The sequence below is a fragment of the Rhineura floridana genome, chromosome 11 (assembly GCF_030035675.1).
Source record: "Rhineura floridana isolate rRhiFlo1 chromosome 11, rRhiFlo1.hap2, whole genome shotgun sequence".
Classification (NCBI taxonomy): Eukaryota; Metazoa; Chordata; class Lepidosauria; order Squamata; family Rhineuridae; genus Rhineura; species Rhineura floridana.
In genome coordinates this window covers 11,829,565-11,896,701 of record NC_084490.1, presented here as the reverse complement: position 1 = coordinate 11,896,701, position 67,137 = coordinate 11,829,565, and the positions used below count along the sequence as shown (strand labels likewise).

The 67,137-nt window shown below is 43.3% G+C and overlaps 4 protein-coding genes across 4 annotated transcripts; all 4 read left to right on the top strand.

Moving 5' to 3' along the window:
- Positions 1-5,962: 5,962 nt before the first annotated feature.
- On the top strand, positions 5,963-10,238 carry LOC133366073 (olfactory receptor 4K3-like; the record flags this gene model as incomplete). Its single annotated transcript, XM_061588764.1, has 2 exons — positions 5,963-6,859; positions 10,218-10,238. Coding segments are annotated over exons 1-2 (918 nt in total), but the record flags the coding sequence as incomplete, so codon positions are not given.
- Positions 10,239-19,709: 9,471 nt separating this feature from the next.
- LOC133367364 (olfactory receptor 4K3-like) lies at positions 19,710-20,741 on the top strand. The gene has a single exon (XM_061591464.1). The coding sequence runs from the start codon at positions 19,710-19,712 to the stop codon at positions 20,739-20,741; it is 1,032 nt and encodes a 343-aa protein (XP_061447448.1).
- Positions 20,742-30,913: 10,172 nt separating this feature from the next.
- Positions 30,914-34,334, top strand: LOC133366183 (olfactory receptor 4K3-like; the record flags this gene model as incomplete). Its single annotated transcript, XM_061588987.1, has 2 exons — positions 30,914-31,830; positions 34,313-34,334. Coding segments are annotated over exons 1-2 (939 nt in total), but the record flags the coding sequence as incomplete, so codon positions are not given.
- A 21,856-nt stretch (positions 34,335-56,190) lies between these two features.
- LOC133367363 (olfactory receptor 4K3-like) lies at positions 56,191-59,810 on the top strand. The gene is made up of 2 exons (XM_061591463.1): positions 56,191-57,098; positions 59,714-59,810. Exons 1-2 carry the CDS (start codon positions 56,191-56,193, stop codon positions 59,808-59,810), a joined length of 1,005 nt encoding a protein of 334 aa, XP_061447447.1.
- The last annotated feature ends 7,327 nt before the right edge of the window (positions 59,811-67,137 follow it).

Genomic DNA, 67,137 nt, shown 5'->3' with positions numbered 1-67,137 from the left:
CTCCCCAGGTCTCTGGGTGAGTCACCTTAATCTCTGGACTCTTATCTTTCAATTAAAAGAAAAACTAAATTTCTAGGTGTTCAATCTTGTTCAAAAGATATAAACCACAATGTCACCCCCCCACCCGCAACTGCTTTTAGTACTGGCTTCTCTAATCCTTGCCATTTCAGGTTTTTAGCCAATGAGTGAAGTCAGGGTTGTGATTGACAAGATGTGTTTACCCCCAACCAATACCTAAAACACATTTCAAGTTGTGAGAACAGTTTCTTTTTCCTGCTTGTCTTACGTCAGGAATTCAGTAAGTATATAGCTTTCAGCAGCATAAAGAGTAATTTCTCTGTGCAGCATTGGGACTTGATTCTGAGTAAACCATGCATAGGATTGCACTACAACAGAAGCTCAAAGAATGATCTTGGTGGGCATACATAGTAAACAATTTTAGCTATAATTATAATAAAAGTGTATATGAAGGGTTTTTTATTTGCAAATAAGGGCATAATATACATTTTCTCTTTCAAAGAATTTTTGAACAGGTTTTTAAAAAATATACATGCTGCAATATTCTACTTCTCTAATTAAGGAGTCGAACAGGTTTACATTTTACTGGACTGCTGAAGAAGGCAGTTTGTCTTATTTATAACCTGTTTTGAAAACCTTCCCAATATGCAGCTTTTCTGGGAGTAAAGCTGCAATGCTAATTCCACATATCTGAGAGTTAACCCCTTTGAATTCAGTAGGATTTACTTCTGAGTACATATGGTTAGGATTGTGCTGAAAATCAATTGGACTTTTGAGTGAGCATAGAAAAGGATTATGTTGTAAATCTTTCTCTCCCCCTCCGATCGTTCTTTTTTTAAGCAGTTAGGCAGGGCTTACGTAGGTGTCACTACTTTTATTTGGCAGGAAACTAATACTTTAAAAAAAATATTCTGCAATGGCGAACTGGCTTTGACCATAAACTATTATATGGGATGTACGTATTTTTACATCTCCAGTGTGTGTGTATATAGAATATTTCCAACACCCTGTGAAGTAGGGTTGGAAACCAAGGCAGCTCACAACAAGAAATAAAGCCTTTAAAATCCAACAACCATAAAACAAGTATAAAACAGTTGCAAATATGGCATGATTCTGAATTTTGGATTGGGTGACTGAAATTCCTTAACACTGAATTGCAGTCCTATGCATGTTTCTTTGTCTGAGTAAGCCCATCCAATACATTGGGACGCTTCTGAGTAAATATACACAGGATAGCACTATAAATATCTTTACAAGCTGTGTAAATAACAAACATCTTTGATATTCATGCTTATATAAATCTTCATACTATGTCTTGCTATATATCTGATTTCACACTATGGTTGTAAATTATCTTTTCCTCTACATTTTAAGTGTGCCCTTCTTCCTTGGGGTGGCCATGGTCCCCCTCTTTTGTCTCACCCTAAGGGACAGTTTAGGCTGAGAAATGGTGCATAGCACATGGTCACCCAGTAAACTTTATAGCTTATTTTGAATTTAAAATTTAATTAAAATGATTTAAATTCAGGCAAAGTATATGAAGTAATGCAGATCCACATAATACATTTAAAGCATATCCAACTCACACTTACAGAGAATGACTTCCCCCAAAGAATCCTGGGAAGTGTAGTTTCCCTTTCACAGTTATAGTTCCCACCACCCTTCACAAACTACTGCTCATGATTCTGTGATGGGATTGATGTACCTCAAATGTATGTTGAATGTGCTTTAAATGCATGGTGTGGATCTGTTCTAGTATGCTGTGCATTCATTTGTGAATTGAAAAGAACAATTTTAAAAGATACTTTTTTAAACAGGGCTGTAGCTCAGTGGTAGGGCATTACCTTTGCATGCAAAAGTCCAAAATTCAATCTCTGGAAAAGACTAATGCCTGGAATCCTGGAGAATCAATGCTAGTTCATGTTATCAGTACTGGGCTAGATGGTATAAAATGTTCTGACTCAGTTTACGGCAGATTCCTTTATGCCTAAAAGTGGAAAGAGACCCAAAGGCCACAGTGACTCCGAAATTTATTTATGCATTTTATTTACAACATATTTATATCACTTTATTGTAAAAAACCTCAAAGTGGTTTATAGAAGGAATTAAAATAACAAAATTATTGGCAAAAGCAGTTAAAGACAGATATTTAAAAACATTCAAAATAATAAAACGAACAATGAGTTAAAAACAGATAAAAACATAATATCTTCTGCATGCCTGGGTGGGCTTTCCCAAGCAAAAATGTTTTTAGCAGGTGCCAAAAAGAGTACAATGAAGGCGCCTGCCGAATGGAAATAGGCAGGGAGTTCCAAACTGTAGGCGCTGCCACACTAAAGGATCAGTTTATCACAAGAGCAGAACAAGTACTATGTAGAACACCCAACATCTTGAACTTGGTCTTGTAGCAAATTGGCAACCAGAGCAGATTTCAGAGCCGAGGTATTATGTGCTGATAGGGTCTCACTCGTGTCAGTATTCATGCTGCAGCATTCTGCACTAATTGCAGCCCCCGGGTCAGGTTGTGCTGCATGGGTATTTCTATGACCTTGGCTGACTGACTGTCAGATTTTTTTTAGTTTTGGTTAGGAACCCTGTCTGGTTGTGGGCTGCTCAGTTTCCTGTCTTATTCATAGGAATCTTGTTGCGGTTGGTATGGTATTGCATTTAGGAAAGCATCACTCTCTTTTGTTTTTGTTTTTCTATTTGCATTTACCTCTGACCTTACTCCCTTACATCCATAGAAGCAACAACGGTGGTTCCATGTGGGAAGCTCAACCCCCATAAACCCACTGATGTTGCACCTTGTTATTTACATGATGGGGTTTTTTTGCCCAATGGTGGTAAAAGAGATTTCACATACTGGGAAGTGTGGCTTCTATTGCTGGTGTCCCCAGTCTACTACCTATGACCGTAGACCAAACCATTAATGTTTTCTCTCTGACAATTATTACTGGAATTGTGTTGGTTGTCAATATGAGTTTATAGAAGTCCACAAAGTAGGCAGGAAAGAGTAGAGAACCTTCTTAATCTTACTCAGTTCTCAAACCTCTCTGCAGTGAATGGTCAAGTCCGTAAAGATGATTGGAGTAGCCACATTAAAAGGCAAGCAGGGCATTTCAGGCAGGGGGTTGCCATCCCTGCTTTGATATGGATATCATTGCAGAGGATTCTTTGTTAAGCCTAATAATAACTTTGTTAAGCCTAATAACAGCACAGTCCTAATAATATCTACTCAAAAGTAAGTCCTGTTGAGTTCTATGGGGCTTAGGCCCTTTGTAAGTGTGTTTAGAATTGCAGCCTTCAGAGGCATCCATCTTTACTCCTGAATACTTCCATCTAACATCTCCACAACACTAGACTTTCTTCCTACAATGTACAGCAAAGGTGGATGGCATTTACTTCGCCCGAAAGGAAAAAGAGGGGGGGAAACCCCAAGATGCCAAAAAATATATAAAAATATTTGTTGTTTATTAAAATGAAATAAAACAAGCCCAACACGTTTCGGCCACCATAGATTTGGCCTTCATCAGGGGCTGAAAGTTAAAACACAGAAACATATATTCAGTAATTGGATCTTAATAGTTTTAGTCATGCAATTCAATATCGCATGGTATGGGAGAAACACAACAACCGTTAGACTCACATACTGGAGATAGGATGTAACTTTGAAATAATCTTGAGGCTAAGTGATTTCAAATAGTATATATGGAGATTCGTCATAAAAAGGAATTGTCCAAGAAGCATTTCTGACTGCAAGCATGGAATTAAATACATACATTCAGTTGCCTGCAGGGTCTAAGACAGGGAGATAGACTACAGCTGTGTCCAAGGGAACGTCTCTAAAGCATAAGGCTCATAAAAGGGGAAGAAACTCCAGCTCTCCATTCAACCCACTAGGGGCTAGCGTGTTGAGTTCTAGAATCCAAGACAGTTCCCTCCTCAGTAAAATCTGTGTGTCACGCACATTTACCTTTTCTAACACCCAAAAACTGAAATCTGTTAGAGAATGTCCACATTTAACGTAATGCTCAACCAGAAAAACTCCTGTTCTGCTGTTTTTGATGTAGCTCTGATCACGGCCAGAGTTCGATTCCAACGGAAGGAGGAAGTTGAATCTCCGGTAAAAGGGGTCGAGGTCCACTCAGACTTCCATCCATCCGTGGTCGGTAAAATGAGTACCCGGCATATGCTGGGGGGTAAAGAAAGGCTGGGGAAGGAACTGGCAATCCCACCCCATATATACGGTCTGCCTAGTAAACATCGCAAGACGTCACCCTAAGAGTCGGAAACGACTCGCACTATAAGTGTGGGGACACCTTTACCTTTACATGTTCACCAACTCATTTTTTAAGGACTCTGCTGGTCTGTCCTATGTACAATTTTGGACAGCTGCATTGAATAATGTATATGATGTTGGATGTATTGCATGTGGAAAAAAGTTTCAAGATTAATATCAATATTTTGAAAGGAAGTGTTGATAAATTGAAGGAAATATTGATAAATAGAAGGAAATATTGATAAAAATATTAATATCAATTTTTTAGACACAGGCTTCTTTTGAAATAATGTGTTTCCAAAAATAGCCATGGAAAATCACTACGTAAAAATCCAACCTTCAAGAGAATAAGTGAATTAATGGTAAATATGGTTCCAAATCCACATTGGGCAGAATCTAGCACACCCCTCCTCAGAGCGGACACCTTTGTCAGTCTCCATCCTTACTGAACAGCATCCACTTCCGTTCTGTTCTTTCAAGACTTTAGCTCAAAATTGTATACTCATCTGATTCGTTCCTTTTGCGTCCTCCCCTCTTTTCATCTTTCCCTTAAATCTAGTTCTTGTTCTTCTTTCCTTTTCCTTATTTTAATAATGTGTCCCCTTATTTCACCCCCTCCCACTTTTCTCTCCGGCAATGTGGGGCTGGTGGGCTGAGACCCCAGAGGCCGTTTTGGAGCCCTGGTCTCCTTCCTCCTCACCCATCCCATGATGGGACACCCTATTTCCCTGAAGAGAAACTGCGGTTGTCATAGTTAGCTATTTTGAGTGATGCTCAGATACATCTAGTCATTTCTGTAAACATGAACGGGATAGAAAAGAAAAGACCAAAATGTTGCCCCCTGTTTGGTGCTCCAGCCAGCCATGTCCTTTCCCTGGATACTCCATTCCATTTTCCCTAGATACTCCATTCCATTCTCCCTCTCCTAGTTTGCCACCCTGCTCCCACAAAAGATGCACTCAGTATCCTGTGACAACTGGGCATGTCCAGTCCTTATTGAGCTACTTTGGGGAAGATTGTTTGCTTTTTTTGGACCCTTAGGTTTTTCCTTTTTTCTTTTTTTACAGTATCCACAATATTTTTAGAGGAGATGGTAGGATGGGGAAGGGCCATGGCTCAGCACTCGAGCAGAGTGCTCCAGCCTCACTCCCCGAAACCCCCAGATAGTGTTCAGAATTTTCTCCTGTCAGTGCCAATCAGTGTAGACAATACTGAACTAAATGAACCAAAGGCTGTCTGAACAAATATAAGGCAGCTTTCCTATCTTCATAAAAGACAAAAGAAATATGTCTAAATAAAGGATAGGGATCTTGTGGCCCTCCAGATATTGTTGGATTTCAACTCCCATCATCCTTAGACCACTGGCCCTGTTGTTTGCAGCTGATAGAAGTTGGACTCCAAGAACATCTGGCGGACCACAGATTCCCCACCCCTGGTGTAGATGGTACTGTGTTAGAAGGAACAATCATCTGACTCAGTATAAGGCAGCTTTCTAAATTCCTGTGGGCAATGTGGATACCACTGGGACACAACAAGAACAATAATGTCAGCTGCCGCACAAATAAGCCCTTTGTTGACTTAATCTATGGTTATGAAGGAATGGAAGTATCTCACTGCTGTCTCCTTTCTCCCTTCCCAATTTTCTCAGTGATACGCAAAATGTGGATGGCGCGGGGTAACCAGACAATGGTGACTGAGTTTCTCCTGCTGGGTCTCTCTGAAACCTGGGAAGTTAAAGTCCTCTTATTTGTCTTCTTCCTACTCCTTTACACGGCTACTCTCTTCAGCAACATTCTCATCCTCTCGGCAATTATCAGTGATCACCACCTATCCGATTCCCCCATGTTCTTTCTCCTAGGTCACCTGGCTTTCCTGGATCTCTGCATGTCCTCCTTTGCCACCCCAAGGTATCTCTTTGATTTCCTTGCTCAACGCCAAGCCATTTCTTTCCAGGGCTGCATGGCCCAAATTTTCTTCCTCCACCTCTTTGGAGGTGGCGAGATGTTCTTGCTGATAGCTATGGCCTATGACCGGTGCGTGGCCATCTGCCATCCTCTCCGCTATGCCTCATTCATGAGCCGGCGCCATTGCATAGGGCTTGTGCTAGCTTCCTGGGCTGGTGGGCTCCTCCACACCAGTGTGCAACTGTGTTTCACAATCAGCGTGCCCTTCTGTGGGCCTAATCGGGTGGACAACTACTTCTGTGACATTCCCTTGGTCATCAAGTTGGGTTGTACTGACCTCTATCCCCTGGAGGTCATGATGGTGACCAACAGTGGCATTTTGTCACTGGTGTGTTTCATTGCCTTGCTTCTCTCCTACACACTTATTCTCTCCACAGTCCGCTCCCGGGGCCCCAAGGCTGCCTCCACATGTACCTCTCACCTCATTGTGGTCACCATCTACTTTGGGCCCTGTATGTTTATTTACCTGCGTCCAGACAGCAGGTTCATGATTGATAAAGTGCTATCTGTCTTCTACACCTCTGTCACCCCCTTTCTGAACCCTACTGTCTATGCTTTGAAGAACAAGGAGATGAAGGCCGCCATGGGAAGACTGTTGGTAAGAGGTTCTGGAAAGGTATCCGCTCATGGTCACCCCCATTAGGCAGAGAAAGGTGGCCACCTCAGGTAGTTGACTTGGGGCATCATGAAAGAGCATCAGATTGTTAGCTATTTAATTTACTGTTGCTTATATATAACTATCACAGAGCACATAGGGAGAGCTACCCATTGCTGGCAAACTCTGAACATCTTACTAGAGCCATCAGCAGGCCTTCTGTTATACCATTTCACCAACCTCCTAATTTGCGCAGACTGTTGGTGAGAGCTGTGCTTAAGCCACCTATCACCAATCCAGGGTCTCGTCACTCCAAATGCTGTATCACCTGTGTGTACCTCAGGGAAACAGCTACTTTTACAAGCACTAGGACAGGCAGGACTTATTACATCAAACAGAACATCACCTGCAGGTCCTGCAATATAATTTACATCATTGAATGCAAAAGACCAGGATGTCATATCCAATATGTAGGAAAAACCACAACTGACCTACGAACACGCTTCAGGAACCACAAGTCGGCAATCTTGACAAAAAAGGTGGAGCAACCAGTTGCAAAGCATTTTAACATTGAGGGTCACAGCCTGTTGGACTTTTCCATCACAGCGATAGAGATGCCAGCAGATCCAGCAGCATTGACTAAAAGGGAGAACTTTTGGATTTACTCTCTGGACACATTGGCACCACATGGCCTGAACCTGGAGGACAGTACAAGCATCGCTTAGATTCTGCAAATGAAGCCCCTCTGAGCATTCCATCCTCAAAGCTCTATAACTGCCACCTTGGTAACAGCATGTGTATGTTAGCAGCTGATGAAGGCGGAAGCTGAAACTTTTTGTTAATACAATAAAAACCTCTGTTTGGTTAATCACAATTACGTTCATATATATTTTTAGTTGATTAACGGAATCCTTATAGGGATCCAGAGCAAGCTTGAGTGAAGTTCTGTTTGTTGCTTTCAAAACAATATATAGCATAGTATTGATAATGTGGATAGAGAGAAGGTGTTTCCCGCCCCATTCTCTCCTAATTCTAGAACTTGAACTAATCTGATAAAGCTGAATGCTGCAAGATTCCAAAGGGGAAAAGGGAAGTCCTTCTTCCCACAGCAAAAGGTTAAATTGCCGCACTTGATGGCCACCAACTCAGATATTTTTAAAAATATTACACACAATCATGGAGGACAAGGCTATCAGTGCCTGCAGCTCATGACAGCTATGTTACCTTCAGTATCAGAGGCAGTGTGCCTCTCAAGACCAATTGCTGGGGAATAGGAGTGAGAGTGTGCTGTGGAGCCCATGTCCTGCTTGCAGATTCCCCAATGGCACTTGGTTGGCCACCATGAGAACAGGATGCTGGACTAGATGGACCAGCAGGGCTCTTCCTCTGTTTAAGAAGGCTTTATATTAAGCCTTCCTACATTAATCAGAGGGTTGGACTCGATGGTTGTACAGGCCCCTTCCAACTCTGCACTGTGTATTCTAGCCCCTAACTGTCTGAAGGGCCCGTTCACATCCCCTTTCCAGAATAGAGGTTGAACCCTCTGGAACAGGGTTTTTAATCTTTGATTAACCAGAGTTTGGAAAAACCTGCAAAGATTCCTGGGAAAACAGCCTCTCTGTGACGACTGAGTAGCTACATATCTTGAAAGCCTGAGGACACACACTTTCTGACTCCTATGAAGATTTGGGGAATGTCACCCAGTAAGAAGCAGACACTCCTTTCAAACAAATAAATAGTCTGCATAAAGTTTATGATAATCTAAAGCTTTAGGATGAGACAGGATAGCTCCTTTTAAATAAAGAATTTGTCGGCATAATGTTTATGATCATCTTAATCTTTAGGAGGAGTACGGTTGCACAACTTTTAAAGATACAAAAGACCTCTTAGAGGCTGGGCCTAGCAACCAAGAGGTCTTCTATATCTTTAAAAGTTGTGCAGGGAGGAGGGAGAATTCCACCTTGTGGTTTTTCTCATTACAGGGTTGCAAGAACACCTGCACTTGGCTGACTTTCTTTTCTCCTAAAGATACAGGATCAGTCTCAGGGATTGAATCTGGCAACCCTAAGGAGGAGACAAGATAGTGATTATCTGAAACATGGTGGGCCAGGCAACCAAGAGGTCTTCTGTATCTTTAAAAGTTGTCCAGGGGGAAGGGAGAATTCCACCTTGTGGTTTTTCCCATTACAGGGTTGCAAGAAAACCTGCACTTGGCTGAATTTTCTCTTCTCTTAAAGATACAGAATCATTCTCAGGCCCTGAGCCTGGCAACCCTACTAGGCTGAGAGTATTTTGCAAGAGGGATTCAAGGGCTTACCAGAAATTTAGATTTCCAATTGAAGAGGATTAAAGTGCTCTGTCACCCTGGCACAACAACTTTACTTCTTCTTTTTACAAGGACTTTTTCCCGCTAGGGAAGGATGGGGAAATGCCCTGAAAAAGTGTGAAATGGATGAATAATTAACAGGAAGTTGTATAAACAAGCAAATCACTGTAAGCAGATCAGGCTGAATGCTCATTATTGAATATCCTCCCTACAAAGAAATCAGAACAAATTCTTCATTAAAAAATGGAGTCTGTGCAAAGCAAAGAGTTTTGTTGCAAGCAAATCAGGAGGAATTCTCAAGAAGCAGGTTATCCAGAGAACACTCACCCTTCATTCAAATGCACTATCATCAGCTTCCTATGATTTCATTATCAGTGGATATCAGTAGGGTATCTAAGCATTGTATCTAATTAACTTTGATACTCAGGGTAGACCCACTGAAATGCACAGACCCAAGTTTGTCATGTTCATTAAAATGAATAGATCTAATCTGAGTATGCATAACATTGGATACTAGCCCACTCAGAGGGTCATGCAGAAAGGTCTTCACAATTTATTTATTTATTTATTTAATTTGTATCCCACCCTTCCTCCCAGCAGGAGCCCAGGGCAGCAAGCAAGGCACTAAAAACACTAAAAACAAGGAGCTCAGGAGGTGTTTCATGCTCTTTCCCATTGTGCCTTAAGCAAATACATGCAAATCAGGACACTTTATTCCATCATAGTAGCACCATCAGCCCAATTCCATTCACCATGTTATCCATCCCATTCTATGTTTTCTCCATCACAGACAGCCAAATCATGTCTACTCAGAAGTAAGTCCTATTGAATTCAGTGGGGTTTATTCCCAGGTAAATGGGATTAGGATTACAGCCTAAAACTCCAGTCCTGTGCACATTTACCTGGTTGTTAATCTCAGTGAAATCAATAGGATTTACTCCTGAGTAAACATGTATTTGACTTCACTGTAATACGGGTGTGAGGATCCTTTCGCCCCAGCAGGTGTCACCAAACTACAGTTGCCATCAACCCCAGCAAGCATGGCTGCTGGCCAGAGATGATGGGAGATGTAGTTCAGCACCAAATGGAGGGTCAAAGGTTCCCCACCCACACCACTTACTGTATAGGCTGTCTAGCTCTATTCCTCAGCACAATGCATCAGTGGTATTGAAGTTTGGTATGTACTGCAGTGGAGCAGAGAAATAAACAGGCTGGTAAGACTGCTGGTTGGAAGAGTAAAGAAAGTTAAGGCTCATCAATATTGAGAAATAAAACCATTCTGACTACACACATACATATGGTTATTATAGAGCCCTGTGGTTCACACTCACAGACACTATCTCTGATTGGCAAGAAAGAAAGAGGGAGGAAGGAGGCAAAGCCTGAGGGGAAAAAGTAAGTAGTTACTAAAGAAGAAATCAGCAAGGGAAGAATAAGTTGTACTTCTGCCTCTCATCCCCCACTGGTTCAAGTTACTTGTTACAAGCATTGGTGCTGGTTTTTTCCCAATAGTTGGTGCACATTGCCATCTAATGGGTGTGTGTGTGTGTGTGTGTGTGTGTGAGAGAGAGAGAGAGAGAGAGAGAGAGAGGAATGGAGGTGTAAAGATATTAAGTCCAGAGACTCAAATTACCTAACTATACCACAGCGAGTAATATCTCCATGCAGCATTTCTAGTGGCCTGGGTTTGTTGGTGTTTTTATGAATATTGCCCACTGCAGGGGTCACCAATATGGTGCTTGTGGGTGCACAAGAGTGCCCCTGAAGTCTTCCCCTGGCACTGACAAAGCCTCTCCGCTCACTGTCTCCTTGGCCATGGGGTGATGAGGGCGGCTGGCGTTTCCTTCCTTGAAAAGTTGGGAGAGTGATGCTCTTTCCCACTTCCTTTTTCAGCTCTGTGTGCTCTCAAGGTTCAGATTAATTCTTCTGGATTAATCTGATTAATTCTTCTGGACTTTTATCCACATCAAGATTAGAAACATGGACTGGAATTCATTAAGTCCACATTTTAATGCAAACCTGTGTAACCCGGAACCAAAAAACGAATTAAAACACACCTATCATTTGAAATTCACATTTCTCTGACTTTTGCAATGCAGTTCTCTAACCAAAAAGTATATACCAAAAAAATCATGTTAGGGGGAAAATGTTCAAAAAATGTGCATATTCATGAAAATAATGTACAAAAATGCATTCTGTAAGGTGAAGGTGTTTGTAAAAATGCATATGAATTTCCGTCTGAACATTTTTTATTTTTAAAAAAGTTAGTGAACTATGGAAATGGGACAAATTGGAAATTGGGAAAATGAGATCAACTGAAATTGAAGATTTGCTATCCCTAACAGAGCTAGAGATAAGGAATCTTACTGTTGCTATATACGAAGCAGGGAGGAATGGAAGGGATGTGATGGGTTCAAATGGAGACCTTTGACACAACGGGGAACACATGAATGCAAATTGCAGGAGTTTGGGTTACCCAAGGGCAAACAAGACAGCGAGATCAGGGAAATGGAGGAGATAAACTGGAAGGATAAGACACTGTATTAGAAGCCTGTTGAAAGTAGAGGAGAAGGACATGAACTAGGTTTCTTGAGAATCTCTCAGTGACCCGAGAGTTTAGGGTCACAACTGTTTATCACAGTTCTTGGAGCAGTTAAGCAAATCCACAATTCAGGATGTGCTCCATCCAGTCTTTGGCTGTGATGGGGAGGTTGCTGTGAAGCCCTGAACAAAGGGGCACTGAAGCACATTTCCTGAGTTCTTTAGAACCCTCCCAAAATGGAAAGTAGAAAAATGTCCTTAAAGGAAAACAAGCAGTTTCCTATACCATGAGGAGTCCCTGACTATCCTGAAGAAAAACAACAAACACAGAGAAAAAGAAAGGGTAAAGGAGGCATGAGGTAGATGAGACCATGGCAGAAGATACAATTAGCGGAACTAGCTGAGATTAGAGCAACCTGTCCTGAAGTGTCCCATGGAGCTACTGGGGCAAACTGAACAGACTAAGCCCTTTGTTCCTTTACAGATTAAGTACTTAAAAGACTTTGATTCCTGAGCAGAGGGGTTATTTAACAGAAAAGGAGAACTGGGTCAAGACCTTTGCTGGAGGAAGGATGAGTTGCCAGAAGAATAGGTGGGCATGCTCAACCACTAGAAACTGGATACTTGACATTTGCCACCAAAGAGTGGGGGCAGACTTAGGGAGGGAATGAGAGGGCCATGAACAAAACTAACCAGGAATCCGAAGTTCAGAGTGTGCTGTGTACTGTGCAGCCTTTGACAACTGGTTTCCCATGGCAGTTTTGGATTACAACTCCTATGTGTTGCCAACAGGCTGCAGAAGATGTCACCTCATACAGAACTGCAGGATGCAAAGAGAGTTTCATGTGCCCGATGACGATCCTAACACTTAAGAGATGCAAGCAATAATCATTTTACTTGGGATAGTGCTTGTGATGGGTGACATGTAGGTTCTCCATTATTACCTGGGCTAAGTGATGGACAATTAGAGGCACAGGGCCTTGTTGGCTTTCCACAGCCACCTATAGAGCAAAGCCAAAAGAGCCAAGGAGTTAAGGGGCATGTCCAGGGTGCCAGACCAACTAGGCACCGGGGTAATAATACAGCCACAAATCTTCTCGTTAATCTTGTTATCTACTTAGGGTGGCATTCAATACTAGTCCTACTCAGAGTAGACCCACTGAAGTTATAAACAGGTCTAACGAAGGTACATTAATTTCAGTGAGTCTACTTCAAGTAGGGCTACTGTTAAACACAACCCTAACTATCTTACACACTTTTCCTTTCTTCTTTCTTTCATCTTGCTTTCTTTTCAGATTGCGGCAGTGGGAGATGATTCCAGGTGGAGGAGGTGGCACCACACACTCCGGTGGAGGAAATCATACCCCTGTTCTTCCCCCACTCATTTCCCCTGCTGTCTACATAGGAAACCAAGCCAGAAGTCAGACCAACACACAGGGCACCCTTGAGGACAACTCTGTAACACCTGACTTAGTTACAAAGTTTCCCCCCCTCCCACTTACTCCCTAAGAGCAGATAAAGCACCAGGTAATGCAGTTCCTTTTGAAAAAGAATGAGCAATTCACACACCCACACACACACGCTCCATTCTCTCTTGATTTCCTGTTCATCCTGCCTTTTCAGCACATATATCATCTCCACAGATGTCTCTTCCATACACCACTCAAAGGCAGAAGATGGAACTGGACTGACCAGCCCTGTCCTGATGCTAAGTTCAACTTCAGGAGAAGTGGCTCGAGAAAACGACAAAAAATTCATTTTTGGATTTACAGGTGGGTGAGAAACCAGATGAGGGTGTATTATTTTTTTTCAACAGGCCTCTGAATACCAGTTGCTGGGAATTACAAGTGGGGGACAGGAGGACAAAAGAAATGCCCTGCTGGATCAGACCAATGGTCCATCTAGGCCAGCATCCTGTTGTCACAGTGGCCCATCAGATGCCCTTTATGAGAAGCCCTCAAGCAGGACCTGAGTGCCACAGCACTCTCCCCTCCTACAGGTTCCAGCTACTGATACTCAGAAACATCCTGCCTGTGGCCATGGAGGCAGAGCATAAGCATCATAGCTCTATTGTCTGCTTGCCTGTGAGGACAGAATGCTGGACCAGATGAGCCTTTGGATTGACCCAGCAGGGCTCCTTTTATGTGAATATGTTCCTAAGAAAAGGGTTGTACATAACTGTTTGGGGCACTTGAGAGCTGCAATAGAGGACTGAGGGGTTCACTCAGAGGAGGTTCTAAGGAGAAGGTACCATGCAGAGAAGGTTGTGGAGGAAGAAACAGAAGCCACCTTGTGTGGTCTCATATGGCAGATTTTATTTAGAAGGGGGCCCACCCCCAGAGTGTGTGACAGAGACGGCATCCCAGGACTGAGAGACTCTGATTAGGGATGGGATCTGTTCACTAGCACCAGTTTGAAAGCATTCCATAGACTTAACCCGCTGTTATCAATTTGAGTTCATTCTCTATCTTTGGAAATGGCAGGTATTGCCACCACTCACCATATGCTCAGAGGAATGTTACCAAATTCTTCCAAGGTACACAGGAAGTGGACTGTGAAAGACCAACCTAAATTGTGTTTGCATTTTGACAAATTTGTAGAGCAGTCCCATATCTCAGAGAGGAGTTCAGGTCTCCTCCTCACCTGGTGCATTCAGTATGACGAAAGGAAGTACTTCTTTACTCAGCGCATAGTTAAACTATGGAATTTGCTCCCACAAGATGCAGTAATGGCGGCTTGGACGGCTTTAAAAGAAGATTAGACAAATCCATGGAGGACAGGGCTATCAATGGCTACTAGCCATGATGGCTGTGCTCTGCCACCCTAGTCAGAGGCAGCATGCTTCTGAAAACCAGTTGCCGGAAGCCTCAGGAGGGGAGAGTGTTCTTGCACTCGGGTCCTGCTTGCGGGCTTCCCCCAGGCACCTGGTTGGCCACTGTGAGAACAGGATGCTGGACTAGATGGGCCACTGGCCTGATCCAGCAGGCTCTTCTTATGTTCTTATAGCTGCCCGATTTCCTTGCTTTTTAGAGTTTGATAGAAATATCTGTTGGCTATAGGTACATTGTTAAACCGCAAGGTTTTTTGCTTATTAGTGAATGCTTCATTCAATTTATTAGCACTGCCTTTTAAAATATCAATATTAATATTTTTCCCCAGGGGGAAAACAGTTTAGTAAAAGCAATGGCAAAGAATGAATTCAAATCGATAACAGTTTGTTAACTTAAGAGAATTCTTTGAAACTGGTGCTGGCCAACACATCCCATCCCTAATCAGAGTCTCCCAGTCCTGGGATGCCATCTCTGTTACACACCCTGCAGGGAACTGTAGGGCCAGAGGATCCCTGTCCTTTATTTAGACATATTTTTCTGTCTTTTATGAAGACAGGAAGCTGCCTTATATTGAGTCAGTCAGGCATTGGTCCATTTAGCTCAGTATTGTCTATACTGACTGGCAGTGGCTCTTCAGGATTTTTTGAAAGGAGACAATTCCCAACCCTACCTGGAGATTCCAGGGACTGAGCCTGAGGCCTTTTGCAGGCAAAGGAGAGGCTTGACTGCTGAGTTATGGCCCTTCCCAATCCTACCATCTCCTCTGAAAATACTGTGGATACCACAAAGAAGTGGGGGAACCGAAGGGCACAAAAAGCAAACAACCCCCCCCCAGTAGTTCCATAAGGACTGGACATGCCCAGTGGTCACAGAATACTGAGTGCATCTGTAGTGGGAGCAGGGTGGAAAATTAGGAGAGGGAGAATGGAATGGAGTATCCAGGAAAAGGACATGACTGGCTAGAGCCCTGAACAGGGGGCAACATTTTGGTCTTTTCTGTTTTATTCTATTCATGTTTAGAGAAATGACTAGATGTATCTGAGCATCACTCAAAATAGGTAACTATGACAACTCCACTTTCCCTTCAGGGAAATGTGGTTCAAACCATTGTGGGATGGGTGAGGAGGAAGGATAACAGGGCTCCAAAACAGCCTCTGGGGTCTCCAGCGCACCAGCCCCACAATGCCAGGGAGAAATGTGGGAAGGGGTGAAATAAGGAGACACAATATTAAGATGGGGAAAGGAAAGAAGAACAAGGATTTATTTAAGGGAGAGGTGAAAAGAGGGGAGGACACACAAGGAATGACTCCGATGCGTATACAATTTTAAGCTAAGGACTTGGAACAAACGTGGATGCTATGCAGTAATGGTGGAGACTGATAAAGGTATGTGTTCTGAGTAGGGGTATGCTAGAATTCTTCCAAATTTGGATTTGGAACCACGTCTTCCATTAATTCACTTGTTTGCTATCCTTGCAGATTGGATATTTATGTAGTGATTTTCCATGGCTATGTTTGGAAGCACATTTTTTTACAAAACCCCATGTCTAAAATGTTGGTATTAATATTTTTATCAATATTTCCTTTGATATATCAATATTTCCTTCCATTTATCATCACTTCCTTTCAGAATATCGATATGAAAATCATTTTCCCAATGGGGAAAAATCAGTTCAGTAAAAGCAATGGCAAAGAATTACATCTTTGTATGTTTGTTGGTGTTCTACTTTGTTCATTCCTGTGTTAATGTTGTTTCTACACAGAATCTAACCTAAAAAAAAATATTTCTCTCATTATTCATCCAAGAAACCTGTGTCAAATTTATTTTCATCAATTTCAAAGTCTTTTTATTGGTCAGTGTCATATGATGGTGAATTCTTTTGTGTTACAAATTATGTTCTATTTCTATTGTGGGCGCATTAACAGTTGAATCTAAAACTGCAGTTTGATGTAAAATCAGACCGATTACAATATGTTGCTACTTCAGGAATGACTCTGAAAATGGAAATGGACTGCCGTCAAGTTGGTCCCGCTTATGGTGACCCTATGAATAGGGTTTTCATGGTAAGTGGTATTCAGAGGGGGTTTACCATTGCCTCTCTCTGAGGCTAGTTCTCCCCAGCTGGCTAGGGCCTGCTCAGCTTGCCACAGCTGCACAAACCAGCCCCTTCCTTGTCCGCAACTGCCAGCTGGGGGGCAACTGGGCTCCTTGGGACTATGCAGCTTGCCCACAGCTACACAGGTGGCAGGACACATAACCGCTGAGCCACTCACTGTGGGGGTGATCATTAGCTGGCCCTTTACATTTATTTATTTATTTATTAAATTTATATACCGCCCGACTAGCAATAGCTCTCTGGGCGGTGAACATAAAACAACATAAAAATACAATAAATAACAAAACAATACTAAAATACAAGCAACAATCCAACACAGTAAACATTTTTAAAATTAAATCAGTATAACTTAAAATGCTTCAGAGAATAGGAAGGTTTTGACCTGGCGCCGGAAGGAGAGCAGAGTCGGCGCCAGGCGTACTTCCTCAGGGAGACTGTTCCATAGTTCGGGGGCCACCACTGAGAAGGCCCTAGATCTTGTCATCACCCTCCGGGCCTCCCTGTGAGTTGGAACCCGGAGGAGGGCCTTCGTAGCAGAACGTAGTGCACGGGCCGGTTCATATCGGAAGAGGCGTTCCGCAAGGTATCGTGGTCCCGCACCGTATAAGGCTTTATAGGTTAATACCAACACTTTGAATCTAGCCCGGAAACATATTGGCAACCAGTGCAAGCTGGCCAGAACAGGTGTTATATGCTCGGACCGCTTGGTCCTTGTCAGCAATCTGGCCGCCGCATTTTGCACTAGTTGTAGCTTCCGAACTGTCTTCAAAGGTAGCCCTACGTAAAGCGCATTACAGTAGTCCAAACGTGAGGTTACCAGAGCATGTACCACTGATGTAAGGTCCTCTTTACTCAAATAGGGACGTAGCTGGGCTACCAACCGAAGTTGGTAAAACGCATTCCTAACCACCGAGGCTACTTGAGCCTCAAGTGAGAGGGAAGAGTCTAAAAAGACTCCCAGACTACGAACCCGGTCCTTTAGGGGGAGTGTAACCCCGTCCAGGACAGGGTATATATCCACCATCTGATCAGAGAACCCGTCCACCAACAGCATCTCAGTCTTGTCTGGATTGAGCTTCAGTTTGTTAACTCTCATCCAGTCCATTGTCTAGGAGACACGAGCGGGGATTTGAACTCACAGACTCTGGAGATTGGGTGGGTGGGCACTGGGCAGAGGGAAAGCCCCTTTCCTTTCCAAAAGGAAAACACTGTGAACAGTGTCATTGCTTTTCAGCGTTTCCCTCACCTTTTTATTCTACAGCAGGCACATGTAGCCTCCCACCCAAATTTAAAACAAAGCTGTCCTTGGCCACATCCACACCAGACCTTTATTTCACTTTGGACAGTCATGGCTTCTCTCAAAGAATCCTGGGAAATGTAATTAGTGAAGGGTGCTGAGAGTTGCTAGGAGATGCCCTGTTCCCATCACAGAGCTTCAATCAGAGCAGATGACTGTTAAACCACTTTGGCCACTGGAGCTCTCTCTTGGAATAGGAGTCTTCTCTCAGCACCCTTCACAACCTACACTTCCCAGGATTCTCTGAGATGACTGTCCCACATGAAATCAAAGTCTGGTGTGGGTGTGGTCCCCTCATTAGCCAAGCCAATCAGCTTGGCTTTTAGAACACTGACGCTTGGTTCTTATTGAGCGTGCCCGACATTATCATTCAGTTCAACGCAAAATTTCTTAAATTAATTAAAACTCAGCCAGAATTTTTTTTTTAACTTTTAAACTGCAGAAGATGAAGGTCAGAGTATGGGGCAAGGTCAGTAACAAGATTACAGGTGCTCTGTGAACAGATTTTTAATGAATTTCAATTCAGAGAGAAAAAAGTCCAAGAGGGATCTGGTTTTTTTCTCTCTGTCTTTAGACTTTGAACTCTCTATTCTTTCTGACTGTTTTGTTTATCGCCATGAACACTGAGAGGGTTGTTAAGCAAGCATTTCTGAGTTCAGGAATATAGGTTTTGTTTTGAAATGAGCTTGTGGGAAGCATCAGGATGGCATGGGTTGGTAATATCAATTTAACATTGCGGAATGTGGAAAATCCACGCTGGCTAGTATACAGCCACTCTTGTGGCTGTTTAATTCATAAATTGAAAGAAATATTGATAATAATATTAATAGCAATATTTTAGACACAGGGTTTTGCAAAAAAAAAGTGTTTCCAAAAATAGACTTTATCTTAAAATTGTACACTCATCTGAGTCATTCCTTTTGAGTTCTCCCTTCTTTTCACCTCTCCCTTAAACAAATCCTTATTCGTGTTCTTTTTTCCTTTCCCCAATTTCAATAATGTGTCAACTTATTTCCCACCCTCCCACACTCGGTATTCTGTGACCACTGGGCATGTCCAGTCCTTACTGGGCTACTTTGGGGGGGCGGTTGCATTTTTGTGCCCTTAGGTTTTTCCCTATTTTTTTTTACGGTATCCACAATATTTTCAGAGGAGATGGTAGGATGGGGAAAGGACCATGGCTCAGCACTCAAGCTTCTCCTTTGCATGTAGAAGGCCCCAGGCTCAGTCCCCGAAATCTCCAGGTAGGGTTAGGAATTGTCTCCTGTCTGAAACCCTGACGAGCCACTGCCAGTCAGTGTACACAATACTGAGCTCAATGGAACAACGCCTGTCTGACTCAATATAAGGCAATTTCCTGTCTTCATAAAAGACAGAAAAAAATATGACTAAATAAAGGGCAGGGATCCTGTGGCCCTCCAGGTATTGTTGGACTCCAACACCCTTCATCCTTGGACCTTTGGCTATGCTGTTTCAGTCTGATGCAAGTCCAACAGGATCTGGAGGACCACAGATTCTCCACCCCTGGTGTAGATGGAATAATGGTCTGACTCAGTATAAGACAGGTTTCTATGTTCCAGTGGATAATGTAGGTCCACTGGGACACAACCAAGGCTAATAATGGCAGCTGATACACAGGTACGTCCTTTGGTGACTTAACTTAAGACTATGATGGAATGAAAGTATCTCACTGCCGTCTCCTTTCTCCCTCCCCAGTTTTCTCAGTGATACACAGTAAGTGGATGGCGAGGGGCAACCAGACAATGGTGACCGAGTTTGTCCTGCTGGGTCTTTCTGAAACCTGGGAAGTCAACGTCCTCTTATTTGTCTTCTTCTTCATCCTTTACACCGCTACTCTCTTCAGCAATATTCTCATCTTCTTAGCAATTACCAGCAATCACCACCTTTTTGATTCACCCATGTTCTTTCTGCTAGCTCATCTGGCTTTACTGGATCTGTGCTTGTCCTCTTTTGCCACCCCAAGGTATCTCTTTGATTTCCTTGCCCAACGCCAAGCCATCTCTTTCCAGGACTGCATGGCCCAAATCTTCTTCCTCCATGTCTTTGTAGGTGGCGAGATGTTCCTGCTGATAGCTATGGCCTATGATCGGTGTGTGGCCATCTGCCATCCTCTCCGCTATGCCTCACTCATGAGCCGACGCCATTGCATAGGGCTTGTTCTAGTCTCCTGGGCCGGTGGGCTCCTCCACGGCAGTGTGCAACTGTGTTTCACCATTAACGCACCCTTCTGTGGGCCCAATCGGGTGGACAACTACTTCTGTGACATTCCCTTGGTCATCAAGTTGGCTTGCATTGACACCGATTCCCTGGAGGTCATGATGGTGACCAACAGTGGCATTTTGTCACTGGTGTGTTTCCTTGCCATATTGTTCTCCTATGCACTCATTCTCTCCACAATCTGTTCCCGGGGTCCCTCTGAAGGCACCAGCAAGGCTGCCTCCACATGTACCTCTCACCTCATTGTGGTCACCATGTACTTTGGGCCCTGTTTGTTTATTTACCTGCGTCCAGACACCCGGTTCATGATTGATAAAATGCTTTCCGTCTTCTACATCTCTGTCACCCCCTTTCTGAACCCTACTGTCTACGCGTTGAAGAACAAGGAGATGAAGGCCACCATGAGAAGACTGTTGGTAAGACGTTCTGGACAGGTGTCCACTCATGGCCACCCTGCCATTAGGCAGAGTGAGGCAGCTACCTCAGTTAGTTGGCTTGGGGCATCAGGAAAGGGCACCACATTATTAGCTACTTAATCTACTGTTGCTTTTGTGTATATACACAGTGTGGAGAACGCGGATAGAGAGAAGGGGGTTGTTTTTCCCTTCACTCCTAATTCTAGAACCGGGACTAATCTGATGAATCTGAATGTTGCAAGATTCCAAAGGGGGAAAAGGAAGTCCTTCTTCCCATAGCCAAGGTTAAATTGCTGCGCTTCATGGCCACCAACTAAGATATTTTTAAAAGTATTACACAAAATCATGGAGCATAAGGCTATCAATGCCTGCGACTCATGATAGCTATGTTGCCTTCAGGATCAGAGATATTATTTCTCTTAATACCAGTTTCTGGGGAACAGGAGTGAGAGAGTGCTGTTGAGATCATGTCCTGCTTGCAGATTTCCCATAGACATCTGGTTGGCCACCGTGAGAACAGGAAGCCCAGCTACGTCCCTATCTGAGTAAGGAGGACCTCTCATCAGTGGTACATGCTATGGTAACCTCGCGTCTGGACTACTGCAATGCGCTTTACGTAGGGCTACCTTTGAAGACGATTCGGAAGCTACAGCTAGTGCAAAATGCGGCGGCCAGACTGCTAACAAGAACTAAGCGGTCTGAGCATATAACACCTGTGCTAGCCCGTTTGCACTGGTTTCCAATATGCTTCCAGGCCAGATTCAAAGTGTTGGTACTTACCTATAAAGCCTTATATGGCGCAGGACCACGATATCTGTCGGAACGCCTCTCCCGATATGAACCGGCCCGTACACTACGGTCTACTATGAAGGCCATCCTCCGGGTTCCGACTCATAGGGAAGCCCGGAGAGTGGTGACAAGATCTAGGGCCTTCTCAGTGGTGGCCCCCGAACTATGGAATGGTCTCTCCGAGGAGGTGCGCCTGGCGCCGACACTATCATCTTTTCGGCGCCAGGTTAAAACCTTTCTCTTCTCTGAGGCATTTTAATTCCTGTTAATTGTAAATTATTATATTTTGATTTTAGACTGTACAGTTTTGTGTACAGTTTTGTGTTATTTTTATTGTATTTTTAATGTTCACCGCCCAGAGAGCTGTTGCTAGTCGGGCGGTATATAAGCTTAATTAAATAAAAATAAATAAATAAATAAATAGATGGGCCAATGGCCTGAGCCAGCTGGGCTCTTCTTATGTTGAAGGAGGCATTATGTGAAGGCATTGAAGAGGCAGCTGTCCAGGCACCTGTCAGTATACTTTAACTTGGATTCCTGCATTTATCAGGGGGTTGAACCTGATGATATGATAGGACCCTTCCAACTCTACTATTCTATGGTTTTATGATTCTGTTATTAATCCATGCCCAGCATATCCTGTCTGAAATCCTGGAGAGCTGCTGCCAGTGAGTGCAGACAATATGAAACTCATTGGACCAATGGCCCAACTTGGCATAAGGTAACTTCCTGTGTTCCTATATCCAATTCCCCAGGCAATACAATTCCAGAAAAGAGCTTGAACCCTCTTGAACTGGGTGCTGTCAAGTCCGGTCTGGAAATAATTCTGTCCCAACCAGGATTTGAGCCTAGATTCCAAGGAGGTCAAAAACATTTATAATCCCTACTTCACACATGTGAATTACTGATCATGATATTTGGGCTGGGGGGGGAGGCATAAATCCATTAAGAGAATCATTGCTGTAACAGAACCAACATGGGCCTGGTTTGCCAGGAAAAACACCAAGAATCCCTCACCGACTCAAACCCATTTATCCCCCAATGACTTTCCTAGAGATTTCTGTCTCAGGCAACTATATAGCCTGCACTGCAACAAGTATTTTCCAAGATTTCCACTGCCAGTTGTCCGCATAGACCCCAACACTCCTCCAGGGGAATCCCTGTGAAGAGTCCTGACATAACTGCAGAGGGGAAGCCATTCAACCTTGCCGAGGGGGGTGACTCTTCAGCACTTTGGGTAGTAAACTTGGTTCTATAGGGCAGAAGGGAGCTCCTGATATCCAGTCTTAGGTAGAAAGGAGACATTCTTGGGTATTAATCTCTGCCAACATCTCATGGAAACCAAAATTCCTAAACCAGGAAAAAAATTATGCATAGGCTGGACTAGCCACACATGTAATTTGATTATGTACATTTGTTTTTAACACCTGTTGATTTTAACTATATTTTGATAATTTTATCATGTCTACTGTTTTTTTTTTAAGTTTAAGTGTTGGACTATGACCTGGGAGACCAGGGTTCAAATCTCTGCTCAGCCATGAATCTCACTGGGTGACTTTGAGCCAGACACTGCCTCTCAGCCTAACCTACCTCACAGGGCTGTTGTGAGGATTAAACAGAGAAGAGGGAGAAAAATGTATGCCACCTTGAGCTCCTTGGAGGAAAGGTGAAATATATATGCAATAATAAATAAAAATAAATTAAAGTCTGGTTTTATTGCTATTTTAGTGAATATTTTATAGCATTTTATATAAACCAAATCATTTTTGTTGAATAAGCAGTATACAAATCTTGCTAAGTAAATAAAATAAATAAATCCAAAATATGCTGCCTCTCTGAGTCCAAAACCTTCTTTTCTCTCTGCATTAATGACCAAAATATCAGATAAAAATAGGTATCCCAAGTTCAGACTGTGCTTGGCCTTGAGTACTGTGGAGTCTTCCATAACTGGTGCCCTCTGGTCGCTTTAGACTACAACTCCTATCTGCCCCTGCCAGGCTGGAGGGCGTCAGGTTGGAGAAATAATGACCTTATGCAGAACTGTAAGTTGCCAAGAGACTTTCATGTGCCCGATGAGGATCCCAACCCTTAAGAGATGCAAGCAATTATCATTTTACTTGGGATGGTGCTTGTGGGAGATATGTTGGTTCTCAGTTATCACCTGGGCAAACTGATGGCTAGATAGAGGCACAGGGCCTTGTTGGCTTTCCATAGCCATCAGTGGACCAAAGCCAAAAGAGCCAAGGAGTTAAGGGGCATGTTCAGGGTGCAAGACCAGCCAGGCACCTGGATAATTGTATAGCCACAAATCTTCCCTTTAATCTTGTTATTCATTTATTCAGTACTAGTCCTACTCAGAGTAAGCCCACTGAAATTAACAGATATGTCCAACTTAGTTTTATTAATTTCAATGTTTCTGCTTCAAGCAGGGCTACTGTTAAATCCAATCCTAAATATCTTTTATGCTTTTCCTTTCTTTTCCTTCCTTTAATCTTTCCTTGTTTTCGGATTGGGGCAGTGGGAGATTATTTCATGGTTAAGAAGGTGGCACTTGATAAAGTGCTCTCCGTCTTAGCTATTTAATTTACTGATGTTTTTCTGTATATATGCAGTGTGGAGAATGTGGATAGAGAGGTTCCCCCCCTTCTCTCCTGATTCTAGAACCAGGATTGATCTAATGAAGCTGAATATTGCAAGATTTCAAAGTGCAGAAAGGAAGAGCTTCTTCCCGCAGCAGAAAGTTAAATTGCCACGCGTGATGGCTACCAACTCAGATGTTTTTAAAAATATTACACAAAATCTTGGAGGATAAGGCTATCAATCAATCTTTATTGATACAGTCATAGACCAAAAACATTTATAAATAAAACTACGTACATTTATAACAAAAGGTTACAAAGATGCAGTCATGTTAAAACAATAAAACAATAGAACAACAAGGGAAACAGTTACAATAAGGTAGCGGAAGCTTCTGAAGGGATAGATGCCCTCCGTATTGATTGGGCCGCAAAAATGTATTTAGCGACTGGCAAGATAGTATCCTTATTAGCCGCTGACAGAAGATGGAAAAGTAAACAGTCAAGCGGTTTGTAGGGGTATTTATTTATGATGGGGGTTATGAATTTGGAGCGAATATCATCATATAGGGCGCACTCAAAGATGACATGAGAGAGAGTTTCTATGGCGCTGACATATCTATGGCTATCAATGCCTGTGACAACAGCTATGTTGCCTTCAGTATCAGCGGAAGTATGCCTCTGAATAACACTTTCTGGGGAACATGAGTGAGAGAGTGCTGCTGAGTTCATGTCCTGCTTGCAGATTCCCCATAGACATCTGGTTGGCCACCGTGAGAACAGGATGCTGGACTAGATGGGCCAATGGCCAGACCCAGCAGGGCTCTTCTTATTTTTAAGAAGACATTATACTGTATTAGGGTTGCCAGGTTCATGGCCTGAGACTGATCCGGTATCGTTAGGAGAAGAGAAAGTCAGCCAAATTGCCAAGTTGTGCAGGGGGAAGGGAGAATCCCACCTTGTGGTTTTTCTCATTACAGTGTTGAATGGACACCTGCATTTGGCTGACTTTCTCTTCTAAAGATACAGGTTCAGTCTCAGCCCATGAACCTGGCAACCCTATACTGTATTCAACCTTCCTGCATTGAGCAGGGGGTTGGATAAGAGTTCCATCTCACTCACCAAGCACCATGTCCATGCAATCACTGGTCTGGAGTGTTTGCACCTTGTGCTGGGCCAGAGGGACAGACTGGGAATCCTTTTGGTGTACCGCCCACCTTGCTGCCCAATGGCTTCCCTAACTGAGCTGACGGAAGTGGTCTCGGAGGTACTGTTGAGATCCCCCAGACTATTAGTACTGGGAGATCTCAACATTCATGCTGAGGCTACTTTGTCTGGGGCAGCTCAGGACTTCATGGCCGCCATGACAACCATGGGGCTGTCTCAATATGTTAGTGGCCCAACACATACATCGGGGCATACTCTTGACCTGGTCTTTGCTACCGGACATGGGGATAGTGATCTGGATGTGGGGAGTTTTACATCTCTCCCGTTGCCATGGACAGATCATTGCTTGCTGAAGTTTAGACTTTCAGTAGCCTTTTCCCTCTGCAAGGGTGGGGAACCTATTAAATTGGTCTGCCCCCGGAGACTAATGAATTCTGAAGGTTTTCAAAAGGCTCTGGGGGGGTTTCCAGCTGATAAGACTGGCGCTCCTGTCGAAGCCCTGGCCGATCTGTGGAATACAGAGATGACCTGGGCTGTTGACATGATCGCTCCTGCGCGCCCTCTCCTATGTACAGCTCATACAGCTCCTTGGTATACTCCGGAGCTGAGAGCGATGAAACAAGACAGGAGGCGGCTTGAGTGGAGATGGAGACGAACTCCCGACGAATGCAATTATGAGCTGGTTCGTGCTTCTACTAAGCTCTATGTAGGAGCGGTGAGGGCGGCAAAAAAAACAACATTGCGACGCCTCTATTCAGTCATCTCTCTCACGCCCACGGGAGCTTTTTAAAGTGGTTCGTGGCCTACTCCATCCAGGCCTACAAGATACGGCAGATACATTGGTAGCTCGATGTAATAAATTTGCTGAACACTTCCAGCATAAGATCTCATGCATTCGCCGGGACTTAGACTCCTATTTAATAGCAGTTAATCCTACTGAGGTGTCCGGAGCACAGTCTTGTCATGTTTTGTTGGATGAGTTTCAGTTGGTTCAGTTCGAGGACGTGGACAAGGTGCTTGGACAGGTTTGTGCGACCACTTCGGTACTGGATCCTTGCCCCTCTTGGCTAATTAAAACTAGCAAGGAAGGAACAGTTGGCTGGGCCAAGGAAGTGATTAATGCCTCTTTACGAGAGGGAGTGGTCCCTGGCTGTCTGAAAGAGACGGCAGTGAGACCACTCCTGAAAAAACCTTCCTTGGACCCAGAGGATTTCAGCAGCTACAGACCAGTAGCCAATGTTCGGTTCCTGGGCAAGATCCTGGAAGGTGTGGTTGCTGACCAGCTCCAGGCGCTATTGGATGAAACCGATTATCTAGATCCATTTCAATCGGGGTTCAGGCCTGGTTTTGGCACTGAGACTGCCTTGGTCACCCTGTTTGATGACCTATGTCGGGAGAGAGACAGAGGGAGTGTAACTCTGTTGATTCTCCTTGACCTCTCAGCGGCTTTTGATACCATCGACCATGGTATCCTTCTGGAGAGGCTTGCGGAGTTGGGAGTTGGAGGCACTGCTTGGCAGTGGTTCCGCTCCTACTTAGAGGGTCGTCTCCAGAAGATAGTGCTTGGGGAACATTGCTCAACCCCGTGGGTGACAAGATCTAGGGCCTTCTCAGTGGTGGCCCCCGAACTATGGAATGGTCTCCCCGAGGAGGTGCGCCTGGCGCCGACACTATCATCTTTTCGGCGCCAGGTTAAAACCTTTATCTTCTCTGAGGCATTTTAATTCCTGTTAATTCTAAATTATTATATTTTGATTTTAAACTGTACAGTTTTTTGTACAGTTTTGTATTGTGATATACTGTATTGTGTTATTTTTATTGTATTTTTAATGTTCACCGCCCAGAGAGCTGTTGCTAGTCGGGCGGTATATAAGCTTAATAAAATAAAAATAAAATAAATAAATTCAATAGCCTTACAGGCCCCTCCATCTCTACTATTCTATGGTTTTATGATACTGTTATTAATCCCTGCCTAGCATCTCCTGCCTGAAATTCTGGAGAGTTGCTGTCAGTGAGTGCAGACAATCTGGAGTCGGCTGGACCAATGGTCCCACTCAGCATAAGGTAACTGCCTGTGTTTCTATATCCAGTTCCCCAGACAATATTTTTAAAAAACTGAGAAGGGGTGAACCACAGTCAGAAACCTACAGAGCAATGAACGCCAGGGGAGAATTGGAGTTGATCCTACAAACCAGTCTGGAATGGCCTCAACGACTGTACAAGTGAAGCATGGTGTGGTCTACAGACAGCCCGTGGCTACCTGAAGGGTCAGTTCACATGGTCTTTCCAGAATAGAGCTTGAAGCCACTGGAACTGGGTGGTGTCAAGTCCAGTCTGGAAATAATTCTGTCCCAATCAGAGTCCAGGATTTGAGCCTGGATTCCAGGGAGGTCAAAAACCTGTACAATCCCTACTTCATACGTTTTAATGATTGATCATCTTTTAGAGGGCGGGAGAAAGGCATAAACCCCTAAGAGAATCATTGCTGTAAGAGAACCAACATGAGCCTGTTTGTCAGCAAAAACACCAAGATGTCCTCTCCGAAATAAACCCATTTCTCCCCCATCTACTTTTCTAGAGATTTCTTTCTCTGGCAACTATATAGCCTGAACTGCAACACAGATTTTCTAAACCTCCCTGGGCTGCTGCTGGGACGAAGGGCGGGATATAAATCAAATAATAAATAAATTAAATAAATAAACCCCAGCGCCCCTCCAAGGGAATCTTTGTGAACTGTCGTAAGGTAACTGCAGAGGGGAAGACATTCAGCCTTGCCAAGGGGGATGACCCTACAGGACTTTTGGTAGTAAACTTGCTTCTATAGGGCAGAAGGGAGCTCTCGACATCCAGTCTTAGGTGGAAGGGAGATATTTTTTGGGTATTAATCTCTGCCAACAACTCATGGAAACAAAAATCCCTAAACCTGCAAACATTTTTTTCCCATAGGTAAGACTAGCAGACATATAATTTGACTATGGAAATTTGATTGTAACACCTGTTGATTTTATCTATATTTTGATAATTTTATCATCTTTACTGTTGTTTTTTGAAAGTTTGTGTGTTGGACTATGACCTGGGTGATCAGGGTTCATATCCTTGCTCAGCCATGTAGCTCACTGGGTGACTTTGGGCCAGACACTGCCTCTCAGCCTAACCTACCTCATAGGGCTGTTGTGAGGATTAAATGGAGAAGGGAGAGAAACATGTACGCCACCTTGAGCTCCTTGGAGGAAAGGTGGGATAGAAATAAAATAATAAATACATAATAAAATAAAGTCTGGTTTTTCCTTTCTTTTTTTCCCCTTTCATCTTTCCTTGTTTTCAATTTGGGGCAGTAGGAGATTATTCCATGGTGGCACCACACATTCAGGTGGGGGAAATCATACCCCTGTTTTTTTTATCCCCTGCCGCCTACACAGGAAACCAAGACAGAAGTCAAACCAACACACAGGGCACCCTTGAGGACATCTCTGTAACACTTGCCTTAGTCACAAAGTCTCTCTCCCCGCCCCCTCCCACTAACTCCCTAAAATCAGATAAAGCACCAGCTAACGCAGTTCCTTTTGGAAAAGAATGAGCAATTAACAGACACATACACACACGCACACACTCCATTCTCTCTTAATTTGCTGTTCATCCTGCCTTTTCAGCAGATATATCATCTCCACAGATGTCTCTTCCCTACATCACTCACAGGCAGAAGATGGAAGTGGATTGCACAGCTCCGTCCCCATGCTAAGTTCAACCTCTGGAGAAGTGGCTCGAGAAAAGCTCAAGAAATTCTTTTTTTGAATTTACAGGTGGGTAAAAACCAGATGAGGGTGTATCATTATTTTTCAAATGCTGTCTGAATGCCAGTTGTTGGGAATTACAAGTGGGGATCATAAGGACAAAAAAAGAGCCCTGCTGGATCAGGCCAATGGCCATCTAATCCAGCATCCTCTTCTCACGGTGGTTCTTCAGATGCCCTTTATGGGAAGCCCTCAAGCAGGACCTGAGCACCACAGCACTCTCCCCTCCTACAGGTTCCAGCTACTGATACTTAGAAAGATGCTGCCTCTGGCCACGGAGGCAGAGCATAACCATGACAGCTCTGTTGTCTGTTTGCGCCGTGATGACAGAATGCTGGACCAGATGGTCCTTTGGCCTGAACCAGCAGGGCTCTTCTAATGTGAATATGTTCCTAAGAAAAGGGTTGTGCTTTAAAATACACTGTAACCCTGTGGGATGCCTGGAGCACAACCGTTTTAGGAACTTCAGAGCTGCCATAGAGGACGGAGGGGTTCACTCAGAGGAGAGTCTAAGGAGAAGGTACCATGCAGAGAAGGCTGTGGAGGAAGAAGCAGAAGCTGCATTGTGTGGTCTCATCCATGTCTGTTCTCTTGTTTAGAGACTTTAGTTTAAAATTGTATACCCATCGGAGTCGTTCCTTTTGTGTCCTCCAATCTTTTCTCTTCTTTCAGTAAATCCTAGTTCTTGTTCTTCTTTCCTTTCCCCCATTCTAGGATTTCACCCCCTCTCACTTTTATCTCTGGCATTGTGGGGCTGGTGGGCTGGAGACCCCAGAGGCCGTTTTGGAGCCCTGGTCTCCTTCTTCCTCACCCATCCCACAATCGTTTGAACCACGTTTCCCTGAAAGGAAAGTGGAGTTTTCATAGTTACCTATTTTGAGTGATGTTCAGATGCATCTAGCCATTTCTGTGAACATGAACAGAACAGAACAGAAAAGACCAAAATGTTGTAGTGCTCCAGCCAGTCATGTCCTTTTCCTGGATACGCCATTCCATTCTCCCTCTCCTTGTTTGCCACACTGCTCCCACTACAGATGCACTCAGCATTCTGTGACCACTGGGCATGTCCAGTCCTCATAGAAAATACAAAAAATGTCTAAATAAAGGACAGGGATCCTGTGGCCCTACAGTTCTCCCCAGGGTATGTGACAGAGACTGTATCCCAGGACTGAGGGACTCTGATTAGGGATGGGATCTGTTGGCCAGTGCCAGTTTCAAAGTATTACATCCTCATAACGGCTGGTATTGATTTGAGTTCATTCTTTGCCACTGCTTTTACTGAACTGTTTTTCCTCCCTTGCGAGAAAATGATATTAATATTGATATTTTAAAAGGAGCTTTCAATAAATTGAATAAAATATTCATAAATTGATGGAAATATTGATAAAAATACTAATAGCAATATTTTAGACACAGGGTTTTTTAAAAACTGTTTTTTTTAACAAGATGTGTTTCCAAATATAGCCGTGGAAAATGAGGACATAAAAATTCCATCTGCAAGGATAGCGAATAAGTGAATTAATGGTAAATGAGGTTCCAAATCCAAATCACACCCCTACTCTGAATTCACAGTTTTGTCATTCTCCATCATTACTGAAGAGCATCCCCTTCTCTTCTGTTGTTTGAAGATCCTGTGGCGCTCCAGATATTGTTGGACTCCAACTCCCATCATCCTTAGTTTATTGGCCAAGCTGTTTCGGGCTGATTGGAGTCCAACAACATCTGGAGGGTGACAGATTCCCCATGCCTGGTATAGATGGAATAATGGTCTGACTCACTATAAGGCAGCTGCCTATGTTCCTGTGGATAATGTAGGTACCACTGGGACACAACCAAGAGCAATAATGGTAGCTGACACATAGGCATGCCCTTTATTGACTTAACTTAAGGCTATGATGGAAAGGAAGTATCTCACTGCTGTCTCTTTTCTCCTTCTCCCCAATTTTTTTCAGTGATACACAGTAAGTGGATGGCGTGGGGCAACCAGACAATGGTGACCGAGTTTGTCCTGCTGGGCCTGTCTGAAACCTGGGAAGTCAACGTCCTCTTATTTATATTGTTCCTCCTCCTTTACATGGCTACTGTCTTCAGCAACATTCTCATCTTCTCAGCAATTATCAGTGATCAGCACCTTTCTGATTCCCCCATGCTCTTTCTGCTAGGTCATCTGGCTTTACTGGATCTGTGCTTGTCCTCTTTTGCCACCCCAAGGTATCTCTTTGATCTCCTTGCCCAACACCAAGCCATCTCTTTCCAGGGCTGCATGGCCCAAATTTTGTTCCTCCATTTCTTTGCAGGTGGCGAGATGCTCTTTCTGACAGCTATGGCCTATGACCGGTACGTGGCCATCTGCCATCCTCTCCGCTATGCCTCACTCATGAGCCGGCACCACTGCATAGGGCTTGTGCTAGCTTCCTGGGCTGGTGGGCTCCTCCATGGCAGTGTGCAACTGTATTTTACCATTAACGCACCCTTCTGTGGGCCCAATCGGGTGGACAACTATTTCTGTGACATTCCCTTGGTCATCAAGTTGGCTTGCATTGACACCTATTCCCTGGAGGTCATGATGGTGACCAACAGTGGCATTTTGTCACTGGTGTGTTTCCTTGCCATACTGCTCTCCTACGCACTCATTCTCTCCACAATCTGTTCCAGGGGTCCCTCTGAAGGCACCAGCAAGGCTGCCTCCACATGTACCTCTCACCTCATTGTGGTCACCATGTACTTTGGGCCCTGTTTGTTTATTTACCTGCGTCCAGACACCCGGTTCATGATTGATAAAATGCTCTCTATCTTCTACATATCTGTCACCCCCTTTCTGAACCCTACTGTCTACGCATTGAAGAACAAGGAGATGAAGGCCACCATGAGAAGACTGTTGGTAAGGCGTTCTGGACAGGTCTCCACACATGGCCACCCTGCCATTAGGCAGAGTGAAGCAGCTACCTCAGTTAGTTGGGTTGGGGCATCAGGAAAGAGCACCAAATTATTAATTATTTAATCTACTGTTGCTTTTGTGTATATACACAATGTGGAGAACATGGGTAGAGAGAAGGGGTTGTTTTTCCCTTCATTCCTAGCTCTAGAACCCCGACTAATCTGATGAAGCTGAATATTGCAAGATTCCAAACGGGGAAAAGGAAGTCCTTCTTCCCACAGCCAAGGTTAAATTGCTGCACTTCATTGCCACCAATGAAGATATTTTGTAAAGTATTGCACAAAATCATGGAGCATAAGGCTACTAATGGCTGCAACTCATGATAGCTATGTTGCCTTCGGTATCAGAGATAGTATGTCTCTGAATACCAGTTCCTGGGGAACAGGAGTGAGAGAGTGATGCTGAGCTCATGTCCTGTTTGAAGATTCCCCATTGGCATCTGGTTGGCCACTGTGAGAACAGGAAGCTGGACTAGATGGGCCAATGGCCTGAGCCAGCTGGGCTCTTCTTATGTTGAAGGAGGCATTATGTGAAGGCATTCAAGAGGCAGCTATCCAGGCACCTGTCAGTATATTTTAACTTGGATTCTTGCATTTATCAGGGGGTTGAACTTGATGGTCTCGTAGGCCCCTTCCAACTTTACTATTCTATGGTTTTACGATTCTGTTATTAATCCATGCCCAGCATCTCCTGCCTGAAAACCTGGAGAGTTGCTGCCAGTGAGTGCAGACAATATGGAACTGGTTGGACCAATGGCCCAACTTGGCATAAGGCAACTTCCTGTCTTCCTATATCCAATCCAATTACTGATCAAGTTTTTTGGGCGGGGGGGGAGGCATAAATCCATTAAGAGAATCATTGTTGTAACAGAACCAGCATGGGCCTGGTTTGCAGGAAAAACACCAAGAATCCCTCACTGCCCAAACCCATTTATCCCCCAATGTCTTTCCTAGAGATTTCTCTCTTAGGCAACTATATAGCCTGTACTCCAACATGTATTTTCCAGAATTTCCACTGCCAGTTGTCCGCATAGACCCCAACACTCCTCCAGGGGAAACCCTGTGAAGAGTCCTGACATAACTGCAGAGGGGAAGCCATTCAAGTGGGGTGACTCTTCAGCACTTTGGGTAGTAAATGTGGTTCTATAGGGCAGAAGGGAGCTCCTGATATCCAGTCTTAGGAAGAAGGGAGACATTCTTTGGGAATTAATCTCTGCCAACAATTGATGGAAACCAAAATTCCTAAACCTGGGGGAAAAATTATGTTTTGGCTGGACTAGCCACACATGTAATTTGATTATGTACATTTGTTTTTAGCACCTGTTGATTTTAACTATATTTTGATACTTTTATCATGTCTACTGTTGTTTTAAAAAAGTTTAATTGTTCGAGTGTTGGACTATGACCTGGGAGACCAGGGTTCAAATCACTGCTCAGCCATGAAGCTCACCGGGTGACTTTGGGCCAGACACTGCCTCTCAGTCTAACCTACCTCACAGGGCTGTTGCAAGATTAAATGGAGAAGAGGGAGAAACATGTTCTTTGGACAAAAGGTGGGATATAAATGTAATAATAAATAAATAATAAAATAAAGTTTGGTTTTATTGCTATTTTAATGAATATTTTATAGCATTTTATGGAAATGAAATTATTATTATTATTGAATAAGCAGTATAAAAATCTTGCTAAGTAAATAAAATAATTTAATCAAATATATGCTAGCCCACCAAATCCAAAGCTTCCTTTTCTTTCTGCTTTAATGAACATAAAGCAAACAAATCACATTAATTCCTATCACAGCTATCAGTGCAGTGACTGATTTAAAATAGCTGCTGTCAGGAATGCTAAGACCCCTCCAGGCTGTATTTCATTGAAGCTGTGGTTTGGAACATATTCTTGATGCACTCATAATGCATTCCTGGTGGATTTATCCTGCTTTGCTAGTTCAAGGCTACCACATTATTGCTGTCCAGAGAGGCTATAGCACAACAGAACCGGGACCAAACAAAAAAACCCTGAACATTTGTGGTCTGAGAAGTTATGGGATGTCAGCAAGAAGTTGCAAGATATGCACTGACTGGAATTGAGGCAGTATGTCTGCCCCAAAAGGTTTGTAGACACAAAGAGTATTGAAGTGGGATTGCTTATGACTGGCCTGATAGCATCATGAGCACAAATAATGATGAATGTGCAATATTTATTTATTAAATTTATTTATTAAATTTCTATACCGCCCCATAGCCGAAGCTCTCTGGGCGGTTCACAACAAGCAAGACAGCAAAATACAGTTAAAACCATTTATAGGACAATTTAAACATACTAAAATACAAATATACTAGCATACTAAGATGCTAAAAATAAGTTGAGATGTTAAAATGTTAAAATTAAAATTATTAAATTATTAAATTTATTAAAATGCCTGGGAGAAAAGGAATGTTTTAACCTGGCGTCAAAAAGATAATAATGTTGGCGCCAGGCGTACCTCCACAGGGAGATCGTTCCATAATTCGGGGGCCACCACTGAGAAAGCCCTTTTTCTGGTTACCATCCTCCACGCTTCCCTCTGAGTAGGCACCTGGAGGACGGCCTTCGATGTTGACCGAAGTGTACGGGTAGGTTCGTATCAGGAGAGACGTTCCATCAGGTATTGTGGTCCCAGGCCATGTAAGGCTTTATAGGTTAAAACCAGCACCTTGAATCGGGCCCGGAAACATATAGGCAGCCAGTGCAAGCGGGCCAGAATCGGTGTTATATGTTCGGACCGCCTGGCCCCTGTTAACAATCTGGCCGCTGCATTTTGCACGAGCTGCAGTTTCCGAACCGTCTTCAAAGGCAGCCCCACATAGGGCGCATTACAGTAATCCAATTTAGAGGTTACCAGAGCATGAACAACTTAAGCGAGATTGTCTCTATCCAGATAGGGACGTAGCTGGACCACCAACCGAAGTTGGTAGAAAGCGTTCCGTGCCACCGAGGCTACCTGAGCCTCAAGTGACAAGGACGGTTCTAAAAGAACGCCCAAACTACGAACTTGCTCCTTCAGGGGGAGTGCAACCCCATCCAGGACAGGATGAACATCCACCATCTGGTCAGAAGAACTATCCACTAACAGCATTTCAGTCTTGTCTGGATTAAGCCTCAGTTTGTTAGCTCTCATCCAGTCCATTGTAGTGGTCAGGCACCGGTTCAGCACATTGACAGCCTCACCTGAAAAGGACGAAAAGGAGAAGTAGAGCTGCGTGTCATCAGCATACTGATGACAACGCACTCCAAAACTCCTGATGACCGCACCTAGTGGCTTCATGTAGATGTTAAAAAGCATGGGGGATAGAACTGACCCCTGCGGAACTCCATACTGGAGAGCCCAGGGTGCCGAGTGATATTCCCCATGCACTACCTTCTGGAGCCGACCCGCCAAGTAGGAGCAGAACCACTGCCGAGCAGTACCTCCAACTCCCAGATCAGCGAGTCTCCCCAGAAGGATACCATGGTCGATGGTATCAAAGGCCACAGATAAATCAAGGAGAATCAGCAGAGTTACACTTCCCTTGTCTTTCTCCCGACAAAGGTCATCGTACAGGGCGACCAAGGCTGTCTCTGTGCCGAACCCGGGCCTGAAACCCGATTGAAATGGATCCAGATAATCGGTCTCATCCAAGAGTGTCTGGAACTGGTCCGCAACCACTCGTTCCAGGACCTTGCCCAAGAATGGAACATTTGCTACCGGCCTATAATTGTTAAAGTTTTCTGGGTCCAGGGAAGATTTCTTCAGAAGCGGTCTTACTACCGCCTCTTTTAGGCAGTCAGGAACCCTTCCCTCTCGCAATGAGGCATTAATCACAATTTAAAAATAAATTGCTGTCTAGAGGGAGGCTGTAATCAGTGCTAACTTTGCAAGGTTCTGGCTATTTCCACAGAGCACTTTAATCCAGGACCCCAGAGGGTCAAAACTTGTGTTCGAATCCTACCTTTCTCATGAACAGCTTGGACGGCCTTAGGAGACTTTCCCCATCAGAGGTGGTGACTCAAAAAGATGAGCCCAGTTTATTATTATTATTATTATCATTATTGTTGTTGTTGTTGTTGTTGTTGTTATTGTTATTATTTAGATATACTAGTCTCTTGATCCCCAAAGGTCCCCAAGCGATTTACACTGTTAAAATAAAAACAAATAAAATACATTACTAAAACATGACAATAAACTACAACAAAGCAATAGCAGTAGCACCTCCATGTAGCCACAGGAAGGTTTGCACCATATTAAAACAAAACATCATGATTTCCTTATATTGCCACCCGCTGAACATCAGGAGAATGCCCTGTTCCTCCCAACTGAACTCCTAAATATTTTACAGTCTTGCACACCAGCTGCAATTTCTGCCAGCTTGCCTTAGACCCTGTTTACTAATACCCCTTTAGTGAGTCCTGTTGTAAGTTCTTCCATGGTTGAATGAATTAAAACATCACGTAAGGAATCACATGACTTCTTGAATCTGGTTTTAACATCTCCCACATTCCTCTCACATATGAATGACAACTACTGGGTTAGGAATGAAATCCCTGTGGAGTTCTTGTGAATGCATACCACTGCCCCTTGCAACAGAAAGCAAACTTATACCAACACATAGGATCTTAGATGTATAGCAAAGAAAGCATTTGCAAGAACAGTTACTGAAAAGCAGCGAGCCCCAGCTGCAATGGCGGCAATGACCTCATTTTACTTTGCTACCAATTTTGTGTATTGGTTCAGGATTCTGAAGTCATGCAAAAAGTGTTGGTCAGTGAAGCAGGCTGTGAGACTCACAGACAGGGTTTTTAGCAAAGAGAGTGAAACCTGAAGCAGAAGGGTTAAGCTGTGAGAACAGAGCGCCAGGTTTGCCAAGGTCAGTAGCTGACTGGGAAGCCTGATAAGGTGGGATGCTTGGAAAAACTCAGTGTGGGGGAAAAGCTGTCTGTGAAGAGAACTGTGTCTAATGTCTTTGCCTAGTAAAGACTCTTACAAGAAACTTGCCTGGCCTGGCTTATTCCTGTTCTATGCGACTCTTGTATGATCTATACACGCACACGCCAACAAAAAGTCACATGACCTGATTTCAGCACTGGCCACAAGGGGGAGTTACAAACAGATTGCATCAGCGCAATGACTCCCTGCTCTAATAACCCATCAATTGTAGTTTGAATCCCTGCCTCTGCTGGATACCGATACTGTTTCTGAGGTGGAGCATTTCCCCCTCAATAAAAACATTGCCTTCTACCTTCCCACACTCCATTTTATTTTTAGCCCAAACCTCAGGAAATTCCTGAGTCCATGGATCATCTGCTAACAGCAATGGCACCTTAAGGGCAAAGCATCTGTGTATTGCTGAGATTTCTGCTTGTCCCTTCTCCATTTACCACAAAAGCTGATTAACTAAATCTACTGTGATTTGTTTTGAATGGAGGAAGGGATCCCAAGAATGCCCCCTTCATTCCCTTGATGCAAAGCATTTTCTATTTTTCCCTGCAACGTTCCAATCGAAAAGGGGATTGCCCGCCACACTTCAGCCTGCTGAAACTCACCTCCATACCCTCTTAAACTCACACTTTTCCCAATTGGGAAACCACTCTTTATACACTCAGGATTTAAAATATTTATAGCTGCTCCAATATCTATCAGAACTTGGACTACTGTTCCCGGTTCCTCTATGGTAGCCTTCACAGTTGGTCTGCCCCACAAATCTGGATTCAATTTCACCACATTTTTTAGGGGCAGATAGAACCAGGCATCCCTATGAGTGCTGACACACCTCCTGCAAAACCCGTTCTTGTTCCTCACTTCGGGCTGCAACTGGAGCTACCAGCATGTCAGAAACAGGAGGGGGAAGAGGGGAAAAGGAAGCCCTTCCAATTGCATCTTGTGCTTGGGCTTTCACCCTTGGTGCTAAAATAGCCATTAAAGCAGGAGTGGGTGAAGCACACTCATATTTTCTCCCAACTCCCTGAGTGCCTGCCAAATCTGGATCAGTAACGGATCCATAAAATCTATTTTATTATCTCCAGCAGTGGCAGCATCTTGATTAAAAGTGACCAGCATGGCTCCTTCACCTCTATTCCCAAAGTTGTCAGATCCTCCTCTGGAATTTCCTGTTGGCATGAAATTACCCTGGTTGGAACCACTATTCCCAAATGGCTGGTAATTTCCTCTGCCAGGCACTCCCTGATTAGCAGTAGACACCATGGAAGAATGTGCTCCCTGACTGGTGTATGTTATAGACTGAATAGGTTGCAGCTGAGCTTTCTTAGAAGCAGAGGTGCTGTTACGCAAAGCTCCTGTCTCCCTAAGCAAGCCACTAACCTGTGTTATTCCTTCCTGCCATGTAACTGCCTCTGGATTTACTCTGTCTAATAGAAGCCTAGTTTGTGCATTTAATCCTGTATATGCTGATTCTATAAACTCTCGAGTCCCACAATTCCTTTGACCCTAAGCATTATGCTGTGCCCCATCTGCTAATCGTGCCAGCAATTTCTGTATGTTTACGTATACTTCTGGGCTTTCCAACAAATAAATTTTCTATATTTTTAAACCGGGGGAAAATATTTTTAACACTGTTTTCCTCCACTCATCAGCTGTAGGTCCATTTATTAAACCCATAGCTGCCTCAGTGCTTGCTATTTCAGTGTCAGCTGTACAATATCTAGCAACCTGAGATAGATCACAAGCATCAGCTTCATCATATTAGTCTGGGTTCTAGCGTTAGGAATGAAGGGAAAAACAACCCCCTTCTCTCTACCCAAGTTCTCCACATTGTGTATATACACAAAAGCAACAGTAGATTAAGTAGCTAATAATGTGGTGCCCTTTCCTGATGCCCCAAGCCAACTAACTGAGGTAGCTGCCTCACTCTGCCTAATGGCAGGGTGGCCATGAGTGGACACCTGTCCAGAACGTCTTACCAACAGTCTTCTCATGGTGGCCTTCATCTCCTTGTTCTTCAACGCGTAGACAGTAGGGTTCAGAAAGGGGGTGACAGATATGTAGAAGATGGAGAGCATCTTATCAATTTAAAGCACTAACTTTATTTAAAGGGCCCATGCACTCTGCTACTGCTTTTGCCTGAGAAGGGGTCCATCTCGTGATATCCTGTACCTCTTTTATAGTAACATTTCCCCTCGTTAGTTTCTTTCACTTCCCTAAGTGATATAGAGGCAAGAGTTTCCATTTTCCACTTGGGGTTTTCTGGAGCTATCCCAAGCCTCCGTAACTCCTCGAGTGCAAAATCTGGCTTATTTTCCCGTGGGGGGAGGGAGGAGGTTCAGGGAAGGAGCAAGAGGGAGGAGGGACAGGTGGGGCTGTAGGAACAATGGGTGAAGGAGACTGGGATCCCACATGAAAAGCTGATTCAGAGGCACCCATAAGAGGAGTGGATCCAGCCACAAATCAGGCTCTCTCAACACCCCTCTGTAAATAGGCAGAATTCCTTTTTGTGCCTCTAATTCTACCTTATCCTCACCCAAGTGCTTTATTTCAGTGTGAATGTTTGCCCTCAATCATTCCCAAATGGATCACTTCTGTGGGTAGAGGAAGGGTACAGGGAACAAAAAGGAAGCAGTGCTTGTTCAGGGAAAACTGTTTACCTTTTTAATACCCAACCCTCTGCATTACCACACTTTACCTCTTGGGTTCAAATACTGGTCAGCCATAAAGCTCACTGGGTGACTTTGGGCCAGACACTACCTCTCAGCCTAACCTACCTCACAGGGCTGTTGTGAGGATTAAATGGAGAAGAGGGAGAAAAATGTATGCCACCTTGAGCTCCCTGGAGGAAAGGTGAAATATATATGCAATAATAAATAAAAATAGATTAAAGTCTGGTTGCATTGCTATTTTAGTGAATATTTTATAGCATTTTATGTAAACCAAATCATTTTTGTTGAATAAGCAGTATACAAATCTTGCTAAGTAAATAAAATAAATGAATCCAAAATATGCTGCCTCACTGAGTCCAAAACCTTATTTTCACTCTGCATTAAAGACCAAAATATCAGATAAAAATAGGCATCCCAAGTTCAGACTGTGCTTGGCCTTGACTACTGTGGAGTCTTCCACAACTGGTGCCCTCTGGTCGCTTTAGATTACAACTCCTCTCTGCCCCTGCCAGGCTGGAGGGCACCAGGTTGGAGAAATAGTGACCTTATGCAGAACTGTAAGTTGCCAAGAGACTTTCATGTGCCCGATGAGGATCCTAACCCTTAGGAGATGCAAGCAATTATCATTTTCCTTTGGATAGTGCTTGTGGGAGATATGTTGGTTCTCAGTTATCACCTGGGCAAACTGATGGCCAGATAGAGGCACAGGGCCTTGTTGGCTTTCCATAGCCATCAGTGGACCGAAGCCAAAAGAGCCAAGGAGTTAAGGGGCATGTCCAGGGTGGCAGACCAACCAGGCACCTGGATAATTGTATAGCCACAAATCTTCCCTTTAACCTTGTTATTTGTTTATTCAGTAGTAGTCTTACTCAGAGTAAGCCCATTGAAATTAAAAGACATGTCCAACTTAGTTTCATTAATTTCAGTGTGTCTGCTCCAAGCAGGGCTACTGTTAATCCAATTGCCAAACCAATCTTATCTCATTTTTTGATTGGGTAACCTCCCTTGTAGACTGTGGGAATGCTGTGGACATAACATACCTCGACTTCAGCAAAGCTTTTGACAAAGTGCCCCATGATATTCTGATTAGCAAGCTAGCTAAATGTGGGCTGGATGGAACAACTATCAGGGGGATCCACAGTTGGCTCCAGAATCGTACTCAAAGAGTGCTTATCAACGGTTCCTTCTCAAATTGGACAGAAGTAACGAGTGGGGTACCACAGGGCTTGGTCCTGGGCTCCGTGCTCTTCAACATTTTTATTAACGACTTGGATGAGGAGGTACAAAGTATGCTTATCAAATTTGCAGATGATACAAAATTGGGGGGCATAGCTAATACCGTGGAAGACAGAAACAAAATTCAAAGGGACCTTGATAGGCTGGAGCATTGGGCTGAAAGCAACAGAATGAAATTCAAAAGGGATAAATGCAAAGTTCTGGTGCGCCAGCTGCGCCTGTTCCTGGAGCTGCCTGATCTGACTAGGGTGATGCATGCCTTGGTTACATCCCGCTTAGACTACTGTAACGCGCTCTACGTAGGGCTGCCTTTGAAGACTGTTCGGAGACTTAAATTGGTACAAAGAGCTGCAGCCAGAGTGCTAACCGGGGCTGGTTACAGGGACCATACAACCCCCCTGTTACAACAGCTCCACTGGCTGCCAATTTGTTTCCGGTCACAATTCAAAGTGCTGGTTTTGACCTACAAAGCCCTATACGGCTCAGGTCCAGGTTATTTGACAGATCGTATCTCCCTACATGAAACTGTCCAGGATTTGAGATCTTCAGGTGAGGCCCTTCTTGTGCTCCCCACACCTTCGCAAGTACATATGACGTGGACACGAGATAGGGCCTTTTTGGTGGCCGCCGCTAGGTTGTGGAACTCCCTTCCGAGTGAGGTGCGATTAGCTCCCTCCTTGCCGTCCTTCCAGCGACAAGTAAAGACTGTTTTATTTCAATGGGCATTTGGGATAGAGAACGACCAGGATTAAGTGTCATAGGATTGGTGACTATATTATATGATTTTATTATTTTAAATATTTTAATATTTTATTATTTTAAATTGTCCGCTGTTTTTAACGTATGTTTTATGGTTTTAATTTTTCTCATAGTTTAATTCTTTTTTAATTGTATACTTCTGTATGTTTTAATGGTGTTGTTTTTAGTTGTAAGCCGCTCTGAGTCCTATTGGAAAAAGGGCGGGGTAGAAATAAAGTTTATTATTATTATTATTATTATTATTATTATTATTATTATTATTATTATTATTATTCTATACTTAGGAAAAAGAAACCAAATGCACAGTTATAAGATGGGGGATACTTGGCTCAGCAATACAACATGTGAGAAGGATCTTGGAATTGTCATTGATCACAATATGAATATGAGCCAACAGTGTGATGTGGCTGCAAAAAAGGCAAATGCTATATCAGGCTGCATTAACAGAAGTATAGTTTCCAAATCGCGTGAAGTATTAGTTCCCATCTATTCAGCACTGGTTAGACCTCATCTTGAATACTGCGTCCAGTTCTAGTCTATGCATTTCAGGAAGAATGCAGACAAACTGGAACAGGTTCAAAAGAGGGCAACAAGGATGATCAGGGGACTGGAAACAAAGCCCTATGAGGAAAGATTGAAAGAACTGGGCATGTTTAGCCTGGAGAAGAGAAGACTGAGGGGAGATATGATAGCACTCTTTACGTACATGAAAGGTTGTCACATAGAGGAGGGCCGGGATCTCATCTCTAGTTTGGGGGTTCTTCTCGACTCTTCCTTGTCTCTCGAGGCCCAAGTGGCCTTGGTGGCACGGAATGCGTTTTACCATCTTCGTCTGGTAGCCCAACTACGCCCCTATCTGGACAGGGACGACCTCGCCTCCGTTTTCCACGCTCTGGTAACTTCAAGATTGGATTACTGTAATGCGCTCTACGTAGGGCTGCCCTTGAAGACAGTTCGGAAGCTTCAGCTGGTGCAGAACGCAGCTGCCAGATTATTGACGAGGACCAGTCGGTCTTCGCATGTAACACCTGTCCTGGCATGTCTGCACTGGCTTCCTATTTGCTTCCGGGCGAGATTGAAGGTGCTGGTTTTGACCTATAAAGCCTTACACGGCGTGGGACCTCAATACCTTGTGGAACGCCTCTCTCGCTATGAACCTACCCGTTCACTTCGTTCAGAATCTAAGGCCCTCCTCCGGGTACCAACCCATCGGGAAGCCCGGAGGGTGGTTACGAGATCTAGGGCCTTTTCTGTGGTGGCCCCTGAGTTGTGGAACAGCCTCCCCGAAGAGGTACGCCTGGCGCCTACACTTCCATCTTTTCGGCACCAGGTAAAGACCTTTTTATGCTCCCAGGCATTTTAATCTTCTTAACTTTTTAATCTTTTAATCTGTATTTTAATTTTTGTAGTATTTATTTTGTTTTTGCTGTGTTTTTCGTTGTTTGTTTGTATATGTTTTTGTATTTTTATTATGATATATTGTATTTTATTTTGTTTGTTCACCGCCCTGAGAGCTATTTCGCTAAGGGCGGTATATAAATTGAAATAATAAATGAAATAATAAATAAATCTCAGTCGTCCCACAGTGCGGGACACAGAATAATGGGCTCAAGTTGCAGGAAGCCAGATTTCGACTGGACATCAGGAAAAACGTCCTAACTGTTACAGCCATACGACAATGGAATCAATTACCTAGAGAGGTAGTGGGTTCTCCGACACTGGAGGCATTCAAGATGCAGCTGGACAGCCATCCGTTGGGAATGCTTTGATCTGGATTCCTGCATTGAGCAGGGGGTTGGACTCGATGGCCTTATAGGCCCCTTCCAACTCTACTATTCTATGATTCTAAATCCAACCCTAAATATCTTTCACACTTTTTCATTGGGAGATTATTCCAACGTTGAGGAGGTAGCACTTGATAAAGTGCTCTCCGTCTTAGCTATTTAATTTACTGTTGTTTTTGTTTATATATGCAGTGTGGAGAATGTGGATAGAGAGGGTTTTTTTCCCCTTCTCTCCCAATTCTAGAACCAGGATTAATCTGATGAAGCTGAATATTGCAAGATTTCAAAGGGAAGAAAGGAAGACCTTCCCGCAGCAGAAGGTTAAATTGCCACGTGATGGCTACCAACTCAGGTGTTTTTAAAAATATTACACAAAATCTTGGAGGATAAGGCTATCAATGCCTGTGACAACAGCTATGTTGCCTTCAGTATCAGCGGAAGTATGCCTCTGAATAACACTTTCTGGGGAACATGAGTGAGAGAGTGCTGCTGAGTTCATGTCCTGCTTGCAGATTCCCCATAGACATCTGGTTGGCCACCGTGAGAACAGGATGCTGGACTAGATGGGCCAATGGCCAGACCCAGCAGGGCTCTTCTTATTTTTAAGAAGACATTATACTGTATTAGGGTTGCCAGGTTCATGGCCTGAGACTGATCCTGTATCGTTAGGAGAAGAGAAAGTCAGCCAAATTGCCAAGTTGTGCAGGGGGAAGGGAGAATCCCACCTTGTGGTTTTTCTCATTACAGTGTTGCATGGACACCTGCATTTGGCTGACTTTCTCTTCTCCTAAAGATACAGGATCAGTCTCAGGCCATGAACCTGGCAACCCTATACTGTATTCAACCTTCCTGCATTGAGCAGGGGGTTGGATTCAATAGCCTTACAGGCCCCTCCATCTCTACTATTCTATGGTTTTATGATACTGTTATTAATCCCTGCCTAGCATCTCCTGCCTGAAATTCTGGAGAGTTGCTGTCAGTGAGTGCAGACAATCTGGAGTCGGCTAGACCAATGGTCCCACTCAGCATAAGGTAACTGCCTGTGTTTCTATATCCAGTTCCCCAGACAATATTTTTAAAAAACTGAGAAGGGGTGAACCACAGTCAGAAACCTACAGAGCAATGAACGCCAGGGGAGAATTGGAGTTGATCCTACAAACCAGTCTGGAATGGCCTCAACGACTGTACAAGTGAAGCATGGTGTGGTCTACAGACAGCCCCTGGCTACCTGAAGGGTCAGTTCACATGGTCTATCCAGAATAGAGCTTGAAGCCACTGGAACTGGGTGGTGTCAAGTCCAGTCTGGAAATAATTCTGTCCCAATCAGAGTCCAGGATTTGAGCCTGGATTCCAGGGAGGTCAAAAACCTGTACAATCCCTACTTCATATGTTTGAATGATTGATCATCTTTTAGAGGGTGGAGGGAAGGCATAAACACCTAAGATAATCATTGCTGTAAGAGAACCAACATGGGCCTGTTTGTCAGCAAAAACACCAAGATGTCCTCTCCGAAACAAACCCATTTCTCTCCCATCTACTTTTCTAGAGATTTCTTTCTCTGGCAACTATATAGCCTGAACTGCAACATAGATTTTCTAAACCTCCCTGGGCTGCTGCTGGGAAGAAGGGTGGGATATAAATCAAATAATAAATAAATTAAATAAATAAACCCAGCGCTCCTCCAGGGGAATGCCTGGGAACTGTCGTAAGGTAACTGCAGAGGGGAAGACATTCAGCCTTGCCAAGGGGGATGACCCTACAGGACTTTCGGTAGTAAACTTGCTTCTATAGGGCAGAAGGGAGCTCTGGACATCCAGTCTTAGGTGGAAGGGAGATATTTTTTGGGTATTAATTTCTGTCAACAACTCATGGAAACCAAAATCCTAAACCTGCAAACATTTTTTTTTCTATAAGTAGGTCTAGCAGACATGTAATTTGATTAAGGACATTTGTTTTTAACATCTGTTGATTTTATCTATATTTTGATAATTTTATTTTTATTGTTGTTTTTTGAAAGTTTGCGTGTTGGACTATGACCTGGGAGATCAGGGTTCAAATCCTTGCTCAGCCATGTAGCTCACTGAGTGACTTTGAGCCAGACACTGCCTGTAAGGCTAACCTACCTCACAGGGCTGTTGTGAGGATTAAATGGAGAAGGGGGCAAAACATGTACACCACCTTGAGCTTCTTGGAGGAAAGGCAGGATAGAAATGCAATAATAAATAAAAAATAAAATAAAGTCTGGTTTTTCCTTACACTTTTCCTTTCTTCTTCCTTTCATCTTTCCTTGTTTTCAATTTGGGGCAGTGGGAGATTATTCCACGGTGGAGGAGGTGGCACTACATTTTCAGGTGGAGGAAAATATACCCCTGTTCTGCCCCCCCCATATTTTTTGATCCCCTGACATCTACATGGAAACCAAGCCAGAAGTCAAACCAACACACAGGGCACCCTTGAGGACATCTCTGTAACACTTGCCTTAGTTATAAAGTCTCCCCCCCTCCCACTAACTCCCTAAGAGCAGATAAGGCACAAACTAATGCAGTTCCTTTTGAAAATGAATGAGCAATTAATACACACACACACACACTTCATTCTCTCTTGATTTGCTGTTCATCCTGCCTTTTCAGCAGATATATCATCTCCACAGATGTCTCTTGCCCACATCAGGGCAAGAAGATGAAATTGGACTGAGCAGTTCCATCCTAATGCTAAGCTCAACTTGAGGAGAAGTGGCTCAAGAAAACCTGAAGAAATTCTTTTTGGATTTACAGGTGGGTGAGAGGCCAGATGGGGGTATTTCTTTCTCTCCAAAAGGCCTCTGGATGCCGGTTGCTGGGAATTACAAGTGTGGTACAAAAGGACATAAAAAGAGCCCAGCTGGATCAAGCCAATGCCCCATCTAGGACAGCATCCTGTCCTCACAGTGGCTTATCAGATGCCCATTAAGGGAAGTAGAACTTGAGCTCATCATCCCTCTCCCTTCCTGTAGTTCTCAGCAGCTGATAGTCAGAGCCATGCTGCCTCTGGCCACTGAGGCAGAGCATAACTATGACAGCTCTGTTGTCTGCTTGCACTGTGAGGACAGGATGCTGGACCAGATGGTCCTTTGGCCTGACCCAGCCGGGCTATTCTTATGTGAATACGTTCCTAAGAAAAAGGCTATGCTTTTAAATACACTGTAACCCTGTGGGATAGGGTTGCTTGGTGTCTGATTTTTGCCTGGAGACTGGGTTTTGGGGTTCCTCTCCAGGTCTCTGGGTGAGTCACCTTAATCTCTGGACTCTTAGCTTTCATTTAAAAGAAAAAATAAGTTTCTAGTGGTCTGCTTCAAAAGATACAAACCACAATGTCACCCCCCCCCCACACACACACACACAACTTCTGTTAGTACTGGCTTCTCTAATCCCTGCCCTTTCAGCTTTTTAGCCAATGAGTGAAGTCAAGGTTGTGATTGTCAAGATTTGTTGACCCCAAGCCAATACCTCAACTCTGCTTCAAGTTGTGAGGACAGTTCCTTTTTCCTGCTTGTCTCACATCCGGAATTCAATAAATATATAGCTTTCAGTAGCATAAACAGTACTTTGTGCAGGATTAGGACTTGCTTCTGAATAAACTATGCATAGGGTTGTACTACAACAGAAGATCACATAATGATCTTGGTGGGCATACACAGTAAACAATTTCAGCTATAATTATAACAATAATGTACATGCAGGGTTTTTTACTTACTTGCAAAAAATGGAATATCATACATTTTATCTTTGAAAGAATTTTTGAACAGACGTTTTAAAAAAATGTACATGCTGCAGTGTTATATTTTTCTAATTAAGCAGTCAAACAAGTTTACATTTACTGGAGTGTTGAAGAAGGCAGTATATTTTTCTTATTCATAACTTGTTTTGACAACCTTCCCAATATGACACTTTTCTGGGAGTAAAGCTGCAACGCTAATTCCACATATCTGGGAGTTAACCATATTGAATTCAGTAGAACTTATGACATGGTTAGGATTGTGCTGAAAATCAATTGGACTTGTGAGTGAACATAGAAGAGAATTGGGTTGTAAATCTTCCTCTCCAGTTCCAATCCTTTTTTTTTTAAAGCAGTTAGGCAGGGCTTACGTAGGTGTCACTGCTTTTATTTGACAGGAAACTAATACTTTTAAAAAAAGTTCTTCAATGGCCAACTGGTTTTGACAATAAACGATTATATGGGATGTATGTACTTTTACAACCCTCCGTGGCACAGAGTGGTAAGCGGCGGTAATGCAGCTGAAGCTCTGCCCATGGCCAGAGTTCAATTCCAACGGAAGGAGGAAGTCGAATCTCTGGTAAAAGGGGTCGAGGTCCACTCAGCCTTCCATCCATCCATGGTCGGTAAAATGAGTACCTGGCATATGCTGGGGGGTAAAGAAAGACCAGGGAAGGAACTGGCAATCCCACCCCACATATACGGTCTGCCTAGCAAACATCTCAAGACGTCACCCTAAGAGTCAGAAACGAGTTGCACTATAAGTGCGGGGACACCTTTACCTTTATGTACTTTTACATCTCCAGTGTGTGTGTATATGGAATATTTCCAACACCCTGTGAAGTAGAGTTGGAAACTAAGACAGCTCACAATAAGAAATAAAACCATTTAAAATCAAACAACCATAAAACAAGTATAAAACAGCTGCAGACAGCTTAAAATGGCATGATTCTGAATGTTGGATTGAGTGAGTGAAGTTCTTTATCACTGAATTGCAGTCCTGTGCATGCTTCCCTGTTTGAGTAAGCTCCATTGAAAACATTGGGACTTGCTTCTGAGTAAATATGCACAGGATTGCACTATAAATATATTTACAAGCTGTGTAAATATTAAACATCTTTGACATTCATGCTTATATAAATATTTCTTCATACTATGTCTTGATATGTATCTGATTTCACACTACGGTTGTAAATTATTATTTCCTCTACAATTTAAGTGTGCCCTTCTTCCTTGGGGTAGTCATGGTCCCCTTCTGTTGTTTTCACCCTGAGGCTGAGAAATGGTGCATAGCCCATGGTCACTCAGTAAACTTTATAGCTTATTTCCATCTCAAAATTTAATTAAAATGATATATATACAGGCAAAGTTTATGAAGTAATGCAGATCCACATAATACATTAAAAGAACATCCAACTCACATTTAAAGTGCATGACTTCCCCCAAAGATTCCTGGGAAGTGTAGTTTCCCTCTCACAGTTATAGTTCCCACCACCCTTCACAAACTACTGTTCTCATGATTCTATGATGGGATTGATGTACCTCAAATGTATGTTGAATGTGCTTTAAATGCATGGTGTGGATCTGTTCTAGTATGCTGTGCATTCATTAGTGAATTGAAAAGAACAATTTTAAAAGATACTTTTTTAAACAGGGCTGTAGCTCAGTGGTAGGGCATTTCCTTTGCATGCAAAAGTCCAACATTCAATCTCTGGAAAAGACTATTGCCTGGAATCCTGGAGAATCAATGCTAGTTCATGTTATCAGTACTGGGCTAGATGGTATCAAATGTCCTGACTCAGTTTAAGGCATATTCCTTTGTTCCTAAAAGTGGAAAGAGACCCAAGGGCCACAGTGACTCCGAAATTTATTTATGCATTTTATTTACAACATGTATATTGTTGTAAAAAGATCAAAGTAGTTTATAGAAGGAATTAAAACAATAAAATTATTGGCAAAAACAGTTAAAGACAGATATTTAAAAACATTCAAAATAATAAAACGAACAATGAGTTAAAAACAGATAAAAACATAATATCTTCTGCATGCCTGGGTAGGCTTTCCCAAGCAAAAATGTTTTTAGCAGGTGCCAAAAAGAGTACAATGAAGGCGCCTGCCGAATGGAAATAGGCAGGGAGTTCCAAACTGTAGGCGCTGCCACACTAAAGGATCAGTTTATCACAAGAGCAGAACAAGTACTATGTAGAACACCCAACATCTTGAACTTGGTCTTGTAGCAAATGGGCAACCAGAGCAGATTTCAGAGCCGAGGTATTATGTGCTGATAGGGTCTCACTCGTGTCAGTATTCATGCTGCAGCATTCTGCACTAATTGCAGCCCCCGGGTCAGGTTGTGCTGCATGGGTATTTCTATGACCTTGGCTGACTGACTGTCAGATTTTTTTTAGTTTTGGTTAGGAACCCTGACTGGTTGTGGGCTGCTCAGTTTCCTGTCTTATTCATAGGAATCTTGTTGTGGTTGGTATCATATTGCATTTAGGAAAGCATCACTCTCTTTTGTTTTTGTTTTTCTATTTGCATTTCATTTACCTCTGACCTTACTCCCTTACATCCATAGAAGCAACAACGGTGGTTCCATGTGGTCAGCTTTGCCCCCTTAAACCCATTGATGATGCACCTTGTTATTTTCATGATGGTTCGTTTCTTGTCCAAGGGTGGTAAAAGAGATTTCAGGCATTCCAGGCAGGGGGTTGCCGACCCTGCTTTGATATGGATATCATTGCAGAGGATCCCTAGTCTAGCCTTACCAACAGCACAATCCTATCAATTTCTACTCAGAAGTAAGTCCTGTTGAGTTCTATGGGGCTTAGTCCCTTAGTAAGTGGATTTAGAATTGCAGCCTTCATGGGCATCCATCTTCACTCCTAAGTGCTCCCATCTAATATCTCCAAACACTAGGCTTTCTTCCTACAATGGCTTTCTGCTGACTGGCCTGGCCTGAGGGCACTTAAACCCTTCTTGTCAGCTCAAGTAGGCTAGATTAAATGTCCCTTACCCAGGATCTCTAAGCAGGTGAGAAGGAATGATCCTGTCACTTCAGCTGGACCTGGAAATACCTTCATTTAGCTAAGATTTCTATCTTAATTTCCAGTCAGAGAATTTTTTGTTTGAGTGGTATGCTCCAAGCAACTGTGGTTGATGCTTAATGTATCATACTTAATGACATCGCTAGGTCCCACCCTGATAACATCACTAGGACGACCCCCCATGACATCACTAAGGCCCACACCTGAAATCTCAGGGTTTGGGATACTTCTGACCTGGCAACCCTACTGTAGGATTCCTGGAGCATAACCCTTTTCAGCCCTTCAGATTTGCTATAGAGGACCAAAGGGTTCACTCAGAGGAGGTTCTAAGGACAAGGCATCATACAGAGAAGACTGTGGAGGAAAAAGCATAAGCTGCATTATGCGGTCTCATATAGCAGATTTTATGTAACAGGAGCCCTGCTCCCAGGGTACTTGACAGAGACTGCAACCCAGGACTGAAAGAATATAAGTAGGGATAGAATCTGTTGGCCAGCACCAGAACTCAAAGCGATTTGAGTTTGTTTTGTTGCTTTTATAAAACTGTTTTATCCCCCTTGGGAAAAAATGATATTAATATTGATGTTTTGAAAGGAAGTGTTGATAAATTGAAGGAAATATTGAAAATTGAAGGAAATATTGATAAAATATTATCAATATTTTAGACAGGCTTTTTTTTTAAAAAAAAAAGTGTTTCCAAAAATAGCCCTGAAAAATCACTACATAAAAAACAAATCCACAAGGATAGCAAATAAGTGAATCAGTGGAAGATGTGGTTCTGAATCCAAATTGGGCAGAATTCTAGTACATCCCTACTCTGAATGCACACCTTTGTCAGTCTCCATCATGAAAGAACAGCATCCACTTCTGTGCTGTTGTTTAAAGACTTTAGCTAAAACTTGTACACTCATCTGAGTTGTTCCTTTTGCGTCCTCCCCTCTTTTCACCTCTCCCTTAAATAAATCCTAGTTCTTGTTCTTCTTTCTCTTATTTTAATTATGTGTCCCCTTATTTCACCCCTCCTACTTTTCTCCCTGGCAATGTGGGGGGCTAGCAGGCTGGAGATGCTAGAGGCTGTTTTGCAGCTCTGTTATCCTTCCTCCTCACACATTCCACAATGGTTTGAACCATATTTCCCTGACAGGAAAGTGGAGTTGTCATCGTTACCTATTTTGAGTGATGCTCAGATACATCTAGTCATTTCTCTAAACATGAACAGAATAGAAAAGACCAAAATGTTGCCCCCTGATGGGTGCTCCAGCCAGCCATGTCTTTTTCCTGGATATTCCATTCTCCCTCTCCTATTTTTTCTGCCCTGCTCCCACTAAAGATACACATAGTATTCTGTGACCACTGGGCAAGTCCTGTCCTTATTGAGCTTTTTGGGAGGATTGTTTTTTTTCTTTTATGCCCTTTGTTTTCTCCATTTTTTTTTAAAACAGTATCCACAATATTCTTAGAGGAGATGGTACGATGGGGAAGGACCATGGCTCAGCACTAGAGCCTCTCCTTTGCATGCAGGAGGTCCCAGGCTCAATCCCCAGAATCTCCAGGTAGGGTTGGGAATTATCTCCTGCCTGAAACCCTGAAGAGCCACTGCCAGTCAGTGTAGACAATACTGAGCTAAAAGGACCAATGCATGTCTGACTCAATATAACGCAGCTTCCTGTCTTCATAAAAAAAAAAGAAAAAATATGTCTAAATAAAAGACAGGGATCCTTTGGCCCTCCATATATTGTTGGACTCCACCTCCCATCATCCTTAGCTGTTGGCCAAGCTGCTTCGGGCTGATTGGAGTCCAACAACATCTGGAAGGCCACAAATTTCCCACCCTGGTGTAGGCGGAATAATGGTCTGACTCAGTATAAGGCCGCTGTCCAGCTGCCTCTTGAATGCCTCCAGTGTCAGAGAGCTCAATCCCTCTCTAGGTAATTGGTTCCATTGTTGTATGGCTCTACCAGTCATCATGATGATGATGATAAATATGCAGCATTTCAAATTAATTCTGTATGAGAAGCATTCCATGCCAAGCTTGGAACAAAGGAGGAGGTATAAAATATAGGCAAAAAAACTTTGGACAAAATGCCATTTATCCTTTATATCTAACTATAATTAGTAATAAAGCTGAATGATGTATGTAAAGCATTTTTTCTCTTTCCCTTTTTCATTATTATTTTTAGTACTACTGCTAAAGTTCTGAAGAATTCATTAGCCAAATTCAAATGATTAGAACACATCACATAAACGCCACTGAAGTTGGAGTTTTTGCCATAGAAAAGGCAAAAACCACATACCCTATGATACCCCAATATAACATCCTACCACTTCTTATTTTCTTAACAATTTTTTTTAAATAAGAATCAAACAGTATGATAAACTGAGGTTATCATACTTTGGATATATTCATGAAAGTAATGTACAAAAATGCATTCTGTTAGGGGATGTTGCTTGCAAAAATGCATATGAATTTCCATATGGACATTTTCTATTTTTAAAAAGTTAACAAAGTATGGAAATAAGGCAAACTGGAAATTGGGAAAATGAGATAAATTGAAATTGACAGATGTGCTATCCCTAACAGAGCTAGAGATAAATGGAGGCAAGGAATCTTGCTGTATACGAAGCAGGGAAGAATGGAAGGGATGTAATGGGTTCAAATGGAGACCTTTGACACAACGGGGAACACATGAATGCAAATTGCAGGAGTTTGGGTTACCCAAGGGCAAACAAGACAGCGAGATCAGGGAAATGGAGGAGATAAACTGGAAGGATAAGACACTGTATTAGACTCCTGTTCCAAGTAGAGGAGAAGAGCATGAAATAGGTTTCTTGAGAACTTCTCAGTGACCAGAGAGTTCAGGATCACAATTGTTTATCAGAGTTCTTGCAGCAGTTAAGCAAATGCACAATTCAGGATGTACTCCATCCAGTCTTTGGCTGTGATGGGGAGGTTGCTGTGAAGCCCTGCAAAACGTGGCACTCAAGCACATTTCCTGAGTTCTTTAGAACCCTCCCAAAATGGAAAGTAGAAAAATGTCCTTAAAGGAAAACAAGCAGCTTCCTATACCATGAGGAGTCCCTGACTGTCCTGAAGAAAAACAACAAACACAGAGAAAAGGAAAGGGTAAAGGAGGCACGAGGTAGAAGAGACAGTGGTAGAAGATGCAAGGAGGGGAACTAGCTGAGATTGGAGCAACCTGTCCTGAAGTGTCTCATGGAGCTGCTGGGGCAAACTAAACAGGCTAAACCCTGTGTTCCTTTTGGGATTAAATGCTTAAAAGACATGGATTCCTGAGGGGAGGGGTTACTTAAGAGAAAAATGGGTCAAGACCTTTGCTGGAGGAAGGAGCAGTTGCCAGCAGAATAGGTGGGATACTTGACGTTTGCCACCAAAGAGAGGGCCTTAAACAAAACTACCCAAGTATCCAAAGATCAGACTGTGCTTGGTCTTGAGTACTGAGAAGCCTTCCACAACTGGTGCCCTCTGGCAGTTTTGGACCACAACTCCTATCTGCCTCCACCAGGCTGCGGAAGATGTGACCTCATGCAGAACTGTATTATGCCAAGAGAGTTTCATGTGCCCGATGAGGATCCTAACACTTAAGAGATGCAAGCAATAATCATTTTACTTGGGATGGTGCTTGTGGGGGATGACATGTTGGTCTCAGTTATCATCTCGGCTAACTGATGGCCAATTAGAGGCATAGGGCCTTGTTGGCTTTCCACAGCCACCTATACAGCAAAGCCGAAACAGCCAAGGAGTTAAGGGGCATGTCCAGTGTGCCAGACCAACCAGGCACTGGGGTAATAATACAGCCACAAATCTTCTCGTTAATCTTGTTATTTACTTAGGGTGGCATTCAATACTAGTCCTACTCAAAGTAGGCCCATTGAAGTTATAGACAGGTCTAACGAAGGTACATTAATTTCAGTGATTCTACCTCAAGTAGGGCTACTGTTAAACACAACCCTAAATATCTTATACACTTTTCCTTTCTTCTTCTTCCTTTCATCTTGCTTTCTTTCCAGATTGAGGTAGTGGGAGATTATCCTATGGTGGAGGAGGTGGCACCTTACATTCCGGTGGAGGAAATCATACCCCTATTCTGCCCCCAACCAATTTTTTTATCCCCTTCTGTCTATGTAGGAAACCAAGCCAGACATCAAACCAACACACAGGGCACCCTTGAGGACAGCTCTGCAACACTTGCCTTAGTTACAAAGTCTCTCTCCCCGCCCCCCTCCCACTAACTCCCTAAAAGCAGATAAGGCACCAGCTAATGCAGTTCCTTTTGAAAAAGAATGAGCAATTAACAGACACATACACACACGCTCCATTCTCTCTTGATTTGCTGTTCATCGTGCCTTTTAAACAGATCTATCATCTCCACAGATGTTTCTTGCCCACATCACTCACAGGCAGAAGATGGAACTGGAATGAGCACCTCCGTCCCAATCCTAAACCTCCGGAGAAGTGGCTTGAGAAAGCCTCAAGTAATTCTTTTTTGGATTTACAGGTGGGTGAGAAACCAGATGAGGGTGTATCATTGTCTTTCAAATGGTCTCTGAATTCCCGTTGCTGGGAATTACAAGTAGGGAACATGAGGACATAAAAAGAGCCCTGCTGGATCAAGCCAATGGCCCATCTAGGACAGCATCCTGTCCTCACAGTGGCTTATCAGATGCCCATTAAGGGAAGTAGAACCTGAGATCACCATCACTCTCCCTTCCTGTAGTTCTCATCAACTGATAGAATCATGCTGCCTGTGGCCATGCAGGCAGAGCATAACCATGACAGCTCTGTTGTCTGCTTGCACCGTGAGGATAGGATGCTGGACCAGATGGGCCTTTGGCCTGACCCAGCAGGGCTCTTCATATGTGAATATGTTCCTAAGAAAAGGGTTGTGCTATAAAATACAGTGCAACCCTATTAGATGCCTGGAACATAATCCATTTGCGTACTTCAGAGCTGCCATAGACCAAGGGATTTGGTCAGGGGAGGTTCTTAGGAGAAGGTACCATGCAGAGAAGGTTGTGAAGGAAGAAGCAGAAGCTGTGTTGTGTGGTCTCATCCACTTCTAGACTTTAGTTTAAAATTGTATACCCATCTGAGAATTTCCTTTTCTTCCCCCTATCCTTTCACCTCTGCCGTCAACAAGTCCTTCTTCTTGTTCTTCTTTCCTTTCCCCTATTCTAATATTTCAACCCCTCCCATTTTTGTCCCTGGCAATGTGGGGCTGGTGGGCTGGAGACCCCAGAGGCCATTTTGGAGCCCTGGTATCCTTTTTCCTCAGCCATCCCACAATCGTTTGAACCACATTTCCCTGAAAGGAAAATGGAGTTGTCATAGTTACCTATTTTGAGTGATGCTCAGATACATCTAATCATTTCTGTAAACAAGAACAGAATAGAACAGAAAAGAACAAAATGTTGTCCCCTGTTTGGTACTCCAGCCAGCCCAGTCCTTTTCCTGGATACTCCATTCCATTCTCTCTGGATACTCTGTTCCATTCTCCCTCTCCTAGTTTGCCAAGCTGCTCCCACTAAAGATGCACTCAGCATTCTGTGACCACAGGGCATGTCCAGTCCTTATTGAGCTACTTGGGGGAGATTGTTTGCTTTTTTATGCCCTTTGGTTTTCACCTTTTTTATTTTTACAGTATCCACAATATTCTTAGAGGAGATGGTACGATGGGGAAGGGCCATGGCTCAGCACTCGAGCCTCTCCTTTGCATGCAGGAGGCCCCAGGCTCAGTCCCTGGAATCTCCAGGTAGTGTTGGAAATTGTCTCCTGTCTGAAACCCTGGAGAGCCACTGCCAGTCAGTGTAGACAATACTGAGCTCAATGAACCAATGCTTGTCTGACTCAATATAAGACAGCTTCCCTATCTTCATGAAAGATGAAAAAATATGTCTAAATAAAACACAGGGATCCTGTGGCCCTCCATATATTGTTGGACTCCAGCTCCCAACAGCCTAAGCTGTTTCGGGCTGACTGGAGTATACTCTTTGTTGACTTGACTTAAGGCTATGAAGGAATCGAAGTATCTCATTGCTGTCTCTTTTCTCCCACCTCAATTTTCTCAGGGATACAGAATAAGTGGATGGCGTGGGTCAACCAGACAATGGTGACCGAGTTTGTCCTGCTGGGTCTTTCTGAAACCTGGGAAGTCAAAGTCCTCTTATTTGTCTTCTTCCTCCTCCTTTACACGGCTACTCTCTTCAACAATGTTCTCATCTTCTCAGCAATTATCAGTGATCACCGCCTTTCTGATTCCCCCATGCTCTTTCTGCTAGGTCATCTGGCTTTCCTGGATCTGTGCTTGTCCTCCTTTGCCACCCCAAGGTACCTCTTTGATTTCGTTGCCCAACACCAAGCCATCTCTTTCCAGGGCTGCATGGCCCAAATCTTCTTCCTCCATCTCTTTGCAGGCGGTGAGATGATATTGCTGACAGCTATGGCCTATGACCGGTATGTGGCCATCTGCCATCCTCTCCGCTATGCCTCACTCATGAGCCGGCACCATTGCATAGGGCTTGTGCTAGCCTCCTGGGCTGGTGGGCTCCTCCACGCCAGTGTGCAACTGGGTTTCACCATTAGTGCACCCTTCTGTGGGCCCAATCAGGTGGACAATTACTTCTGTGACCTTCCGTTTGTCATCCAGTTGGCTTGCATTGACACCTATCCCCTGGAGGTCATGATGATGACCAACAGTGGCATTATGTCACTGGTGTGTTTACTTGTCTTGCTTCTTTCCTACGCACTCATTCTCTCCAGAATCCACTCCCGGAGCCGCTCTGAAGGCCCCTCCAAGGCTGCCTCCACATGTACCTCTCATCTCATTGTGGTCACCATGTACCTTGGACCTTGTTTGTTTATGTACCTGCGTCCAGGCACCCGGTCCATGATTGATAAAGTGCTCTCTGTCTTCTACATCTCTATCACCCCCTTTATGAACCCTACTGTCTATGCATTGAGGAACAATGACATGAAGGCTGCCATAAGAAGACTGTTGGTAAGAGGTTCTGGACAAGTGTCTGCTCATAGCCACCCCGCCATTAGGCAGAGTAAGCCAGCCACCTCAGGTAGTTGACTTGAGGCATCATGAAAGAGCATCAGATTATTAGCTATTTAATTTACTGCTGCTTCTGTGTATATACACAGTGTGGATAATGTGGATAGAGAGAAGGGTTTTTTTTCCCCTTCTCTCCTAGTTCTAGAACCCGGAATAATCTGATGAAGCTGAATGTTGCAAAATTCTGAAGGTGGAAAAGGAAGTCCTTCCCACAGCACAAGGTTATATTGCTGCACTTGATGGCCACCAATTGAGATATTTTTGGAAGTATTACACAAAGTTATCAAGGATAAGGCTTTGAATACAAGTGACTCATGATAAATATGTTGGCTTTGGTATCAGAGGCAGTATGTCTCTGAATATCAGTTCCTGGGGAACAGGAGTGAGAGAGTGCAGTGGAGCTCATGTCCTGCTTGCAGATTCCCCATCGGCACCTGGTTGACCACCATGAGAACAGGATGCTGGACTAGATGGGCCACTGGCCTGAGCCAGCAGGGCTCTTCTTATGTTGAAGGAGGCATTATGTGAAGGCATTCAAGAGGCAGCTGGACAGTCACCTGTTGGGCATGATTTAACTTGGATTCTTGCATTGAGCAGGGGGTTGGACTTGATGGCCTTACAGATGCCTTCCAACTCTACTGGTTCTATGATTCTGTTATTAATCCCTTCCCAGCATCTCCTGCCTGAAATCCTGGAGAGTTACTGCTAGAGAGTGCAGACAATGTGGAGCTGGCTGGACCACTGGCCAGACTCAGCATAAGGCAACTTCCTGTGTTCCCATGTCCAGTTCCCCAGACAATAATTTAAAAAAATTGAGAAGGGGCGAACCACAATCAGAAACCTGCTGAGCAGTGAACCCCAGGGGGGAACTGGGGTTGATCCTACAAACCAGTCTTAAATGGCCTGAGAAAATGTACAAGTGAAGCATAGTGCAGTCTAGAGACAGCCCCTCGCTGCCTGAAGGGTTGGTTCACATGGTCTTTCCAGAATGGAACTTGAACCTACTGGAACTGGGTGCTGTCCAGTCCAGTCTGGAAATAATTCTGTCCCAACCAGAGTCCAGGAGTTGAGCCTGGATTCCAGGGAGGTCAAAAACGTGTAGAATCCCGACTTCATACATTTGAATTAGTAATAATCTTTTGAGGGGTGGGGGGGAGGCATAAAGCCTTTAAGAGAAATCTTGCCATAAGGGAAACAGCACGGGCCTGGTTTGCAGCAAAAACTGCAAGATGCCATCTCTGACCCAAACTCATTTCTCCCCCATCCACTTTCCTAGAGATTTCTGTCTCGGGCAACTATATATCCTGCACTGAAACATAGATTTTCCAGACCCCAGCGCCCCTCCGAGGGAATCTTTGTGAACTGTCAGCAGTTTGCGTAGTGAACTTGGTTCTATGGGGTGGGAGGGAGCTCTTGATATCCAGTCTTAGGCAGAAGGGAGACATTGTTTGGGAATTAATCTCTGCCAACAACTCATGGAAACCAAAATTCTGAAACCTACAAACATTTTTTTTTTGCATAGGAAAGACTTGCCAGACATGTAATTTGATTATGTACATTGTTTTTAACACCTGTTGATTTTATCTACATTATGATAATTTTATCATGTCCACTGCTGTGTCTTAAAAAAAATTGTTTGAGTGTTGGACTATGACCTGGGGGACCAGGATTCAAAACCCTGCTCAACCATGTAGGTCACTGGGCAACTTTGAGCCAGACACTGCCTCTCAGCCTAACCTACCTCACAGGGCTGTTGTGAGGATTAAATGGAGAAGAGGGAGAAACATGTACACCACCATGAGCTCCTTGGGGGAAAGGTGGGATATAAATGCAATAATAAATAATAAAATAAAGTCTGGTTTTGTTGTTATTTTAATGAATATCTTATAGCATATTATGTAAACCAAATTGGTATTATTGTTGAATAAGCAGTATAAAAATCTTACTAAGTAAATAAAAGAAATAAATCCAAAATATGGTGCGTCACTGACTCCAAAACTTTCTTTTCTTTCTGCATTAATGAAGAAAATAACATAAAAATCAGAGGAAAATCCTGTCACATCTATCAGTTCAGTGACCGATTTAAAATAGCTGTTGTCAGGAATGCTAAGACCCCTCCAGGCTGTATTTCATTGAAGCTGTGGTTTGGAACATATTCTTGATGCACTCATAATGCATTCCTGGTGGATTTATTCTCTTTGGTAGTTCAAGGCTACCACATTATTGCTGTCCAGAGGGGCTATTGAGCAACAAGACCGGGACCAAAAACAAAACAAAACCCTGAATATTTGTGGTATGAAAAGTTATGGGATGTCAGCAAGAAGTTACAAGATATGCACTGATTGGAAATGAGGCAGTATGTCTGTCCCAAAAGGTTTACAGACACAAAGAGTATTGATGGTGGCATCATTTATGACTGACCTGATGGCGTCGTGAGCACAAATAATAATGAATGGGCAAAAAGAAGGATGTCTGTAGGGAGGCTGTAATCAGGGCTGACTTTGCAATTTCAATGGCTATTTCCATGGAGCACTTTAATCCAGGACCCTAGAGGGTCAAAATTCATGTTCAGATCCTACCATGCTCATGAACAGCTTGAATGTCCTTGGGTGACTTTTCCCTTCAGAGGTGGTGACTCAAGGAGATGAACCCAGCTTCATTTCGTGGGGAGAGATGATAATAATAATATTAATAATAATAATATTAATAACAATAATAATAACAATAATAATAATAATAGCAATCATTGTTTTTGTTGTTATTAATGTTATTATAATTTAGATTTATTAGTCACTTGATCCCCAAAAGTCCCCAAACAACTTGCATACTGTTAAAACAAAAACAAATACAACACAAATTAAAAACATAGTAATTCACTAATAGGCAAGAAACCTTGCAGTTTAAGAATGTACCTATAGCCAACAGATATTTATATCAAACTTTAAAAAGCAGGGAATTTGGGCACCTATAATGAATGCACGAGGAGAGCAGGAGACCTGACCTGTTCTCTGAGATATCAGATTTATCAAAATGCAAACACAATTTGGGTTGGTCCTTCACAGTCCAATCCACTTACTGTGCAGCTTGGAAGAAGTTGGTAACATATGCCATTGAGCATATGGTGAGTGTTGCCCCCAAACACAGCAGGGCTGGTTGACCATCTTTTGAAGCAAGTGCAATGATATACATTTCTACCTATTGGGTGGAGGGAGTGTGTGTAGGACTATTAAGTCCAGGGATGGGGGTGTAAAGTCATTAAGTCCAGAGACTTAAATTACCTAACTGTACCACAGTGAGTAATATGTGTAGCATTTTTCGTAGCCTCTGTTTGTTGGTGTTTCTATGAGTATTATCTACTGCAGGGGTCATCAATATGGTGCTTGTGGGTGCAAAAGAGTCCCGTGAAGTCCTCCCCTAACACTGACGAAGCCCCTCCTCTCACTGTCTCCTTGGCCATCGGGTGGTGAAGGTGGTTGGCTTTTTCTCCCTTGAAAAATACATAGAGCTGAAGGAGGAAGTTGGGAGAGTGATGCTCTTTCCCACTCCCTTTTCTCAGCTCTATATGCTCTCAAGGTTCAGATTAATTCTTCTGGACTTTTATCCACATCGAGATTAGAAACAGGGAGAGAAATTCATTAAACACATTTTAATCAAATCTGCCTAAGTCTCACTTCTGAGCTAGAGCTAGAGATAATGCTACGCTAATGCTAGGAGCCTCTGAACCAAGATGGGAGAACTGGAGTGCTTGGTCTTAGAGGAGAGCATTGATATAGTGAGCATAACGGAGACCTGGTGGAATGGAGAAAACCAGTGGGATACGGTTATCCTTGGATATAAACTATATCGGAAGGACAGGGAAGGACGTATTGGTGGCGGAGTCGCTCTATACGTGAAAGAAGGCATTGAATCCAGCAAGCTCGAAACCCCAAAAGAGGCAGACTCCTCCACAGAATCGTTGTGGGTGGTGATACCATGCCCCAGGAGGGACTTAATACTGGGAACGATCTATCGTCCCCCTGATCAAAATGCTCAGGGAGACCTTGAGATGAGACATGAAATTGAGGAAGCATCCAAACTAGGAAATGTGGTAGTAATGGGTGACTTCAACTACCCGGACATAGACTGGCTGCATATGTGTTCCAGTCATGACAAAGAAGCAAAGTTTCTAGATATTCTAAATGACTATTCCCTAGACCAGTTGGTCATGGAACCGACCAGAGGGACAGCAACCCTGGACTTAATCCTCAGTGGGGACCGGGACCTGGTGCAAGATGTAAGTGTTGTTGAACCGATTGGGAGCAGTGACCACAGTGCTATTAAATTAAGCATACATGTAAATGGCCAATTGCCAAGAAAATCCAACACGGTCACATTTGACTTCAAAAGAGGAAACTTCACAAAAATGAGGGGATTGGTAAAAAGAAAGCTGAAAAACAAAGTCCAGAGGGTCACATCACTTGAAAATGCTTGGAAGTTGTTTAAAAACACTATATTAGAAGCTCAACTGGAGTGCATACCACAGATCAGAAAAGGTACCGCCAGGGCCAAGAAGATGCCAGCATGGTTAATGAGCAAAGTCAAGGAAGCTCTTAGAGGCAAAAAGTCTTCCTTCAGAAAATGGCAGTCTTGTCCAAATGAAGAAAATAAAAAAGAACACAAACTCTGGCAAAAGAAATGCAAGAAGACAATAAGGGATGCTAAAAAAGAATTTGAGGAGCACATTGCTAAGAACATAAAAACCAACAAAACAAATTCTATAAATACATTCAAAGCAGGAGACCATCTAGGGAGGCGATTGGACCCTTGGATGATAAGGGAGTCAAAGCTGTACTAAAGAACGATAAGGAGATTGCAGAGAAGCTAAATGAATTCTTTGCATCTGTCTTCACAGTGGAAGATATGGGGCAGATCCCTGAACCTGAACTAACATTTGCAGGAAGGGATTCTGAGGAACTGAGACAAATAGTGGTAACGAGAGAGGAAGTTCTAGGCTTAATGGACAATATAAAAACTGACAAATCACCGGGCCCGAATGGCATCCACCCGAGAGTTCTCAAAGAACTCAAAGGTGAAATTGCTGATCTGCTAACTAAAATATGTAACTTGTCCCTCGGGTCCTCCTCCGTGCCTGAGGACTGGAAAGTGGCAAATGTAACGCCAATCTTCAAAAAGGGATCCAGAGGGGATCCCGGAAATTACAGGCCAGTTAGCTTAACTTCTGTCCCTGGAAAACTGGTAGAAAGTATGATTAAAGCTAGATTAACTAAGCACATAGAAGAACAAGCCTTGCTGAAGCAGAGCCAGCATGGCTTCTGCAAGGGAAAGTCCTGTCTCAGTAACCTATTAGAATTCTTTGAGAGTGTCAACAAGCATATAGATAGAGGTGATCCAGTGGACATAGTGTACTTAGACTTTCAAAAAGCGTTTGACAAGGTACCTCACCAAAGGCTTCTGAGGAAGCTTAGCAGTCATGGAATAAGAGGAGAGGTCCTCTTGTGGATAAGGAATTGGTTAAGAAGCAGAAAGCAGAGAGTAGGAATAAACGGACAGTTCTCCCAATGGAGGGCTGTAGAAAGTGGAGTCCCTCAAGGCTCGGTATTGGGACCTGTACTTTTCAACTTGTTCATTAATGACCTAGAATTAGGAGTGAGCAGTGAAGTGGCCAAGTTTGCTGATGACACTAAATTGTTCAGGGTTGTTAAAACAAAAAGGGATTGTGAAGAGCTCGAAAAAGACCTCTCCAAACTGAGTGAATGGGCAGAAAAATGGCAAATGCAATTCAATATAAACAAGTGTAAAATTATGCATATTGGAGCAAAAAATCTTAATTTCACATATACGCTCATGGGGTCTGAACTGGCGGTGACCGACCAGGAGAGAGACCTCGGGGTTGTAGTGGACAGCACGATGAAAATGTCGACCCAGTGTGCAGCAGCTGTGAAAAAGGCAAATCCCATGCTAGCGATAATTAGGAAAGGTATTGAAAATAAAACAGCCGATATCATCATGCCGTTGTATAAATCTATGGTGCAGCCGCATTTGGAATACTGTGTACAGTTCTGGTCGCCTCATCTCAAAAAGGATATTATAGAGTTGGAAAAGGTTCAGAAGAGGGCAACCAGAATGATCAAGGGGATGGAGAGACTCCCTTACGAGGAAAGGTTGCAGCATTTGGGGCTTTTTAGTTTAGAGAAAAGGCGAGTCAGAGGAGACATGATAGAAGTGTATAAAATTATGCATGGCATTGAGAAAGTGGATAGAGAAAAGTTCTTCTCCCTCTCTCATAATACTAGAACTCGTGGACATTCAAGGAAGCTGAATGTTGGAAGATTCAGGACAGACAAAAGGAAGTACTTCTTTACTCAGCGCATAGTTAAACTATGGAATTTGCTCCCACAAGATGCAGTAATGGCCACCAGCTTGGATGGCTTTAAAAGAAGATTAGACAAATTCATGGAGGACAGGGCTATCAATGGCTACTAGCCGTGATGGCTGTGCTGTGCCACCCTAGTCAGAGGCAGCATGCTTCTGAAAACCAGTTGCCGGAAGCCTCAGGAGGGGAGAGTGTTCTTGCACTCGGGTCCTGCTTGCGGGCTTCCCCCAGGCACCTGGTTGGCCACTGTGAGAACAGGATGCTGGACTAGATGGGCCACTGGCCTGATCCAGCAGGCTCTTCTTATGTTCTTATGTTCTTATAAATGGAGGCAGGGAAACTCACTGTTGCTGCATATGAAGCAGGGAAGGATGGAAGGGATGTGATGGGTTGAAATTTGATCTTTGACACAATGGGAAACAGTTAAGGCAAATGGCAGGAGTTTGGGTCACTGAAGGGCAAACAAGACAGCGAGATCAGGAAAATGGAGGAGATAGACACAGTTAGAAGGATAAAACCCTGTATTAGACTCCTGTTCCAAGTAGAGGAGAAGGACATGAAGTAGGTTTCTTGAGAACTTCTCAGTGACCAAAGAGTTCAGGGTCACAACTGTTTATCAGTTAAGCAAATCCACAATTCAGTATGTGCTCCATCCAGTCTTTGGCTGTGATGGGGAGGTTGCTGTGAAGCACTTCAAAATGTGGCACTCAAGCACATTTCCTGAGTTCTTTAGAACCCTCCAAAAATGGAAAGTAGAAAAATGTCCTTAAAGGAAAACAAGCAGCCCTAAATATCCTGAAGAAAAATAACAAGCACAAATAAAAGGAAAGGGTAAAGGAGGCAGGAGGTAGATGAGGTAATGGTAGATGATGCAAGGAGGGGAATTAGCTGAGATTGGAGCAACCTGTCCTGAAGTGACCCATGGAGCTGCTGAGGCAAACTAAACAGACTGGACCATTAAATACTGAAAGACTTTGATTCCTGAGGGGAGGGGTTACTTAAGACAAAATGAGAACTGGGTCAAGACCTTTGCTGGAAATGGATATGGAAGAAGAACAAGTAAAAGAGTGTATGGTAAAGTGGGCAAAAAGTTTTGGTTATAACATACAAATGGATCAATGGGAAAATATGTGGAAAAAAGGCTTGAGATTTACATTATGCTATAATCTTAAAGAAAGATTTTATAAAATGATGTATCGTTGGTACATGACTCCAGAAAAGTTGTCAAAAATGTATAGTAATGTTTCTAATGTTTGTTGGAAATGTAAACAACAAGAAGGATCATTTTATCATATGTGGTGGCTGTGTAAAAAGGCAAAATCATTTTGGGCACAGATAGGTAGGATGATGCAAAAAATTCTAAAGATAAATATTCAGTCAAAACCAGAATTTTTTTATTGGGTTTTATGGATAAACAAATAGAAAAGAAATATGGAAGAATAATATTATATATGATTACGGCAGCAAGATTATTATATGCACAAAAGTGGAAAATGGAATCAACACCAACGGAAGAATGGCTATTGAAATTAATGGACTTAGTAGAGATGGATAAATTGACATGTTTACTTAGAGAAAAATCAACAGACACATTTCTTAAGGAATGGAAGCCTCTCTTAGACTTTTTGTTGAAAGATCAAACTAAAATGATGATATTGGGATTTGACGATTAACTAAGATAGCCTATGGAGAAAAGTGATCCTGTATGTATATATTAAGGGACAGGTTTGATATATATTATATACTTATAGCTGATCTGCGACAAATCGGAAGTCAACTATTTTTTTTCTTTTGTTGTATTGTTATGTTTTTGTTGTTTGATTTTGTTTTGTTTGTCTTTTGAAAAATTTGAATAAAAATTATTAAAAAAAAAAAAGACCTTTGCTGGAGTAAGGAGGAGTTGCCAGCAGAATAGGTGGGTATGCTTAACCACTAGAAACTGGATACTTGACGTTTGCCACCAAAGAGTGGGGGCAGACTTAGGGAATGTATGTGAGAGCCTTGAACAAAACTAACTAGGCATCTGAAGATCAGAGTGTGCTTGGCCTTGAGTACTGTGCAGCCTTCCACAACTGGTGCCCTCTGGCAGTTTTGGACTGGGCTAATGATGGCCAAATAGAGGCATAGGCCCTTGTTGGCTTTCCACAGCCACCTATAGAACAAAGCCAAAACAGCCAAGGAGCCAAGGAGTTAAGAGACCAACCAGGCACCTGGGTAATAGTATAGCCACAAATCTTTTTGTTATTCACTTACTCAATGTTAGTCCTACCTATTGAAGTTAAAAGATATGTCCAACATAGTTTCATTAATTTCAATGGGTCTCCTTCAAGTAGGGCTACTCTTAAATACAGCCCTAAATATCTTATACACTATTCTTTCCTTCTTCCTTTCATCTTTACTTGTTTGGGGATTGGGGCAGTGGGAGATTATTCCATGGTGGAGGAGGTGGAACCACACATTCAGGTGGAGGAAAACATACCCCTGTTCTGCCCCTCCCCGTTTTTTTGATCCCCTACCGTCTATACAAGAAACGAAGCCAGAAATCAAACCACCACAGAGGGCACTCTTGAGAACATCTCTGTGACATTTGCCTTAGTTACAAAATATTCCCCACTACCACTAACTCCCTAAGAGCAGATAAGGCACGAACTAATGCAGTTCCTTCTGAAAACAAATGAGCAATTAATACACACCCACCCAAACTCCATTTTCTCTTGATTTGCTGTTCATCCTGCCTTTTAAGCAGATATATAATCTCCACAGATCTCTCTTGCCTACACTACTCACAGGCAGAAGATGGAAGTAGATTGAGCAGCTCCATCCTGATGCTGAGCTCAACTGCTGGAGAAGTGGCTTGAGAAAACCTGCAGAAATTCTTTTTTGCATTTACAGGTGGGTAAGAAACCAGATGAGGGTATATTAAAAAAAATTTCAAAAGGCCTCTGAATGCCACTTGCTGGCAATTTCAAGTGGGGTACAAAAGGACATAAAAAGAGCCCTGCCGGATGAAGCCAACGGCCCATCTAGGACAGCATCCTGTTCTCACAGTGGCTTATCAGATGCCCATTAAGGGAAGTAGAACTTGAGCTCATCATCACTCTCCCTTCCTGTAGTTCTCAGCAGCTGATAGTCAGAATCATGCTGTCTGTGGCCACGGAGGCAGAGCATAACCATGACAGCTCTGTTGTCTGCTTGCCCCATGAGGACAGGATGCTGGACCAGATGGGCCTTTGGCTTGACCCAGCAGGGCTCTTCATATGTGAATATGTTCCTAAGAAAAGGGTTGTGCTTTAAAATACAGTGCAACCCTATTAGATGCCTGGAACATAATCCATTTGCGCACTTCAGAGCTGCCATAGACCAAGGGATTTGGTCAGGGGAGGTTCTTAGGAGAAGGTACCATGCATAGAAAGTTGTGGAGGAAGAAGCAGAAGCCGCCTAGTGTGGCCTCATACAGCAGATTTGATTTAAAAGGAGGCCCACCCTCAGGGTGTGTGACAGAGACAGAATCCCAGGACTCAGAGACTCTGATTCATTAATAGGCAAAAAGCTTTGCGGTTTAAGAACAGTCCAAAGATATTTCTGTCAAACTTTAAAAAGCA

Coding starts and splice junctions, on each gene's coding strand:
- LOC133367363 (XM_061591463.1), top strand. CDS start 56,191: ATGGCGTGGGTCAACCAGACAATGGTGACCGAGTTTGTCCTGCTGGGT. Junction 57,099..59,713: donor AAGGCTGCCATAAGAAGACT/GTTGGTAAGAGG, acceptor CCAGGACCCTAG/AGGGTCAAAATTCATGTTCA.
- LOC133367364 (XM_061591464.1), top strand. CDS start 19,710: ATGGCGAGGGGCAACCAGACAATGGTGACCGAGTTTGTCCTGCTGGGT.